At 33.1% G+C, this 60,948-nt stretch overlaps 1 protein-coding gene across 1 annotated transcript; it reads left to right on the top strand.

Moving 5' to 3' along the window:
- Positions 1–9,030: 9,030 nt before the first annotated feature.
- LOC129221200 (DNA-(apurinic or apyrimidinic site) endonuclease 2-like) lies at positions 9,031–30,249 on the top strand. The gene is made up of 6 exons (XM_054855652.1): positions 9,031–9,189; positions 12,721–12,988; positions 17,038–17,181; positions 21,832–21,904; positions 24,043–24,109; positions 28,796–30,249. The coding sequence occupies exons 1-6, from the start codon at positions 9,075–9,077 to the stop codon at positions 29,650–29,652; spliced, it is 1,524 nt and encodes a 507-aa protein (XP_054711627.1). The 5' UTR covers positions 9,031–9,074; the 3' UTR covers positions 29,653–30,249.
- The last annotated feature ends 30,699 nt before the right edge of the window (positions 30,250–60,948 follow it).

The raw sequence follows: 60,948 nt of genomic DNA, 5'->3' as shown, positions 1-60,948 counted from the left end.
ACAGTTTACTGTAGAGTCAGCCTTTAAAAATTTTTGTTTTTTATTTTTTGAATTTTCCCCCCTTAAAATACTGTTTCGTTTTGCACAATATTATTATTAGCTAGAATACGGGACTTTAGCCGCCCCGTATGGAAGTTCCCCGGGACAATTTTTCAAAATACGGGACTGTCCCTTGAAATCCGGGACATCTGGCAACCCTGGTCTCAATGCAGGGAATAAAACCTTTTATTCGCCTATTTATTACATTGGGAGGAGCAGATTCCTCCAGTATTTGCAAATCCTCCCCCCTCCCCCCTCCCCCCCCCGGAAAAAAAGTCACAGAAAATTTATATTTGAGGCAGTGAGAAGCTAAGAGATGTAAGTGGACATTTTCAAGTTTTGAAACGCGTTTAAAGTTCCGGTTCTAGGCAGCTTTTGATTGAAAAGTTTTTCTAAATCATGCTGTATAGCACAGCACCTACAAGGTCCACTAGTACTATCTCTTGTCCCAAAACAGGAGAGGGGTTCTTCACTTACGATTTGTACTGATTATCTCCAAATTTTAAGTTTTCTCACTTACATCCCTTTGTCTCTCACTGTCTCATAAATGCTTTAGAAGCTGGTTCTTCATTTAAACCTCTAGGCGATTAAGGCAAAGCGGCAAAGGGTATATACTCTATACATTTTATTGGGAGAAAAACACAAATTACGTAAACAAATGCATAATTGCACAAACTATCTAGATTCTAGAATCCAGAAAGATAAGTGTCTCAATTTCCTGATAATCCAATAATTTCAGTATCTGCTGTGACACCATTGACACCGACACGTGTTTAAAGTTCCGGTCCTAGGTTTTGATTGAAAAGTTTTTCTAAATCATGCTGTATATCAGCACCTACCAGGGCCACTAATACTATCTCTTATCCCAACACAGAGGAGGGATTCACTTAGCATTAGTATTGATTACCTCCAAATTTTTAATTTTGGTGGCACTTACATCCCTTTGCTTTCCACTGCCTCATAAGTGCTTTAGAAGCTGGTACGACATTTTAAACCTCTCCAGGGGGTTGGGGCAAAGTATATGTACTCGATACATCTTATGGGGGGGAGGCAGCAAATTAAGTATAGAAATGCATAGTTACACAACGTTTGTGGAGTTCAGAGAGGCAAACGTCTCAATTTCCTGATGTCCCAATGATTTCAGCTGTGACATCATCATTAGATTTATATATATTTAAAAAACTATTTGACCTTTTTAATTTATGTGTTTTATTTGACACTTCTCTTATAAGAACAACAGATTTTGCACTAGCTATGATTTCATTGACAGCTGTGACATCATCAATATATTTATATATATTTAAATAACTATTTGACTTTTTTAATTTATGTGTTTTATTTGACACTTCACTTATAAGAACAACAGATTTTGCACTGGCAAAATTTCATGAAAATTTTTTTAAAATTTTCTGCTTACTACTACGCTGTTCGCGATAGCAGAGACTAACCTACAGATCTCGGAGCTCTGGGCGCAAATCTATTCGAACGCTCCCTAATAGAGATGGAAAGCTCCAGATAATGTGCATGATTTAAATCGCAATGGCGAAATATCATTTTTTTAGACGACAGCAAACTGCAGCTAATCTGAAGCTTTTTTTTTTTTTTTAATTTTTTTTAGAAGTACTACACCATATAGAAGTTCAAGATTTTTTTTTTTTTTGCTAAGCAATGAAAAAAAAAATAATCAGCAGAGTTGGTGATGAGTATGATAAAAACCACGCAGAGAACAAACTATTTGGAACAACAAATTTGGGGCCGTGGGCCGAGGGCACGTGGCCCGAGTACCCTCCCATAAAGAGTCTTAGCAAAAAAGATATGTTTACTGCTGAGTCATTTCCCCTGTTTTTTTTTTTTTTTTTTTTTTTTTTTTAAATATAACTCAAATGTGAACACATGTTTTCCCAAAACATCAATCAGATCAGAACGTGACGATGGTGAAATGTCTGGACTTAAGCATCATATTTTTACGGGTACTCGCACAATCAGAGGGAAAATAAATCTGTATTACTGGAACTGAAATTTACGGCGTATTGGGATAATCCATAGAAGAAATGTGACAGCGACGATGAATAACTGAACATCTGAGTTTGAGAAAGCAATTGCATATGTTCGTAGCAATGGGGAGAAAGTTCATACCAGGTTTTTGTGTCAAAGCCCCTCCCAGAACCTCAGAACCCATGATTTTAATTCATATTGCCAACCCCAATACAGTAGTTTTTATACATTTAAGGGCACTAGTGACCAAAACCCCACATCCAGAAGATTATTTCAGGCTGTGCTATTAGTTCATACAAACATAAAACTTAAAATATGTAAGACCGAATATGCTTTTTTAAAAGATTGAATGTACTTGTGCTGTATTTGAGGATATACAGCGAATACCTTTTGTTTTGTTTCTTAAAATAGCGTATACCCTCTGATTTTTTTAATAAGCTTGATTTTTATATTTTATTGAAAAAATTTAAAAATAGTCTCAATATATTTAGTAAAAAAGGTCAAAGAAATTGAAATTGTGTTTGTGGCTGCGCCACGTCCAAGTGCCCGTCCGTATCTTGCGTCCTTGCAGTTTGGCACAAAATTACTTCGGAACCTGGGTTCACTTAATTTGCATCCATAAGTTCACTTTATTTGCATTGAAAAGAAGATTCTTTGTAACCCCGATGCACGTGTCTGCAATAATCTGCAATTTGTAACCTTTAATGTTGTTATTTTTTATTTTTAAAATTTTCAAGCACAAATGTATTTATTCAATTTTTAAATCGGAAATTTGTTTTGAAAATTACAGTACATAAGGAAAGAAAATTGCATTTTATAACAAAACTTGCATTGAAAGTGTTTTTTTTTTTTTTAATTTTTGGCAGTATATTATACTTTAAAAAAATAGTAAAAAAGTGGAAAATTTTCATTTTTTTCATGGGACATTGGGACAAAGAAAAAATAACATATATTTTTAACAAATTTTCTATTTGATTATTAAAAATATATTTTTTAATAAATGAATGCGTAAGTAAAAGAATAAATGAATACATGAATAGATAATGCACAACAAACGAATAAATAAATGAGTAAATTAATATATGAGAAAAATTGATGAGTGAATAAAAATAGTGAATAATTACGAAAGTAAATGAATAAATAAGTGAATTATAAATGAGAGAATGCAAATGAATTTATTTGTAAATGAATACTTATGTGATTTAGTAAATGATTGAATAAATAAACGAAACGAACTACTTCACTTTGTCCAACCACTTTGCTCCGTGTGCACTTGACTAATTGTACAAAACATTTAAAATAAAAATAAGCTTAAAATGAAATAAATACATACTGCACCGAATATTAGCAGGTCTTAAAATAAATTAATTAATTAATAAATGTCAATAACAAGAATTTTATCATTTTAAAATCTAACAAAAAAAAAAAAAAAAAAAAAAAAAAAAAACAACGACTGCAACAAAATATAACAGTGTGGTATGAGTATCAATTTTTCAAATTCTTTGCATCATTATGCTTTGATGTTCAGGGGTATTTTTCTTTTTTTTTTCTGAATGGAATAGACTACACACGTTACTACAACATTAAAATATTGCCTGAGAAGAGGAACGCTATTTTACTTTGTCCCACATTTCCCTCACCTAAAATCCCTTTTTATATTCCATTTTAATGTAGTTATTTTTAATGCCACTTTGAAAAAAAAAGAAAGAAAGAAAAAGACAAAAAAAAAAGAAAAAAAAAAGAATCGATTCCTTTTCTTCGAAAAAAGCAATTATCACGAAAATTCTGCAGTAAATATACCAAGCTTACGGGCGATGGTAGAGATAGAAAGTTAATGTAGAGATGACATAAACAAGAAAACAAAGAGTCATTTCATTCATTTTAAATAAGATGGAGGCTTTTTTCTGTTTAGTGCTGATAAAACAAAAATTATGATCCGTGAAATGATATCTGAATAGATAAAATACGCAAGCAGCTCATATGAAACACACAGTTAGAATATGATTGCACGTGACACGTTTTAGTCTTTTTTTCCTCGTATTTTGTTAGTAAATTTGTAAGTAAACGCGTGAACTGGACTAATTTCGGGACGTAGAATTCATTGCAATTTCCAGAATTTCTCTATCATGTCACATTTTTTAAACGTCATTTTTATGACCAGGGGAGGATACAGACAACCATTTAAGGGGGAGGGTCCAGCTGAGGAATGATCTCACCCCCCCCCCCCTTCCCCGATCGAACCTGCGGGTTTGGGTACGAAACATTTCTGAAACTGCTTGGGTGACAATAGAAAGCAGCTAGTGATTGCAATACCGGTATACCAGTATACCGAATCCGAATACTACCGGTATTTCGAGTTATTTTCAATTTTGTAATACCGATATTTGGTGAGGCAAAATACCGGTATTTTCGGTATTGGCAGAAAATAATAAAATGTCTTAAATTAAAGAGTTTAAAATTTAACAAAATTAGATACTATCTACTGTTATTTTAAATGCACATTTCATTTTCGATGAGGCAGTACCAATCTCAATCTATTGATGCTAGAATTTAGCTTCAGAAGCACGGATCAATAGAATATATAAAAATGAAAGCAGCGGAAGGATTTCAAAATGACATTTTCATCACTATATGTGTGAGAAAGCAAATTTTGTGCGATTATGTGAACCACGTTTTTATTTTTTTTATTTCCTTGATAACTCACTTTCTCTTTTGTGAAAGTTAATTTCAAGTGTTGTTTCGAATGTATTTGTACTATACTATATACATTATGCGCATCGCGCATTATTAGCAGTACCTCCGACCTACGTGTATTCAGAAAGAGTTTTTTTTTTTTTTTTTTTTTTTTGTGTAGGAAATTTGTGCACTAAATTAGTTCCAGGCTTAGAGACAATTTAATGGATGCATTAGGTTCCTTATTATGATTGGTGTTTTAATATGAGTTTGTTCCTTCATTTATATTTGTCCATAATAAATTTACGCAAATAATGCACTTTACTTGCACGAAATTACGAAATATGGCAACGGAGCAATATGTTTTTAATCCTTTTTGAAAAATTTCCAAAAGTCGGTATTAATACCGGTATCCCGGTATCGCGTTTTAAAAAATAACGATGTTCCATTTTTGGTCCGGTATTACAATCCCTAAAAGCACCAAATCGGCCAGGAATAAGGCACCCAATAGGGCATGGCATAAACTTTACAAATAACTTTCATAAACAATGAAAGGAAGTATAGTACACATATTTACTTTCAAAAATAGTTAATGAATTGAGAAGACTACTGAAATCGTTTACATTTTATTTATGAAGTCTTTTAACATAATGTGGATGGATATTATTGTCGACGGTTTGGGGGGAGGGGGTCATTAGAGTGGTTCAAAAGTACATGTAAAAAAATAGTTTCTCCTGGATAACAGGACAGCCCTCAATATTTTTAGACTTGTGGATCATAATACAGTGGAAGAATTTTAGCTTCCTATTTCAACTGAAAGAGGGTGCTCAACCCCTTCCCCCAAATTTCTTGCGCATGGGGAAGTGGGTTAAAATAATACATTGAACTGAAAACACAATGCTACATATTGTTACGAGTTCGGTACAACTTCAAACTTTTTTTAAATGACGACACAGTTCTTTAGAAAAACACAGGAGATTTATTTGCAATTATGTACAAGAAATATCGTTAACAACTGCTAAATTAACCATAGCAATTAAGCAACTATCAATTAACACTGTAAACCAAACGGTTACACACGTATTTACATCAAATACGCAAAAACACAGCGCAAAGGCTAATACGCACTTCCAGCGGAACGGCTGAAAACGAGACTCCACAGTTAGAAAGCAAAACTAACTCTCCTCTATTCACAAGGTGCCCCGCGTTTTATCTCAGCAAAGAAATATCCAGAAAATCCTGCAACGTTCTACCAAGTTTTCATATTTTCTTTTTATTCCATTCACAAATGTTATGCGGGGACTATATACATTAGTCGAATGTTAGGGGGTTGTATTTACATTACAAGAAACTATTTACAGGTTACGTTACTAAGATAATTTTAGATGAAAAATAATGGAACAAACGCAAACAAATTAACCATAAAAATAATTACTATTTACAGAATTTGTAGCAATATTATAATGTGCACAAGTAATATGCGTATACATTGAAATAAAATAATTATTTATAAAAACACAGCTGGGAAATTAAATGTTTCTAAATTTCTGACATTTTCTATGTTACAGCTAATGTTAAATTGAGTGGCCATTGAGCACCCTCTTAAAATTTGAGTAAGAAGCTAAAACTTTTACAGCATGATTCTATTAGTAAGTCTAAAGGGGGGGGGGTCCAGGACTCTAGCTGAAAAACCTTTTTTTTTTTTTTTGAACCACCCTAGGAGTCATGACCCTTATGACCTTCTCCTTGCATTCACCCTTGCGTATGGCGTACATCAAACTTCGTAGTTATCCTGATACCTGATTAAGTGATAAAAAATGTTTTGCTCTATTTTTTTCTATTTTGTCCTGATATTTCTGATTTAAAAAGAACAACTTATTTTGATGGGTTTCCCATGCAGCAGTGCTAATTCTGCGCCAAAAATAATTTCTTTTGGCGATTGCGATTCCTACTGAATTTAGAAAAAACGGAAATAGATGCTTCGCCGATATATACATTACCTAGCCATTTTATAATAGAGTAGAATACAGAAACCATCCTAATTAACCTGTGGTGAACTAAACATCAAGTGTTTATCTCTGAAATACTTGAAGCATATCTTCTGGAAGGTTGAATTTTGAAAATTTATTCTTTTTCGGACAAGGTATTGAGAGAGCACCCTCATCCCTCCCTGATTTTCAAAAACTCGAAACCAACTGGCCTCACTCTTATTAGATGGGTGATAAATCGGAAGTAAAGAGCAGTAAGAAGTAAAGAAAAAGAATTCTAATTCAATATTTTATAAAGAAAAACTCGAATACTTTGACTTTTTAAAAACTTGTTTACAGCGTCACTAGCGTGAGTTTTAGCCCTCCCTTTTTAACAACCTTTTGATACGTAGGTGTGTTCCGTTTTACTGTAGAACGATAACCTGGCAATTTCAATTTTCTTAAGACGAGTTTATGCTATAATGCTGCCATCTATGGGCACGTTAAAACAACTAAAAAAAATTCGGTTAAAACATTTCTCGTAAGTTTCTTCCTTGTTCCAATAACTATATTTTTTCATCAATAACGACTTGTCCTTTGCCATCCCTTTACATATTCCAGTAAAAGGTTTTCGCCTTTTCAAAGATTACGTTTTCATTAATCTGTCTGTCTGCAAAGGCTTAATTAATTCTAATTTCAGTATCAAAATCAGGCGATCGTATAGTGCTTGATATTTATCATTATATTATTACGGAAAAAATAAGTTAATCAATGAAAAAAATTTGAATCGTAACAAGGTACATTTTAGGAATAAACTGCATTCGTCCAATCGTACGCATGTGTTTATCCTGAAGTAATATTAAACAGCATAAGTTTAAAAGTTCATATCAGACACTACCATTATGTTCTTAATTTGGAAATTCTTCAAAAAGTGCGAAAGGGAAATAGAGGCATTAAGAGCAGGCCCATCATTTTTGGGGTCAGGGTGCAATTGCGCCTCCCACCCTCCTGCCTTTGAGAAATCAATGAATATTTGCCTGACTGTTTTTTTTTTTTTAAATACAATGAGAATTATGTTTTAAACTGGATAATGCCTTTCTTAATGCAAAATAAGTGAGCATTTAAATGAGAGACATCATGCTCACCTATTTTGCATTGAATAGAGTTCCTTTAAACCCCGAAACACGTGTTTGCATAACCGGCAATTTTTGTGCAACAATACATTTTTTTTTAAGTTTTTACATCCCTAAGTATGTTCAGTAAAATATCATTACAGTTAATATCAAGACTACGAAACATCCGTTTCAACGAAATAAATGTTCAATACGTTTAATGTCTGCAATTGCATTGTTTGAATTCCATTTAAACGAAAACCTCGTCACAACGAGCAAAATTTGTAGTCCTTTGAAATTCGTTGTATCGGGATAGAACATACCCTTTGCCTCCTGTGGAAAATTTTAAATGACGATTTGATGATTGAAGTTTTAATATTCTGTCTAATTTTCGCTAAGTGAAGAGAGTTTGCAGCGTTCTCAATGGCTAATCAGTGATAACTTGATAAATTACTGTCGACGATTATCTAGCTCAGCTTTTAGAGCGGCTATATATATAGGGACCTATAATCTATATATGGGCCTACGCTCAGCTCAGCTGCATGAAAAATCTTGCGCTACGAGACTGATTTGCGATCTGATTTTTGCGTATTACATACTGACATACTATAATTTATTGAAACATTAAAATTCAGTTGAAAACTCTGCTATAGCGAATGCGCAGGGCCTGATTACCGCGCAAGCCAACTAGGCCTGGGCCTGGGGCCCCAAATTTTTAAAAATCTTATGCATAACTTTAAAAAATTATGCATTGTTGTGGAAATAATAAAAATTAACGATTTATTAGTTGAAAACATAGATATTTTAAATATTGTTAAACATTATTTTACCTTATTTTGTGCTCACTTACAATGATGGATTAGAGAGGGGGACTTCCGAAGCATTGTGGACTTGGGCCTCACTTTTAGTTAGTCGGGCCTTGCGAATGCGCCAAATGTAATAATGTTAGTATTTTTTTATTTAAATTAGGACCCCTATATTCATTAACCTCCTTTGCTCTCTAGTACATTGAGATTTGATAGTTTTATGATTTTGGGTTTTCAAGCAATCGTCTTTATCCGTATTGGAGAGTAGGGACTCTATTCCTCTCGTCTCAGCGTGGAATGAAACAAAATGAAGTTAAAATAGTTTTAACTGAAGTGAAATACGCTTTGTTTACATTTATTTGAACGGGCGCGTTTGTTTATATTTCTTTCATAAGCCTACGGTTCCTTGTTCAGAATCCGAATTGTGTATTTGCTACTCCAAAAAAAATAAACGTGAACGTTCTTAATGTTTTTATTTCATAATGAAAATTGTTACGTGGAATGTTAATGGCATTAGGTCTATGAAGAAAACCATACCCTGTGTTCTCGAAGAACTCGAAAGTGATGTTACATGTTTCCAAGAAACAAAGATTACTCGTATGATATTCTTGAATTTGCATCAAATAGCCTTTTTGTTAATAAAATCCGTCTGAACAAAAGGCTGTTGCGTAAAAATTAGCTCAATGTCTCAAGTGCTTATAAAAAGCAGTTTGTTGAAGATTCTAAAGTATTTTTTTTTAAATTCGTAATTATTATTGCTGAGTTTACTTTCAAACAGAAAGTGGATTTTTCATTATTGAAAAGCAATGCAAATGACACATACTATATTTTGTTATATTGTTTCTAAGCATTTCAAATTCTGTTTTTTAAGTGGCTCTTGAAATTCATTGTTAATTTGTTTAGTCAACTAACACGTTTATATTTTCTTCTCAAGATTAGTAAGTTCCGATAAATTTTTCATGGCTGGGGGGGGGGGGACTCATCTGCAAATTCACGTAAGGATGTTATCACGTATGTCCTAATATAACAACCGGTTAGCCAGAGCTCATCCATGATTCAGAAGCATTCTATTAGATTAGTGGTCAGCCAATCATGTATGGAAATTCAGGCGTTAATCTAGATTTTTGGTCCTCATTTTGGGAGAAAAAGAAGTTTTTGTGAATTGTTTTCTTTCTGAAAAAAAAAGAACAACTTCTTGGAAATCTTCCTCTTATATATTTTTTGTAAATGAACTCCTTGTCGTACAGGGCATGTTTAGCTATCACTAATCTAATAGGAAATCTCTTTGGCCTAAAGGACTTCACTGGGAATGACTTGGAAGCTGGAGTTTTTTTTTTTTTTTTTATAACTGTTTTTGGAACGTGTGCAATTAGAAACTCATCTTTTCTCTAACTCAATGAAAACTTCACCAAGAAAGGGTTGCAATGTTATTTTATGGTTGGCACTGATGTTTCAGTAGTGAAATAAGCAGGGCTTGATTTAAGTGTAAGCCTGAGAAGCACAGGCTTTGGGGCCCCCAAAAATTACAAAAAAAAGTTTTTTTTTTCACAATGAATTTTCATTTGTTTTGCACTATACAATTTTTTAAAATATTTCTTATTCGAGAGTAAGTTCTAAAATTGAATTGTTATTGCTGGCTCTGTTTTAACAAGGTTTATGAGTTCAGCAGAAAACTAACTCTGTGGTATGAGAAAACTATCTGGAGTGACATCTAGCATAGAATGAGACCACTCAGATGTAACTCCATGTTGGTCCAGAGCTCAATATTACTGCTTAAGGCATTTATCTTGTTTCTGTTGATTTACAATATTTCAAGATGTTTGAATCTTTTGGAGGTTTACTATAGTCTATAGTCATGCAAATGACAACGGGGTCAACCTAAAAAAATCAATGGTGCAGATTGCACTACTGATTTTTTTTTTGGGGGGGGGGGGGGATATTAGTTTTTTTTGGATGGTACGCCATTTTTCTTAGGGGATGGGAACCTTTGCAATTACAAAAAGATGTGCAATTGGGCATATCCATCAGTTTTGCAAGTCAAGGGGCCCTCACAGGTTCGTTATGCTTACAGTCCTAGAATTTCTAAATTGGACCCTGGAAATAAGGATGCTACAAAACACCTTAGTACATAAAACTCGACTTCATAAACATAAAAATATTGTTGTGACATCGAGTTTGAACTTTGAAAACATTTTGCTGTAGTCAAATGTCACTAATAAAGATCTAGGTTACATTTGCTGTTTTCTAGTAAGGATTAAAGTAGCTTCAGCTCTGATGTTTACATTGTTAACCTAAATAACATTGAAATAATTCTTCTGCAATCTGCAACCAATGTGAAGAATATATACAACAGTTTTGGATGCTGGAAGGAAGTGAAATCCCCTCCCCCTTTCCATAGCGCCCAAAAGAGGGCAATTTTTCCAAACATGTTGGGACCTGGTGCAAATTTTTCCAAGCATAAATCACTAAAATGCAGCTTTGGGCTATATATTTGGTCGGTTAAGGGTCTCCCCCCCTCTAGCTCTGCACATGTTTGTTGGACTCAAATTTTGATAAAATAATAGGAGAAAAAAACATTTAGCTCAAACCTTACAACTTAAAATAAAAATAAAAGGGTGAAATTGAGAAAGAATTAAAGCCATGCGAAAAGAGCATTTTAAAAGTCAGTTTGTTGGGATATAGAAAAGTAACTATCCTGCAGAAATAATAATCCTACAGAAAAATAACTAAGTTAATAAATTTAAAAATAAAAATCAGGGGGCGAACTGTCACATCAGCCCGTCCGCCGATCTATCACTTTTTTGGTTTATACCCTTTTTAGACCAAGGTTAGCGCTTTCTTGAGGGACCCAGTCGCCCCTGGTAGAAAAGCATGCTTATAATTTAAGTTAATCTTAGATATACCATGTGTATGTTTCTGTAAATTGTACCTAATTCTCCCTCCCCTCACAGTTAAATTTCTGCATATTATAAAAAAAAGTCTCCATAAAGTGTGTTTGTGTGAATGCACAAAACTTGAGCACTACCTGCCTGATTTTGCTGAAAATTTCAATTTGTTTCATTCAGGATCAAAAGGTTTTGAGACCAGTTCAAAAAACGTTCGACAAGTTGTTCTTTTTTTTTATTCCAAATTAAGATGCAATTTTCACATGAATTCCCGAATATAGGGTAAAAATTACTTGCTCCATTAATATTATATAGGGTAATAGCACCAGTAACAGATAAGGTAGCAGACAGTCGTAAGTTTGGATTTAAAAAATAATTATTTTAGGCGGGTAGAACTGATGTTACTGCAACTCATGAATGCGGTTCCACTATCTATTGTTATCAGAGTGAATTTTATGAGCCAGTTGGTATTTACAAGTCAGTGATGGAAGGTTATGAACAGCCACCAGGAGGTTTGCTGGTGTTTCATTTCATTTGAATTTATCAAGCTTTTAGATCTAAATATAAAGAACTTTTGCACATTTGGAAGAGAAAAGTGGAATTCTATCCATTACTCATCCTATCTGTTACTGGGTATCATCAGAATTGTCAGTGTCTGTTACTGAGTGTCGGACCTTTTTTCGAAATTGAGCAAATAAAAATAGAATTAACTAATTCAGAGGGTTGAGAAGCAGCCAAAGGTTAGATGAGATGTAGTTGCATGAGAGAAAATGGTTTTAAACTTTAAAACCTTTAAAAGGCTCAGAAAATTAAGGTAACCTGAGAGCGATGTCTTAAGCATGTCTGTTACTGGTGCCGTTACCCTACTGTTCACCAGCGTGTGCGCAGAAATTTTTTGAGCCTGACACAAATGACATTTATGGGCCCCCGTCCGTATTGTTTACGTCCTACAAAGATTTCACTCCTTTTTTTTTGAAATTCTCGGGCTCCATTCATTCCCGGGCCAACAGTTGTTCTTTCTCTCATCTGTGCATGCCCCTGATTGTTCAAAAGAGCAGAACTGAGTCAGAGTCAGATGCCCTAGACGCTTTGTTCTTCAGAGTTCTTCTAGTAGTAGAGTTCTTTGTTCTTTGTTCTTCATCAGCAAAAACTGCTTTACACTGTCAATAAACATTTTTAATACTGCCTGCAAAGAAACATTATTTCACTTTTTAGCTTCAAATGTTTTGTTTTCATTTTTTAGGGAGCATGCTGCCAGAAACTATCGCTTTAATTGACGGCTATACTTCTTACTTCAGTTACCCTCGAAAGCAAAGTGGCTACTCTGGAGTAGCTTCATATTGCACAGACAGATATGTTCCTCAAGATGCTGAAGAAGGACTCTCTGGTGTTCTTGATGGGAGAAATGAAAATCATCCTTCAGAATTTCTCACAGACTTTGAAGAATCTTCTTTTACTTTCATGGACTTGGATTCTGAAGGAAGAATTATTATTACTTATCATCTGATAAAGTAATTTTGCATTGCGCATTTTTTATGTGAAAAAATGATGTTTTGGTAAAAGGTTTTATAATATTCAAATTGTTCCACAGCATTCATTTGAAAATTTCATGTGATGACTTGAACTTTCATAAGTTAAAGTTGTAGGGAATGCGAAAAAAATTCGAGTTATCGAAAATTCGGCTTATTAAACACGAAAAGAAAACATACAATAAAATAAAATACCACCACTAAATCTTATTAAATTCATAATAGGAGCAAAAAAAGTGATAAAATAATGTATCAAAGATAATATTGTCGCCTCAAGGCAACAGTAGGATATTTTACGGCTTCTCCTGGGATTAGAGGCCTTACTGTAGTTCTGTGGAGGCGATATATACTTGACATAATTAATATTGTACATTATTAATGTACACTATAATTCTATAAATTCAAGATTTTCTATAGGTTGGAAAACAAATTTACAATTTTATGTAGGGAATAACAACTTTTGCATACCAAAAAGATACTGAATTAAAGAAATCTCCTATCAAACATTGTTTTGAGCAAAAATTTGTTCATTCATTTTATAATATTAGGATACTTTTGAAGCATCAAGAGGGAGTCGAGAACATTCGGACGGGATTCGGTACAGATACCCAGTACTTCTACTGCTTTTCTTGCATCGTTAATGGAAACGGGGTTGTTTTTTTTTTGTTTTGATTGCTTAAAATTATTGAAAACTTGGGGGTAAACTTCAATGTAATTTCCTTCTTTTCTATGCCACAATTGAATCAGCTCAACTTTTTGTTGGAAGCTTAAAATTTTAAATTTTCTCTTTGCCTACTTTAAATTTCTCTCCCAAACGCTCACGAGTCAATGAAATGGCACCACAAACAATCGCTTTCTATTGCAACGAAAGAAAAAAAGTCTTGGAAAGACCAGCAGCTTCGTAGATCACTGCAAAATCCTAAAAATTAGCTCTTCAATTCAGTAACCCCACCATCATCCTCTTCCCCCTTTGAGGAAAAAGTGGATATTTTCCATAATCTCGAATATTCACACCCCTAGTTTTAATTTTTTCCATCTCATTTTTGGCTGCACTAAATCAGAGCTTAGGTTTCAGCAATTTGCAGATTTTTCTTTTCTACTGAAGGAAATAAAGTCAACAATACATTAAAACGAAAGGAAGAAAAAAACCTTTCCAAATAATGAACAAATAATCGGTTTCAAAGATTTATTAGATCTACTTAGTCTAGACACCTTTTGATGCAATTCAGCGCAATGGAGCTGATTTCTTCCTTTTTGTTCATACTTTTGAAGATTTAAAAAAAAAAAAAAAAACATGATTTCGACTTATAGAGTTACTTTAGTGAAGAGATTTTAACGACAGCCCAGAAATAAAATTCGACTAATCGAATATTTCGACTCAACGAAATTCGACTTATCGAAAATAAATAGCATTAATACTCCATTCAGTTAGACAGGAATAAAAATTCCCTTCTGCTTATCAAAGTTTTCGGCCCATCGAAGTTCGACTTACCGAAGTTTCACTGTAGGTACTTCAGATAAATTTTATAGTACATGGGATGAAGTTTTTTACATACAAAATTAAAAGGGCTCAATCTGTCCACCTTTGGATGCACGGCATATGTCTACACGGTTGTCAAATTTGTCCCAAACTTTTGCAAGCTTGTATGCATCTGCTGCTTGCACAAACAACCCCCGTGTCTTTGAATTGTTTATTTCATCTTCTAATGCTCTTTGGGCCAAAAGGTTCAACACCAGGGTGTTCTCGACGAAAATCACGCTGAACAGTTGTTACGGGCTCACACTTTGCAAAGCTTAGAACACAATACAATTTTTGACTTGCAGTCGCCACTTTCACAAACATTGAAATTGCTGGTGAAAAAAAGCGAGTTAGCGGTACATGTTGGCAACACCGTGAAACTTGAGATTTTCCCCATTCTAACAATAACTTAATTTAAAAAAACAGATTAAAATATGAATATATATGATTTTTTGAAATCGGGTCATTCTTTTTGAAACACCCTGTATTTTAACTGCGCTACAAATAAGTTTTTATTGATTAAGTACTTATAATTTAGCAAAGTTTAATGGCCATAAATCTTTGCTAATAAAATTAAAAACTGCAGTCAATCTGCATTTCATGAAACCAAAACTATTTGAATGATTTTCCTAAACTTTGACATAAAATTAATTCAGAAGTGGAGTAACATTTAAGAAAGAGCAAGTTTAAGGTTATATTTTTGTTGTGAACCTAAAAACACTTTTTGACTTCCGAGATTGGACTATGACTAAAACACTGCCCGTGCACTGATTATTTGGTGCCTTCCATCCCTCCCTCTCGTATACTGTTTAGTGAAATGAAATAATAAAATATTTCAATACTTGCTATCCCTGCAACCTGGTCAAATTTGGTGATGTCTTATATTACCTTCTATACTTGGGTATAAGACGAGAAATTTAGTACAAAAAGTGAGGTTGAAAGTTAAGGGGGCGAAATTTTTCCCGAACATTTCTTGAGAAAAAAAAACACTAGAAAATGTGAACATTTTTCCGGTTTAGTCCAATTCTTTTAAGCAGATACTATAGAAGTAAATACTTACACATTCTGTGTGATTTTGCCTGGTCTGACTGTGAGATAAAGACTAAATAATTACAGTAAACGGCTGATTACGCCAAAAGTGCGGGAATCGCCGTATTCTCAATTTTTTCCGATAATCGCAAATTAATGCTCATTTTTCAATGAATAATGTATAATATTGCTACAGCAATTAATCTTATTGATATTTATTCAAAATAAAAGCAACATGTAACTATAATCCTAACAGCAAAATCCTAGCAGCCCTTTACGAAAATTGTGATCATGAAAGTGAATCCTTTTTGTGCAAAAGAATAATAATCGGGACATTTTTTAACATAAAAATGTTCATTGAAATTCATTTTCCTCCTTTTTACAATGTTTATGCTCAAAATTAGCGGCAAAACGTTCCCGAGTTTTTCTGAAAGTAGGGGCTCGACGTATGCGCGGGTTTTTGATTTTTTCCCCAATTAATATCCTAAAAGTAAGATATAATATTTTATCATTTAAAAATCTAAGTCTGTGAGATTTGTGGCCAACTTTTTGAGAAAAGGTATTTAGATTCAGTCTGTTGTATATAGAAAATGTCATACTTTTTGAAATAATTTGCACATCATCTGATAAAAAAAGCTCAAGTGTGCATTATATACCATTGCAAATTATACAATACACTTTTATGAAGGGAAAAATTGCTTAAAAGACTGATTTTTCAAAAACATACCTCGTAGACACTGCTTGTAAAAAATGCCGAGTAATCTTTCCATCGCATAAATCAAAAAAGTTATAATTTTAAAACTTTAGCAATTAAATTTGATTGATGTAGATGATTTCAAAATATTTTGATCTAAGTGTAATAATTTGCTTTAGAATTACATTAACCGCTACCACAAAGAGGGGAAAACATAACAATCAAACAGTTCAATTTTGCAGAAACATGCTATTTAAAACATTTTATTTTTATAGCTTTTTCTTATTGCAAATCATTCATATTAGACTTTTATCTGCTGAAAACTATGTATTTTAAACTTTTGATATAACAAGCGTTTTAGTGTAATTGTGCATTTTACTTTTAGCATATGCTTTTGGTTTATGATATTTCTTATTATTTTATCAATAGTTCACAATATAAAGCCTATTGAGCAAAAATTTGATGATGTTTTTTTTTTGTTTATACATGATTTTTCCGTTCATCTGCATGTGGCATGTAATGTTGCTATTACGCACCGCTGTATATCCATGGATTATATGGCGCTGATTATTATTCTCCGATGTTTTTTTTCAACATTCAAAATTTGAAAATCAAGTTTCAAAATTTGAGGTAAAAGCAGAAAATGCAAATAATGCTTCATGGTGTATTTCACATAATGCTTCATTGTTTAAATTTTCTTTGTAAGAGAAAACTCTTGCAAATACAAGAATGTCTTAGATCTGTACTTTAAAAAAAATGTTTTGCGATATTTATATTTCTTGTTTTTAGATTTGATGATGAAATCAGGAAATTGGCTGTGATAAATGTCTATTGCCCAAGAGTTGATTGTGAAAAGCCGGAGAGGCATTTATACAAAATGCAGTTCTGTCGACTTCTGGAAGCTAAAGCTCTTGACCTATGTCAAAAGAATTGGTATGTTATATTACAGTATAATTTACTAAGGGGCTTTACTAAAGACCAAAAATAGTAAAGTTACTATTACTTTACCAATTTTGGATTACACATTTATATACTCAAATGTGGGTCATTGAAAATATTCTTGTAATTATGTATTGTAAAAAAAAAAAAAAGAATATGATGAAATAAAATGAAACAAAAAGTATAAATTTAGAAGAACAGTATGACTAATATATAAAAAGAATGTCACTTGTGAATATTCTGATGATCAACATTTTCTTTAGTGTTATATGAGGCTGTATGACAATTGTGTCTTTCAGATGTGGAAAATTTGTTCAGCTGTCTTTTGGATTTTATGGATTCTGCATATTTCATTGTTATTAAATAGAGAAAATCATTATTTACCCTATACAGTGATACTCCGATTTTCTCATTCCTGTATATACTGTTTTCCGCTTCTGTCATTTTATTTTTCTGGTACCTGTACTAACAATATATTTAAGTAATGTTAATGAAATCGGTATGTATCATTCTTCAAAAAAGTCTTTTACTTGCGTTCATTGTTATTGAGTTTTTATCGTCACCAAAATAATATTGAACTTCAAGTGGGTTTGTATCGTATACAAACCAAAAGTTCCCCTTGTTGAGGTACCCTTTGTATTTCTTTTTTTTTTTTTAAATTGTATTATTTTTTGAGATGTAAGGAGTATTGCTTGACTAGGAAATCATTCTGTTGTGTCACCTCTTTGAAATGACTGGTGGCAAAAATTGATCTGCACTTCTCCCATTGAAATACATATATGCAGTACCAATATTTATGCAAATACAGTAAAACCTTTCTATAGCGATAAACTTGTCTACAACGATATTTCCGTTTGGTCCTCGAGAATTTCCTATTTACTCAATGCATTTTAAACCTGCGTACAACGATAATCAGTTTCTAACAAAACCTGTCGATAAAAATATTTTTTTCTCTTTAGAAAGCTCATTGAAGCACCTGATTTTTTTCCCCTTCTGTCTCAAAAAAAACGACTCCATATTGTCTGGAATATGAGATAAGAAAAGAACAGATTGTCTCAAATGGTAGTCTACTGTTTTGTAGCTGAGGGGTCAAAGAAAGGATTGAAATGTGTACAGCTGTTTGTTTCTTTTGGAAATGGCACCCAACTTTTTATTATTATTATTATTATAGGAACAAGGCAATTTTATTTTTCCAAGTAGTCAGTGTCTTACCATTTCATTTCTAGAGGATAAATTCCACGTGATTTGGAAATACCATGTTTTAGCACAGTTTGTTTTTTACTTGATACGTTATGGCCAGACGTAGGCGTAAAACATTGGCATTTGAAGATAAGCTGAAAATAATTTTGGAAATTGATCAAGGGCTCAAACAAGTGGATTCTGCCAAAAAGTATGATATTAATCAGCCAATAATAGCTACTTTTTGAAAAAGGAAAAGATATTGAAAATGCTGTGGAAAGAAGCAAATTAGGTAGCAAACGAAAAAGGTTAAAAGATGCAGTACATGACGATGTTGACAAAGCAACTCTTAAATGGTTCCATGAGATGAGAAATCAAAACGTCCCAATTAGTGGACCAATGTTTGAAGAAAAAGCGAGAAAATTCGCTTCTTTGCTGGGTAAGAATGATTTCAAAGCCAGCTATGGGTGGCTTACTTCCTTTCGTGAAAGTCAGGGTATTGTTTTGAAAACTATAGCGGGTGAAGAAAAGTCAGCTTCAGTTAATGATGCTATGTCCTGGAAGCAACGAGAAAAGGAGAAAATTGAAAAAATGTTTTCTCCTAAGGATGTCTACAACGCAGGCGGAACTGGTTTATTTTACCAATTGATGCCAGACAAAACAATGGTATTAAAAGGAGAAAGTTGATAAAGAGATGAAGAAGAAAAATAAAAATATTGCTCTCATAGTTGACAACTGCTCACCTAACAACAATCTTTCACGCCTAAAAACATCAAAAGTGTTTTATTTCCCACCAAACTGCACTTCAATCCTGCAGCCATTAGACTTAGGCATCATAAAATGTTTAAAAGGGTACTACAGAAAAAGGTTGGTTCAGAATGTCGTTGTCAATCTGTATAACAAGCTTGCAAATCCTTATGTTGTTGATGTTAAAAATGCATGTCATTGAGTCTCCAGAAGTTGGAATTCAGTTACAGGAACCACAATCCAGAACTGCTGGAAGATTGCTTCATTCTTTGAAGAAGAAACCAACATCAACAGGAACATTGATCTCGTTGAAATCAACGAGATAGAAGAAGAATTTGTAGACAGCTTATTCACAGCTGTTAGTGCTTTCCAATGCTCAGCAAATCTTTCTTTTTCATTCGATGCTGAAGATTTTTTAAACTTAGAAAATGATGTGCAGGTGTTTAGCAGTGCAAGTGACAAAGAAGTAATTTAGAAGAAGTAATTTCTGATGATCAGAGTGATGATGAAGAGGAAACTGACTGCCTTCCAAGCAAGCCTGAAATTTCTCCCGAGGATGCCATTTCCTTAATTAACATGTTTCAGGATTTTGTAGAGGGAGTACCAAATGTTTCCTACGTGCATCTGAACTCATTGGATGAACTGAAATTCATGTGCATGCAAATGTCATTTGCATCAAAAAGTAAGCAAACAAAATTAACAGATTTTTTTTTTTTCAAAATCATTTTGTTCCTGTAACTATTTTAAAGAAGTAAGTAAACTGAACTAAAATTTGCATAAAAAGATATTTTTTTTTAAAATTAATCAACACATTTTTTTGAAAAAAGAAATGTTTTGTAAATTTCTTAAGAAATAAACTGATGTTCATAATCTTTTTGATACATAGTTTTATATCTTTTACTTCGCAAAACTTTCATTTTTGAATTTGAAATTTTCTTGTTCAAACTGTCTACAATGATAATCTGTCTTTAACGATATTTTTTCTCGGTCTTTAGAGTATCGTTATAGACAGGTTTGACAATACTTGTTTTATTGTTTGACAGACAGCAATCATGCTTAAAGTGGAAATCGTTTGATTGGCTCAAAGTCTGAAGAGATTAGTGCCAAAACTAATCAACGGCAGCTCACATGGAGATGTACGTGTAGGGGGAGGTGGGGTACGTTGGGCCATGGGGCACGTTGGACCGATCTCAATTATTTTAATACTATTAATATTTTTTATTTTATTTTATGACCAACAAATAGCACTTATGACCTTACAAATCTTATAATGAAGTCACATGGTACAGTTATATTGAACAAATTTTATTCCAGAAAGTGATATTTCAGTAGTCCTGAGTTATTTTCAGAAAACTAACTTTTTTTTTTTAAATGGTTTTCATCAAGATTGCGGGGAAAAAAATGATCTTCTATCTTAAAGTAAGTTCCTATAGTTCAATATAATTGGCAATTTTTTCATTTTTTGTCAAAAAGAAAAAAATTATGACATCACTTTTTCAGATCAAGAAGGTGGAGTAGGTTAGTCCACTATTTGTGGGGCAGGTTGAACCCAATCAATCTACCCCACATAATTTAAAACTTTTTTTTGCTCTTAAATCTCAATAATTATAACAATATTCTATGTTTTTCTTTTGATTTTTAAAAAATAGTTGCCTACTAATGATGAATGTTTGTTGCTTGTTTATAAATAAAGATGATTTATCAAAAAATCATTTTAATATGTTATAATGATCTTTAAACTTAATATTTTTCACTCTACACACAACAGAGAATAAAGTTGTTACAAAGTTTAATAGTTTTTATCATTAAAATTATAACAAATATTGTTTGAGTTATGCAGTCCAACAGGGTCGGACTGGAAATAAAATTCATTTCGGGCAGCCAGAGAAGACCGACGCCCCTAAAACCAAGTTTCTCAATTTCATGCATTACGCTTTGAGTTAGATCGCTCTCAAGAAATCAGTCAAATACATGCTGAATACAGACGGACAGATAGCCGAATGATGAGCATTTTTTACCGTTATCATTTGACACCTAGAACCTTAACACTGTTTCTTTTAGTCGTAACAAAAATGGGGTTCCTTGAGGGTTCCGTGACCTAAAAAGTTGGGGAACCACTGCTCTAATCTTTCTTATTGTACAAAATTCTTGTTCCTATGTATAGCATGAACACATTTTCTGTTCATTGGAGGAGTTCCAGTATGGGTTCCACTATTGTATCAGTTTATTCTTGTTTCTATTCTACTGTACCTTTACCTTTTACTGCACTTTGGATTGTGTAAATGTGTAGCTGTTCTAGTGTGTTGTACAGTATAACCCCGATTTAACGATTGCCTAGGGACTAAGAAAAGTTATACTTAACTCAAAGATATCATTAATTCGAGGAGCAAATGGATTCAATGCAGTTAAATCCAAACCAGTGACATGTATCATTGAATTCAGGAAATCATTAAATTGATTATCATTAAATCGAAGATGTACTACTGTATTTTAGAATGTGTAGTCGTGCATAATCTCAAAACTGAAGGATTCTCAATCATACAAAAAGTTTAATTAAATGATAGCAATCTATAATAATTACTTTAGATGATAAAGGTTCATCTGTATTTAACAATTTGTATGTTTACCTTTTTAACTTTAATTCTTAATTATCTAATTTTTCTGAATAATTACATTATTATAATTATTATTTATTTATTTATATTTATTTATTTTTAGCTTTGTTGTGATTGTTGGAGACATGAATATTTCTTACTCTGTCCTTGATCATTGTGAACCTGGTGATGAGAATGTAAGTGTTAATTTCAAGTTTTTAGAATAATTATTTTGTGTTCTAATTTTTTTTTTCATTAATGTATTTATTTCTTGCCATATTTATTTGGAAATTATACACAAAAACAGTCAATACTCCATAACACAAAGCCTTACAGCTCGAGTATTCCTTTATCTTAAAGTTTTCATTGGGTCTTAAACTCTCGAAAAGTCTGTGGGGACCTCCCATTTCTCGAAGGTTTTAGCCGGTACCTTGTGACTTTGGGTTATCCAGAGTTGACTGTACTTTGCATTGATGGTTAACAGCACATTTTTCTTATTAAATTGTATAAATACTTGAATGATACAAAGGCACTTTTAACCTTGTATTCCTTCTTGTTGTTCATTTCCTTTCTGATCAGTGATTTTCCTCTGAATTTGTAAAAATCACACATAAATTTGTTGATAAATTTTCAGAGCTTGCTAAAAAAATAAAAAATAAATAAAACAAGAAAGAAAAAATCATGAACATTTTCAGGCATATGAAATGATATTTTCATCATTTTATTTTTGCATTGTAAGTACAATTATAATTTTTTTAAAGTCTGATTTTTCAAATTGGTTTTCTCAGTTATTCTCTACTATCAAGACTTTCGATTTAATATTTATGCTTTGTATTTACTAAGAAAAAAGAAAGAATGCTGATAATTTTTCAACAAGCTAAAAAAAAAGAGAAAAAAAACAATACTAAAAATGTGATTGAATAATATAAATTATATATATATATATATATATATATATATATATATATATATATATATATATATAATAAGCTTACTACTTTACACTGAAAGTTTTTTGAAAATGTCTTAAAATTTTTATTTTACTACTTCTAGCCCTATAATATTCATTTACAAAATTGTAAAGAAATCTTTACAAGAAATCTATAGGCTATTTTGGTAAAAATCAGTAAAAAGGGATAGTCCTTTTCTGTTTTTTGAGTTCTTAACAAATTGCTTTTGGTCACCTTTTAGTTACTTTTTTGTCACCTTTTAGTCACCTTTGTTTTCAAATTTGTCACCTTTCTCACTTTTTTCAAAGGCCATCAGCAGTCCTCGGCCTGCTTCTTCATCCTCGGCAAATATTAGGGGGGTACATACTCGATCCAAAGGGTTAAAATTAGTTTAAGTATCATATTAAATATTTTTAAATTCATTTTTCCCTAACATTGATAAAAAAAAGTTGAACTAACTTTTAAAAAAATCCTTAGCCTATTTGAATAAAGTCAAATTTTATTTGCTGCAGGAATAATATTGTTGTTGGAGGTCACTAAAAAGAATAAATGAAAATCACTTAACTCTGGTTTTTAATTCAAGGGTACATAATATCACAATTTGTCGATTAACTCTCCTTTAATAGTATCAGTAGTAATCATTTTAAAAAATGTGTGTGTGTATCAACAGTCATTTTAATCAAAAAAGCTAACTGAAATTATGGATTTCGTCTTCAGCTTATGAGAAATGAAAAATGAGAGTAACCACATGATACTTTCTTGGCAAACCCCATAATATTAACAAACGCAGACTTCAAAATTTGCGAAGAAAAAATTTCCGAATGCTTCAATAAAACTAATAAGCTATGAAGTTATGATATTCTGAATTATGTAATATTTTATAGTTTAATAAATCCCGTGCTTTTTCCAAGTTGGAGTATTGTAACACTTTATATAGGAAAGAATAAAGATTTTACCCCTTTATTTTAGTTTATTTCCTCTTTCCTAAGCAAAAAAAGAAGAATGTGTGTCCAGACTAAGATGTTTTATTATTTTTCTTTCATCATCTCTTTTTGTTTTTTCTCACCAAAAATTCCTTCATTTTTTAATGCTGTTTTGCAATTTGCTGGTCGTTAAGAGAGATTTCAATTGTCTCTCCAAGAGGACATTTAACATTAAGTAGATGGATAGGGGAGGGAAGGGAGGGGAGAGAAATCGGTGCCTCGGCTATATAATCATGGTGGTCGTTCATAGAAGTTTCACTGTATTTGAAGAATAATTACTGAAGTACTAAAACTCTGGTGTGAAAATTTAGTTCGCTACATTGTTTTTAAATTTCAATTTGGGCTAAAACAATTCTTGAATGGCTAAATATTTTGTCTTTTTTTAAATTTATTTTCTTCTAGGAGTTCAATTCTCATGAAGCAAGACAATGGTTAAGGTTGTTTCTATCTACTACTAATGGTTTGGATGGTAAGCAAAAATTTTCTGTTTTCAGTTTTGGGTATTGCTTATGATGTTGGAATCAGAGCTGTGTTGAACTCATTTTTCTGTAAAAAGTTAAAAATCTTTATTGCATTAAAAATAAATAAGTCGATTTTATTCGGCATCTGAAGTGTGGATACCTTAAAAAAAAGAAAAAAAGAAAAAGGCGGGAGCAGTGGTACAGCCAGAAAATTTTCTGGGAGGGGTTTCAAAATCAAAAATTCTTGCTATCTTTTTTTATTTTTTTTTTCTGATATGAAAATATTATTCAATATGAGGACAGGGCGATGTCAGAATTTTAATTCCGCGATATATCACGCTCCAAATATCAATATATTTGCGGAAGAATTCAAAGTTTTCCCGGGGGGGGGGGGGGGGGGGGGGGGGGCAAAATTTATAGTTCCGTGCACATTATATTGAAAAACAACAAAAAATACTACCAGATATAATAAAAGCAATTGTTTCTCTAATTCAAAACTTTCCTGGAGAGGGGGGGGGCATGCAAATAATATAGCTCAATGTATGACAAAAGTGCTTCGCAACGAAAAAGTTTAAAGATTCTATTCATTATTTTGTTTAAATCTTTTAATTTGAGCAGTCTCAATAATTTGAATATACTTAGAACTATATTTTGTATTGATGTCTTAGTTGATTTTTAATCATTTAATAGCCTTTGCATTAAGACTGTTTACTTCTTAGTTGAGTAACATTAAAGTAAAATACTAGTTATAAATCTTTAAAGAATGCAGCTATAAATTTCGGAAAAAATCACACCATACACCCACTAAGCGCACAGAACTATGAAATGTACCTATACCAATGTATATGTCACTAGCTACATTATCCAGCGTTGCAGAGTCTACCTCGAAAATAAAAGTTTCGTCTAGTGAAGCATGTTTAACAATCAGGTTTTTAAAAAAAAAATATAACAAAAGCATAAACATTTCCTGTCAATGTGTAGAAGGGCCAATTTCATGGCTCAAAATTCAATCGGATTTTTCGTAATCATTCCAACATAATCTGGATTTGCATAAGGACCCCCCCCCCCCCGTGTGGTGTATTCACATCCTCCCCTCCTTCCATCTTAGGTAGGCGAAAAACCCTATGACCATTCCTAACCATCAAAGAACCGCTGTGCCAAACTTGGCAGAGTTCTGTCGAAAACTGTGGATTCGTAAAAGGAAACCTCCGGTGGGGGGAGGGGGGGAGGGCAACTGTGAACAAAAACTACCCGATGTGAATTCCTGAGCTTCAAAGGACCTCTGTGCCATGTTTGAAAAAAATATGACATAAGCTGGATTTGCATAAGGAAAACCCCCCTTGTGGTTTATTCACCCCCCCCCCTTTCCCTCACAGGTAGGCGAAAAGCCCTATTACAATTCTTGACCATCAAAGAAATGCAGTGTTTGGCAAAGATCCGTTGAAAACTGTGGCTTCATTAAAGGAAACCCCCCATGTGGAGGGGGGGTCCCGATTGCAAACGAAAACTACCCAATGTGAATTCGTGAGCATCAAAGGACCTCTGTGCCATGTTTGGAAAAAATCCAACATAAAAGAAATTTGCATAAGGAAAACCCCCCTTGTGGTTTATTCGCACCCTCCCTCCTTCCCTCTTAGGTAGGCGAAAAACCCTCTGACAATTCCTGACCATCAAAGAATCACTGCCAAATTTGGCAAAGATTTGTAGAAAAATGGATTCGTAAAAGGAAACCCCTGTTGAGAGGAGGGTGTAGGGTGGTTCCGATTGCGAACGAAAGCAAGTGAATTTGCATTAATAAAATTGTCATTTGGTTAAATATAATGCACAAATGAAACTATTGTTTTTCTAATTGTTTTCTAACGATAGACATTTTTTAATGTTGATTTTAAAAATGCAATCAAATTTCCTTCAACAGATCCAAACCAAAACGTCTATTGATAGGTAAATCAGTTTTCTCATCAGTGTCATTATTTCACAAGCAATTTAACAGAAAAACAAATACGAAAATTTCTTCACTTTTTTAATCCGGTATTTGACGACGACTCTAATAAACTTAACTCAAAAAATACCTAGCAATAGAGCTGCAATGAATCATTACGGCTTCAAATCCATTAGTTCGTAGAACTTATATAGAAACTCTATTTTTGTGCATCCATCCAAAATATGCTTCATCGTCGAAAATGCGTAGAACTTATATAAAAACCCAATTTTTGCGCATAATTTTTTTTAATGAATATTATTCTATGTGACTTACACTATCAGTGAAATGTGACTTACACTGCATAAACATAAAAGGCACAGTTAAAATGTGAAACAAAATGAAACTAACCCATCACATAGTTTAAAAAATTAAAGTTAGGAAAGTATAGTGAAATCAACGATCTAAGTTTGGTTTAAGTAGTTTTATGATGTCTTTATATATAACCAAATCAATATCTAAAATTTCTTCCTTCTCAGGCCAAATGAAGAAAAAAAACCTTCTGTTGCAGACATTTTCTTTCCTAACAATTTGTGCAGTGAAATGCTTAACAACCCTTCTTCCCGCAAATGGGACTAATGGCGTTGCATGGATTTACATGCTTCTGCATCAAGAAAGTAAGCCATTGCAGTGTAAATAGTGCAGGATTTTGAAACCCAATGGGCTGAATGAATTTTATCTTTAAAACAAAAGTTATAATTTTAACTAAAATCGAAGTATAATAATAAAGTGTTTGAAGGGCATGTCTTCCTTTTGATTGCAAGAAAAGGTTCCTTACAGGATCTGTGGCATTTTTATTTTTTCAACTTTCTTAATAGCTTCTTCCAATGTTGAAGAAATGCTTTTCCTTGAAACTTTTTATTTCATCTGTTATCCACTGGAAGAATTTGATCTCTTCTTCTAGTTCCTTTTCAGCTAAATCTGGAGTAATACTGTGCAGGTTTTCACAGTGAACGCAATTATGGAAGAAACAGTCTTCACAACTTTCCTCAAACATGAATTGGTCATAGTTCACAAAATTTAGTCAGACCAATGTTGACATCAGCACTTTCATTTTTAGAACTTGCATATTTTTTGCCTAGATACATAAATAGATATCTTTTCTGTACTTTCGCTTTCTTGCCATCTTTATGTCTGATGGTTACTAAATCTTTTACTCCAGGTTCCTGATAGGATATGCTATCTTTTTCAAAAAAAACTTTTTGCTTGCTATTTACTTGCACTTTTATTTTGTCACTTATTTTCGTGACTCTTGATTGTTGAGGGGGTGGTGATGACAACATGTCTGGTAACAGGTGAGTCCATTTTTTTTATAAGAGCTTTGCTTTCATTTGTTCTTCAATCCAGGCTTTTAACTTTAGCAATGGCTTTTTCAAATGAACTTGGACTTCTGAATGCTTTTCTAGGAGAATCCAAATTTGAATTAAATGACTTACTAACTTCACTGGTAACAGCTTTTAAAGCTTTCTTTGCTCTGTACAATTTCCTTATTGTTTTCTCTTTTCTTTGCTTTTTTTAGCTCTTTTTCATCAACAGTCATTGTTTTCCTCTTTTCTCTGTGTCGATTCTTTTGATTTTTTAATTCATCATTATCTTCAAAAGCTTGAAAATTTCAACTTGCTTTTAATCTTTCTTGGTTTTTTTTTTTTTTCCTTCAGCTGCTGTTTTTGTCATCTATAGAAAAAAAAATGGGCAAACATTATATTTTTGTTGCCAGAATTACTTCAACAACAAAGAAATGACAGTGACTTACACTACATTGTGACTTACACTACAAATCTAAAATGATTAAAATTCAAGAAAAATATTTATTTTATTAAACTTAAACTTATGGTTATAAGGAGGAGTAAGCTAGAGAAGGAGATATTTAAAATTTTTGAAAATCCAATTTAATTTACAAAATATAGTATTTTTTTCTGATTTACACTACAAGCTGAAATATGTAATTTCATGTGTATGCTAAGACATAATTGTATTAAAGTAATCTTTTGAAAAGTGTATTTATAACAGCATAGATGGTGTATTTCAAGAATTCATGCTCAAAAAATCTCAAAAAAATTAACTTACCTTTTGTATCAGCTATTCAAAATGGATCAAAAATAAGCAACCACTTTTCCAAAACAAAGCAGCCATTTTGAAACTTCAAAATTGTTGTTAAATGCAAAATTTAGTAACTTCAGATATCCCATACATATAACATATATTATAATATGAACTCTGAAAAAAAAAAGTGTTTTAAATCCACTTTTGGTATATAGTTACTTGGAATTAGCCTGTAATAAATGTGACTCCTACACATTTCATATTTATGAAAAATATCATGATTATTAAAGCATTAGGGCTATTAGTTTTAAAAAATGACCCTTCCCTCTATCAACAGATTTGCTCTTGAAAAGTTTCCAGTATTTTTACATGAATTCGCAATCCTGTATTTTAAATCTGTGTAGTTTTTACATAAAAAATACTACTGTATATACTAGGGATGTGCCAGTTAATCTGTGTGAGTTTTTCTCTGGGAATAAGAGTAAATTTTTTGAAAACTATTAAAAGTTGATTATGTTTTCTGTAAAATTTCAACAGATTTGTCAGTATTAGTAATTATTACTTTTAAAAGTGTTTTACAGCTTAACTCCTTATAGAGATACCTCTCTCTGCATTTTCACCTACACAATGTAGAACTGTTTCAAATTTTAATGAGTTGCTCTTGCTATTTTAGATGATATTGGTTTCGTTGATGCATTCCGCCACTTCTATCCAGACAAAAAAGAAGCTTACACTTGTTGGAGTCTGCGAACAGGAGCAAGATCAACCAATTATGGTGTCCGCATCGATTACATATTAATCAGCAGCCAATTAGTGCCACTTCTGCTCAGCTGTGAAATATTGTCCGATTACCATGGATCGGATCACTGCCCAGTAAGAGCAGAGTTTAGATGTGATCCAGTGTCTGTAGATAAATTGAAACTCCCATCCATATGTACAAGGCTCTGGCCAGAATTTTCAGGGAAACAACAAAAATTGCAATTTTTCTTGCAAAAAGGCCAGTCTTCGTCCAGTGATATAAAAACACAAAGCTCACAACCTTCAACTATCAATAAAAACAATCAGAAAAAGAAAAACAATCAAAAATCTATTTATAGTTTCTTTAAAAAGGACACACCAAGCTCAAATAACAATTCTGAGACACGAGTAACAGAAGCAAAAATAGAAAACAATGAGGAATATAACCATTCCAGTGAAGTAAAAAATGCCATTTCAAATGATCATGACATCACTGAGCCACCATCAAAAACTTTAAGATTAGATGACCTGGAATCAGAGGAGACTAGTTCTCAAAAGTCAAGCCAAGCTTCAGAGTGGAAGTCTGTTTTGCGTGGGCCACCCAAACCGCCCATGTGTACTGGCCATAAAAAACCTTCTGTTCTAAGAACAGTAAAAAAGAAAGGTCCTAATTATGGGAGACAGTTTTTCATGTGTGCCCAACCACCTGGTCATTCCTCCAATCCAGATGCAAGTTGTAACTTTTTTAAATGGGCTTCAGCTGCTAAGGTTAATGTGCTGAAATCTTCATAGCATTAAACATTTTATAGTTTTGTCTTTTGTATGTACCAATTCATAGAATCTTATAATCAAACAATATTAATCTGTATTTAAGTTTAATTTTTTAATGTTTTTTTACATTAAAAAAAAACTTTTTTTGAAAATGAATATTTTTGTAAGAATGCAAATGATTTAAAGAAAAATGTCGTTATATGCAGGGTGTCCAAGCACCTGGAAAGTCATGGATTTCAGATATAATCAAAATTTCTCATTGAAAGATTTAATTTTCAGCCAAAAATGCATAAAAATCATGGATTCGATCGGTCATGGGTTTGAGTCTTAAAACCCATAAAATTACTAAATTTTACCGATTGGATATAAAATTTATGCATTTTAGCTATTTTTTACTTTCATATGTCAGCCCTGATTTTTTTTTTTGAATTTTGAAATCCATTTGCATCTGCTTCTACAAAACTTGCTCAATTTTGTTTTCTGTGTTATTCTAAGACTTGAATATTAATATTTTTGTGTTCACCGTTATTTATAACCATTCTTATATTTTATGTTGTGTAATTAAGGATTTGCACACTTATCGTTTTTTTCCGCGCCCACTGTAAAATCCAAGTTTACTCAAGCCAATGACACTTATGATATGGTCATCAATTTTCAGCAATAGTTATCTTGAATTGATTAAAATTTTTGAAAATAAATTTGGTCTAAAAAGTTAATTTGGATGTCAATGTGTGTAAAAGTTTTAGGAATTTTCATGTTACGAAATTTTAAAAGGCCAGCAATGTTATGAGTTCAAGTCATGATTTCTTTCATTCTTTGCAGCCTTTCTTAGATTCCTATATCGTAAAATTCTCCTCAAACTGTTTTGTGAAAACTCAATAAAGTAAAGGTCTTGACTAAGTTAAAACCTCCTCACCTCGTTATTTTGATTTTCCCTACAAGTTTTTAGACAATGCAGTCAGGGGTGGATCTAGAGGGGGGCCATGGCCCCTCCCAAAGCCTTGTGATTGTAGCAATTTTTTTAAAGAAAAAAAAAGAAAAAAATATTATGAGAAGATAACAAAATTTAACACATGTATTTTACTGAAAAAGAAGTATAGGCCTTAATTGGGAGATAAATTATACCCCTATCCTCAAAATAAAACTTTTATTTCCAAAATTTTTCTCCATCTTTTACATCATTTCTTGATTCCAACTACAGACACTTAGACGATCTCTAAATGCTGCGGTTCTCAGAGTATACCTATTGTTCACAAGACCAAAGAAAGCCTAAATTTTCGTTTTTATAGCTTTAATTTTGAAACTTGGAGGAGAACCCCCTTTTCCCATGCCCTTTCACAAATGCCTTAATATGTAGCAAAAAATTGCATTTTAAGTCTTTTATTTGGAAAAAATGTCAACGGAAACTAGCTTATCCAGCCCTTATCACTTAACTTGCTTAAAAGCAACTTAAATGAAATTTTTTGGGACTTCAATTACAAAATAGTTTGGATAGGACCCCCTTCCTCCCTAGTTTATATCGTGATTATAACTTTAAAAGGAGGTTTTTTGGAGGAGCTCAGAAATCTTCCATCCCTTTTTAAAATATGTATAAATATAGTTAAAAATCGAATTTTTAGAGCCACAAACGCAAAATATTTCCAGGAAGGAAGGATTCTAAGCACACTTCCTTTAATGTAAGCAAACATTACCTACAGGTGCATTTTTAGGCTGGATAGCTGAAGAGCTAGAAGAGCACCCCTCTTCTTCTAACTTCTCAATGTACATTGACAGAATATTTTGGTTTCTAAGCTTTATTTTCAAAAAGTATTTTGAGACCAGGGCCCGAAACCTGACCTTTTTCCATACATCATCAAAAATAAACGAAATTCGTTTTTAGTTTTCTAATTTTCAAAAATTACTCGGAAGTTTAAATTTTGAAACATTTTCGAGGGAGATTCCTAAATATACCCCCTCACCTAATGTCTCAATACCCCGAAAATTGAGTTTTTAAAACTTCATTTTAATAAAATTTCTGGGTTGTTATCAGGCCCCAATTTCCCAGTAGGCAGAGTAGGCAGCTGCCTAAGGCGGTAAACTTTTCAGGGGCGGCAAATTTGCTATTATAATATACATTTTTTGAATTAAATTGTTATTCATAAAAGTAAAATATGAGCATTCTTTCATTTTCCATAAAGACAATTTTTTCTTGTAATTTAATAATAATTACTTTCACACAACTTATGAAAGTCAAATGTTTTTCAATCATGGTATTTGCCGAATCATCAGCAAAATTTGCCGAATAAATTTTTTTTTTGGGAGATCACTGTGATCATTTCATCGGGGCGCTTCAGAATGTTAAACGCCATCATTTCTTCATAAGTTTGACAGTTTGAATCTGGGGAATGCTTTTTTATGCTTTTTTGAGTCAAGGATATTTTGCTTCTTTTAGGGGTGGGGAGGGGGCGGCAGATTTCAAATTTGCCTAGGGACGCTAAATTCGGCACTGGGGAGTTTTTTCAAAAATTTCGGATGGCCCCTCCCAAAACAATCGGCTGGATCCGCCACTGAATGCAGTAACAAAAAGAGGTCTTTTAATACCTTTGCAGTCCATTTTCAAAGAACTAAACATGCAGTTTGCAGGAAATTATGGGTCAGGTGAGTGTTATAATGTTTTTTTATTCTAAAAATTTTGATTTATAGTTGACACCGCTGCAACGCGATTCCACTTAGGCTAAATGGTGGTAACGCGAGTTTTTCGCCAGTAACAAATTTTAGAGCTAACACAAATTCCTCACCCGCAACACGAAAATATACGAAAAGTGGTATTAGCTTCGTTATTGGCTACTAAATATTGATTTCGTGAATGGACTTGCATCCCTTTAGCATCTCTGACAGCGGAAGTTTTCACACCACACATGCTAGTCTACACAGCCCTTTGTTAGTATATCGAACAACCACTCAGCACTTTTCTTTTTTTTTTTTCATTCTAAATATTAAAGTTCAAAAAAGGTAGTGGCACCTTGTAGCGCTGTTTCATCTAAAGTTTGTAAAGATGGAAAAAAAAAGAAAGTTTCTTGCAAATATAGAAGAACTTAAGATTTTCTATGTAATGTGTTTGAGCAACTAAAAAATGTGTTGAATGCAGCACGACAATAAGTATAAGTGAAACTTCCATGTTCTATAAACATACAGTTTAAAATCAAGCAAAAAGATATCCATAACGTTCAGAATTTAGTTTCATTGTTGAAACTCGCAGAGTAATGCAGGGTGGCGACAGATCAGGGAGATCAGGGAAAAGTCTTGTAATTTTACTAATCAGAGAAATATCAGGAAATTTCGAAAAAATAAAAATTCAGGAAAAACTGATTAAATGAAGAAAAAAAAATTTTTTTGCTTTGCAAAATTAAATATCCTAATTTCCTAATTTTTAATTTAATTGCGAAAGTTGAATGTTAAATGAAAATCAACTTTGTTTTTTACTATCATATTATTATCTGTTGCCTCAGATTATACAAAGGTTTTTTTTTTTTTCAGACTTTAAAATTATTTTATTTTAAAACCAAGTTATATTCACATGTATATTTTGAAATTAATGATTGTTTTTTGAATTTCAATGTTGTTTGTTACAAAAGTAATCTTAAGATTTTTTTTCAATAAATAATGAAATCATTTGAAATTGAGTTGTGTACATAAGTAATTATTTTATTTCTTTTTAATAGTTAAAGTGTTGCATTCATTCATTAAAACCTAAGTTCTTGATTAGAGAATAGCTCAATATGACTGGGTTTTAAAAGGTTTCAATTTGTTTTACATAAATATATCTATTATTTACCTAAATAAAACTACATTCAGGCCCGCGCCAAGCCTGATTGGCGCCGTCGTGCAAATGTCTTTTGAGCGCCTTTATGCAGTGGCGTTGGGGAAAATGTAGTGGAGTGAGGTTCTGTAGACAAATATAATGTGAGAACAAATAGGTTCGCCATTTAATTTACTAAAAACAATGTGTAAATATTTAATTTTGTAATATAGTGTACATTTTTTTCTTCATGTCTCGAAGTTATTTCGAGTTAAATTGCTCCTCTAATTTGCTAATACGTTTTGGAAAAGAAAATGTTTCAAATGTCAAAGTTAAATGCTTCCCAAAAGTATCTTTCCTCTGTAATTGATAGATAATAATAAATCTAATTTTCACGCCTATCAAATCAGAATACACCAGAGTCAGACTGACGTAGGTCCAAAAATTGTGATTTTCTTTTATTAAGTGCATTGTATGCATACAGAAGCCAATTCCACATCGAGCCACGTGAACGTAATTCCTTTAAAAAAATCCTTTTAATTTTTATACCAAGGTTAAAATAGCGCGCGTCCCATCCTTTGCTTACACCAGGGAAAAGTTTTCCCTCTCTCATGTAAAATTACCATGATATGACTAATGTCGTTCTGGTTCTGAGTTACAGAAATTATGACAACAGAGTACTCATTTTATTTTTAAACTGAAGTATGTATAGAATATTCCACTATAAAATAACTAATAACTTCAAAATACAGAATCGTTAAGGGGGGACATTTTTTAAAAAAATTTATACACAAATGGTCAAAGAAAAAAAGAGGTGGGGGAATCGAGTGATCATGGTCATGTCCAGAGCAGGATGAACATTGATTTATGCCCCAGATCAAACTTCGAAAGTACGAAAAGATGAGGGATGGGAAGATGTGTGGGATTCTTTTTTTATTTTCTCCTATTATGTTCGGAAGAGTTCAGGGATCTACCCTGGAAATTTTTTCAAAATTGAAGCTTTAGAAATGTAATTTTAGGCCATTTAAGGCGATTTTATGGGAAATACTCGGATTTAGAATTTGACCAGAAAGTTATCGAAACTGAAGTCCTACAAACGCATTTGTTGATCATCTTTGGTGATACTAAAGGAAAGGATGAGTTCAGGGATTTCTCGTCCCCCTCCTCTCGATATTAAAGTCCTAAAATTCGACGATATTTAATGCTGTTCGGGGCAAGGCGTAAACCTGGAGCCCGCTCCTGCAATTTTTTCGAAATTTGAAGTTTTAAAGCGTAATTTCAGAATATCATTTTTCGTGGGGGGAGGGGGGGGGAGATTGGTGACTCCAGCGAGAAAATTTTTCAGAATTGAAGACTAAAAAACTGTAGAACATCTTTTATCACGGAAGGGAAAATAGATGGGGGTTTAATCATTCTCCCCCAGAAAATTTTCCAAACTGAACAATTAAATTGCAATTTAAAACTATCTTTGATGACATTAGAAGAGATGGGATTCAGTAACTCTCTTTGGTAAATGTTTCCAACTTGAAGTCCGTAAAACAAAATTTAATAATGTTGGAGGGTGCTCTCCGGGAAAAATTGCAAAATTGTGTTCCTAAAAACAAAATCTTAGGCGATTTTTAATAAGATGGGGGCAGGGCTGAAGTCAGGGTCACCCCGTGAAAGTTTTAAATTCACAGTAGTGAATAAGATATAAATATGTTTACCGTATTTTTATATATATGACAACATGAAGCAATCGAATTACCCCAAACAATAGTTTAAAATCACAGAAAGACATATTGCACAATTTCTAATACATCATATTCTCCGCAAGAACTGAAATAGGGAACAGCAAATTCAAGAAAATTGCCTGGTATGCTGAACCTTAGGTACCGTAGATGTATCGAAATAGCATTCACGGCCCACATACGGAAGAAAAATGCTAATGCATGCTTTAATTAGCATCACGTGCTTTCAGTGTAATAAATTTTGGCTCTTCTGAATAGTATGTTTAGAAATAAAAGGCAATTCGCAACTCCAACGAACTATAGGGGGCACTGTAGCCACTTTCTAATGGCTGACGAAAAAGGTAAAACAAACGCACGTGGTAACGAAGAAAATGCTAATAAGTCTAGTAAATTTTGTTCGTATGCATGATTTTTTTGCTTTATTCTTTTTAAATTAATTTTCAAAGTCTTGTTGATATTCTGGCCCACGTAGAAAGAAATGAGAATTCAAGAAGCATAAACGTTAGAAAATAATGCAAATTACGTAGTTCTAAGCAGCAAGTTCCACAATGTTGAATTCGGTATTTATCAATTCTTGATAAAACTAAATAATAATTGTGGCCTGACAAGAATAACAATTAATGCTAGAAAACTTAATATGACATTACGAATTATTATCAAAAGAAGATGATACTTCTTTGCTTTGCTTGGCTAGTGCTAATTGTTTTGCATTTGTAGCTGAGTTACTTTTCTCAAATTCCCGAATCGGTTAATTTATAATTTTTCGTTTCGAATGTTTCTATTTTCTGAGTTATGATTTAATTATATCATGCTATGCAAATCATCAACAAAATTATCACGGATATATGGTGGTAGTTTTCTTTTCAGTTTATCTACCATTATTTCTTTTTACTTATCGAATTCTGTAATCTTTCTACCATTTTATTCCACTCATGACAAAAAATAAAAATGGTTTAACTAACATGCGGAATCTCGCCAAGGGTACTTAGTTCGCACAGTGCTAAAACTATAACCCTAAACAAATTTGGCGAAACCTTTCAGCTGAGAATAAAAGCAATAAAATAAATTCTTTCTCGGTTAAACATTTTTCATTTCGTTCTACAATAATATATTCAAGAAAATATTTTGCATACTGTCTATTCCAACTAAATTCTGCTGTAAAATATGGTTAATCAAATTAATTTAAGATTAAAAAAAAAAAAAAAAAAAACCATATTCTTACAAATTCACACCACAAAATAAAATTTTTTACCTGGTATAACGTTATCCAAGTTTGTTAATGCGTGTTTACGTTTCCACCATTTCTTAATCAACTCACTCTTTAGAAGGAAATAAGGAAAACTAACATTATTTTGAGAAGCTCGAGAATACTATTAAGGGACGAAACAATTTCTGTAGCTGAAAGCAATATAAGACACATCGATTGCGTTAATAAATACTCAGAACAAACTGCCTGTGTTTACGTCAACAGACATACGTGGAACGCAATGTGGCAATGTTTTAGTTTTTTTCGGCAGTTTTGTAAATCACCGCAATGTAGCGTATTCGAGCGCTGGAGTTGCGAATAGGACCTTACTCGTTGGGTTTTTTGTTTCCACTAATGGCTTTCAGTGCAACCATAATTTGAATTCAAGACATAAAGCGCTGGAGTTGCGAATACTTTTTCCTTTCAGACAGACAGCTAGACGGATTATTTGTTTCAAGGCGGCAAGGATTACTAGCGATTTCATCGCCATCATCAGATAAACTGAAAAGTTCAATTTAATTTTTCTGTTCGGAGATTTTTTCTTTGTTTTGGAGCATTTTTGATTGGTAGAGCTCATCGCCTTTTTGACTCTGGAGCCGCCGTGCATCGCACAACCTTGCACATAAGAACAGTGCTGCCCTGCTGTCAAAACATGACAAGAGGGTAGTGATTATGTTTCTAAATAAATTGAAACATTATAATATGGAGGATATTTCGCCTTAAAAACCGAACTTTTTCTCGCAAAATAATTAATTCTAAAGCACGGAATCGTTAAAAAAAAGCATTGAATTTAATGCTTAAAACAAACACATTGTCCAAAGCTCTTTTTTTAATTATCTATATCTAACTATCTATTTATCTATACAAATAGTTGAAGAAAAGAACGGGGTGAGGGCGGGTCGCAGAATCGTGTAACTATGGTCAAGTCGTTACTTTACGGAATTAAAAAGTTAACCTAAGTTATTGTTGTTGTTAACAACATATAAATATTCCGCACAAGTAAATAATATGCAAATGTGCGTACCATATTTTTATGTATGATGACATGAAGCAGTTGAACTGTTACGAACAATTTGAAAATCATAAAAATACGTATTGCACAAATTATAATCTTAATATATAATAATGTTGTTTCATTTTTAGCTTTAGACCTCCAAAGAAAACCATAAACTTCTTCGGTTCAAATTATAAAGATAGATCCTATATGCGAGAAATTTTTGTCAAATGTAAAACGTTGCACGTATTTGACGCACACAAAAACCACCTACAAAACTGGTACTGCGAAAGAAATAAAAATTGTTGTCAAATATTCAGGAAGATACTGCAACTGATGAAACACAACAATTTACTGAAGCTCTCAAAAGTACTACCGTAAAAGAAAAAAAAAAAAGAAAACTAAAAAGTAAGTTAAACTACAACTAGTATGTTGTGGCCATCACGAAACTTTCTTCTATATTTTTCCTTTTTCTGATCCCTCCCCATGCTTGACGAGGAAGCAATATTCCTAACAGAAACAAAATTACACATGCAAAAACTTGACGACGATCCCAATGTCTGAATTATTGTAAAAACAAAACAAAGAGCGAAAATTGAAAGTTACTTTAAAAGCCTTACTTGAATTAATTACAAATATTTTATTTATTAACAAACATAAAATGGCAACAGTTAAAAATTTTAAATCATTGAGATAATATTTCCGATCATTTCCATACAATTAAAATCACGAGAAATACGCAGACGACAATCTATTACGATTTATCTTTCTTATTGTTGCATTAATAAAAATATTTTTATTCGCAAAAAAAAAAAAAAAAAATCAACACCTCTTGGAGCGATTGGAGTCAAAATTGAACCAAAGCCTGTTTACGTATGGATTTACAGATATTCCAAATTTCAACCAGAACGTAGCATTACTTCTTGAGATAGGGCACTCACAATGGAAAAAAAGAACGGGCGATTGCGCTACCCCCCCTTTTTACCTGTTGACACCAAAATAAAATCAGCTCTTATACCCACTAAGGGCTACTTGTCAAAAAATTTTTGTTTGATTCCGTTCGTTATTTCTTGAGATACAGCAGTCACAATTGACGACAAAAAACGTTCTATAGCTCAACCCCCGTTTGAGTTATTGACACCAAAATTGAATCAGCACCTGCTCCTGTTAATGGCAACATATGGACCAAATTTTGTTTGATTCCGCCAGTTACTTCCTGAGGAATAGCAAGCACGCGTAACTCAAAAAACGTCCCATTGCTCCACCCCCCTTGGAGGAATTCGCGCCAAAAACCAATGGGCACAAGTTCACATACGGGCACATATGTGTACCAAATTTCGTTCGATTTCATGCGGTAGTTTTTGCTGTAGAGCGGCCACAAAAAACTGGTCAAACACAGACGTGACACACATACATACACACACACATACATACACACACACACACACACAGACAGACAGACATTTTCCAAAAATAGTCGAAATGAACTCAGCACACCTCAAAACGTTCGAATCCGTCAAAATTCGAAATTCGAAAATTTGCACGAATCCAATACTTTCTTCTATATATTAGATATAGAAGAAAGTAAAAATCAATGTCCTGAGATAACATATATATATATATATATATATATATATATATATATATATATATATATATATATATATATATATATATATATATATATATATATATATATATATATATATATATATATATATATATATATATATATATATATATATATATATATATATATATATATATATCAACACACAGCCGAAACCGCTGAAGCTTCAGACTTGAAATTTGGCAGGCATGTCCGCATGATTACAAAAGTAACCACTAAGAATGGATTTTTCGAAATCTCAATTAGTTCGGGAGAAATTAATTAAAACCCCTTAATTTCTGCGAAATTAAAACCTGTCATTGAAATTCAAATCCCTTATTTTCGAAGGCTTTCCTCCATTCAAATCATTATTCAGTACTTCATCTCAACTTTTGGTCGATAGCGAACTATAAATTTGATATTGTTTTTGTTTCTCACGTGATTCTTCGAGGCTTTTCTCAAGTCAAATCATAATGTTTCTGTCTTTTGCTTTTATTTTTTCAAAACTAGAAACGAAGTTTTTAAGAACATCATCACAGGCGGACTATCCTTTTGAATTTAGAAGAGTGCAGTTTCCTGTTAAAGTTTGCTTTGCAATAACCATTAATAAGTCACAAGGACAGACATTAAAAGTAGCAGGGATCTATTTAAGAGAAGTCTTTTTTTCACACGACCAATGTTATGTAACTTGCTCCAAAGCCAGTTCATCAAGCAGTTTAATAATTTTAGCACCAGAAAAAAAAACTAAAAATATTGTATACAAAGAAGTTCTAGCTTAAACATAGGTATAACAATAAAATGCGGATGACCTGTGTTTGCAAAGATAATCAATACTTTAAAAGGATCGATAATAACAGTTAAAAATCGGTTAAGGACAAGGGCATATATATATAAGGAGTCCAGGGTCCCCGGGATCCTCTCCAAATAAGAAAAAGTTATAGGTAATAAGTAATTATTATAAGGGATTTTCGAAACTAGGTGTTCCAAGCACTGTTAACCCCTGCTAATGACGTTACCCGAGCAATGCCGGGTACGGGAATGCTAGTACAACATATTCACCACAAGCAGTGGTGTAGCCAAGGATGGATCCAGAGAGTCGGTACCCTGCGCGAAATGAATTAGAAACTTCAAAAATGAAAAAATTAATTTTTTACACGTAGTTTTCCTGTATAGTCTAGGGGAAAAAAACACGAATTTGAGTGCATAGAATTCTATATATTTCCTCTACTTATGTAATGCAAGGTTCAATTGAATTTGAAATCATATTTCTTCCTTCTTTTTTCATAAAAGATAAAATGAAACAAAATGCAGTGATTAAAACGTTTAAGCTGTTAATTAAAAATATATTTTGGAAAGGTGCTCCTTTTTTTTAAGGAAAAAATAGTATATTAAGTTATACTATTATATACAGAACTATGTGTACAGAATATATATACAGAAATATTATAGGAAATATAAAACAAATAATTTACTTCCAGTAACCATTTAACATAAGAATTCTAAGAAATTATTAAAACCACTCTTAAGGACATACCTAAACACGATAATACTAAAAAGTTCAAATGGAAATAATTTTGAACTAATTCTCAAGCAGTATAATTGTTACTGAAAGAATAACAAGTAATAGTGAAAGTATAGAAGTAATGTAGTCAGGGCCATGCCGTCACTATCTGCAAGGTAGTGCGGTGCACGACGGCGCCGCACGTAAGGATTTGACAAAAAAATAATTTTATAACTAAAGACAATTATTCCTCCTGGTAAGGAGCAACTTTAATGCCAAAGCATGGTCTAAGAACATCTGAAAAACGTTTAAAAAATCGGAAATATTAGCTTCTTAGAGGATTTTTAGCAAAATCGATTTGAGGACATCTGGTAATGAATAGGTTTTTCTATTTTAAAAACTTTATATAATTATCGGAACCTCTCCGAAATTAAATCCTGGCTACCTCATTGACCACAAGAACCTGATTGGGGAATAGCAAAGTTCTTGCTCCTCGTATGCTTGACCTTGTGTGCTATAGATATAGTAAAGGGGCTATGGTAGAAAATATAGCTGGAAACTGCATTTTGTGATAAAATCATGAAACTTGATATACATGTAGACAATGTCCTTGCAAACATTTTTAGAAGGGGAGACATTTCAAAATCCCCCCTCCGAAACCCCCCTGGCGGCCATTTTTGGTCAAAAATTCAAAACTACTTTTATTATTTTATTTTTAGGACAACACCGACTATAACTTCTTTTGTGAGTTCTATTATGCTTACTAAAACGTAAAAAGCCATCAAAATATCTCTAAACCTCCTAATTTTAATAATAATTTTAAAAACTTCGGTTTTTTTAAACAAAACTTTAATTAACTAAAGTCTTTAGCATTTCTTGGAGGGGCTGTTTGAGAAATATTTTTTATGTATTTTAAAGCACTATGTTAAAGAAAATCAATTCATTTATAGTATAATCCAATAATCCGAACCTCAGTAATCCGGAATATTTGAAAATCCGAACATACAGTGGCTCCCAAAAGTGTTCGTACACCTACGACTTTCAGCGAAATTGGCCCCTATCCATTGGTTAGAATTAATATTTCGGAATAGGTATTTAATTATAAGATCTATGATCAATTTTTAACAAAACTACGTGAAAAGTTTTTAAAAAATATTAAAACTTAATTTTTTAAAAATAAAAAAACAAAAAGTGCCTGAACTTTGATCTTACAAAAGTCTTCGTACACTTTAAAAAATGTGTATATATTATGGAATAATTTAACTTTTTACTAAGTTATTATTTAGTAGAATATCATGCAATATCAACAACACCTTTTAAACGCCTGGGAATAACTTTCATTCTTTTTTCTTTCTTTTTTTTGCGTAATTTCTGAGTAAGTGTTCAACCACACTTTGAGTCTTACTGTTTCTGGCTCTATTTTCGTTTCAAAGCCGTATTTTCGTAATCTAGCCACCAGATATCTCTAAATATGTTGCAGTAAGTTCAAATCTGGAGATTGAGGGGTATTTTCTAAACTTTAGGACAATTTTCGAGGCACCAGACGCAAACGTTGGATACCATGTGCTTCTTATCGTTATGTTGATAAAAAACAAAGTTGTTTCCAATAACCAAATTTTTGGCTAATAGTTCTAAATTGGGTTTTAAAATATTTAAAGGAACAGCATGATTCATTATTTCATCAAAAAATTCCGAACTACCAAGTCCTGATGCTGATATGCACCCTCACACTATAACACCTCCACCGTCCTGATTAACTGATCCAACTAAGTTCTTAAGATTAAGTTCCAAATTTTTTCTTCTACTTACAATTATACAACAATTTAACCAAAAATGTTAAATTCATTTTCATCTGTAAGTTAGACGTAATTGTAAAACGTTTTGAGGCTATTTATCACTGATTTTGCGACGAAAAGCGTAAGCTTTCTGTTTCTCGCACGTCCAAGAAAATTTCAGCGGTAAGAGGTCACATTTAATCCAGCTAATCAGGGAACTTGGAGAACAATTTTAGGTGAAAATTAAATGTAAAATTTTTCATTTAACTCTGCAGAAACATTTACAACCTTCAAATGTGTATTTTTCATATTTTTTTTTAAACTTTAAATCTCCGATCACGCTTTGTTAACTTTCCCAGTTGACATTTTCTTACCTTGTTTTCGGTCCGATTCTTTACTTTAAAGCATTTTATCTAGCACTTTTCTATGGAATGGTATAAATTATCTAATTTTGAGACATTTTAAACCAATTCACCGCTACCGTAAGGAAAAAAATCAAATTTTGAATGGTGTTTGTTGTTTTTTACGAATACCAGCCATTTTAAATTAATAAGCACAATATTAAAGAATAAATAAACAAAAAATTAAAGCCAAATGGCTTTTAAGGGTCAACACAATGCAAAAATATGAAAAAAAAACGGCATATGATACTTTTAATCATGAATTTATTCGAAATTATTTGAGTGTACGATGACTTTTGTGGCGCGTTATTTCACTGTCTCTTCGTTTTTTGACCCATTTCAAAAAGAAGATCCGTCAATATTTTGAAAAAACTACTGGGTTGTATTTAGAATGACCTAGGAATGATGTGAAAAAATATTGGACTTCATATTCGAATTCAATTTCGCGTTACTTTGGTTTTACTAAAAAATTTCAAAGTGTACGAACACTTTTGGGAGCCACTGTATGTATTAAAATTTACTGATAAAAATGTATTACAAAACTAAGATAAAAACTAGAAAATAAAAATCTTAAACAAAGCTTGTAAATTTTTCAAAACTTGAAACAATCATTTGAATCTTCTATATATATATAAATGAATGTTTGTCTGTATGTCATCCATGAACTCAAAAACTACATGGCAGATTTGGCTGAAACTTTCTCCGTTTGTTATTTTTGGTACTGGGAATGTTTATAGACCAGTTCGAAAAAAATCCGATCGATAGTTCCTTTTTTATTCCAATTTAAGTCACAATCCATTGGATAAATACGAATAATTAGAAAAAATTAGAATAATTAGAAATAAGATCTCATTGATAAGAAGTTAGCTGTTGCCATTTTTCTTGAGTTTGAACAAATAAATTCTTTCTTTATTGTTTTATGGCTTTTCATGCAACGGGGGGATTTAAAAAACTTTTTCTATTTGATATTTTTAGCGATTGATTGATCTTGCAAACTGCGTGAGTACAAAATTTGAGTATAGTCACGGCTTCACTTGATACCTGGACCGATTATTATGAAAATTTCTATATATATGTATTTTTCCACGGAGAAGGTGCATAATATGCTCATTGAAGCCACTCGCCACCAGGTGGCACTGCAGAGTAGCAACTTCTGCCCCGTTCAACCGATTGTGATGAAAATCAGTATAATGATGTATTTTTTTGTTGGCGTAGCAACGCGCGTCGGGTACAGCTAGTTGTTATTTAAAAATGAATACAATACCTTGATTAGTTAAAACGAAATCAATTTTCATTACCGGCAAAAAAAAACGGAAAAACTTCAAACACTTTTCCGACATTTTTTGGAAGTTTCACTCACATTCTGCAGTTTTATAAGTCATATTTGCACTAGAAAAATGGAAGGGGGTGGGGGGGGGGCACGGATATTTTGTTTATAGAACTCCAAAATTTATTATTAAATGCTTCAAAATAAATTTTAAGGTTTTTTTTTCTCATTAAACGATTTGAAGCGTTTGTTCTATGTTTTGAACGATGTAAGAGGAATAAATTATTAATAACTGCAATAAGAAGTTTAGTGCGATGTTAATAAAAATTTAACAATATTGCTACTTATTATTTATTGAAATATAACTCACTGTTACAAAAACTACAACAAATCTGAGTAAGTAAGTGATACGTACAATGATTATATAGAGGGTAATTTAAATGGTTTGAATTTACAGGTAATTTACACAGATACATAGCACTTTCCATTGCTGTATTTACACATCGATGTGCATACAAGTCCATTTTTGAAGCACCCACAAGTTATTTGAGAGCAGTTGTTTTGCACACTTGCATGACATAAATTTATTCGCTGTAAGCAGTTGAAACTGCGGGCATACTCAAACAAACAAGAGCGTGTTTCTCATTAAATACTGCAACCCCCCCCCCCCCCCCCCAATCATGAATTTAAGTTCAGGCTAAATTTTTAGGCATACTGCCCCGTTGATATCTACCTTGATAAGCATTAAAGAAGTTGCCTAAGAGTTTCAGCTGTGGGTGATAAGTTAATCATTGATCTTCGTTTGCTGGTGGAAAAACATTTTCTAGCTTCATTTACGGACGGAAGTTATAGGATAGCAAAAATTCGCTAAGATATTTGAAATTTTTAATCATTTTTTTTCAGGCTGGGATAAGTATAAAAATTCACCAATAACATCAGGATAGTCTTTCCATCTTTGCCACATCGTCACTTTTCCCCGAGCTGCAAAAAAAGAAGTCGCGTCACATCGTAAGAATGAGTGGAACCCTCTTTGAGCAACTGCGTTTTGCTGACCGAATTTGTGAGCCAAATCTTGGACTAGTATAAGTCGAAAGTGTTTTCCAGCTACAAATTTGAGCCCCATCTTCTTTCCCCCCTTTTTTTTTCAGCTCATGGAAGTATGATATGCCTAAAATGACAGCAGGGGCCAACAATTCTTATGCATATGCTTCTGTATCCTCTTTCTGCAGCATCAAAAACATGTACGAAATTCCTGCAATCAGCTTCCTCGTGATTTGATAGAGCTAGAGGTGTCGTATTCAATGAAAATCACCGTCGAATCATTAAGAGCAAAATAAAATGGTATAGGCAGTGCAATCATGAAAAACAACTCTGTCTTCTTATCTGCATTCCGGAGGAAACTGATCCAGTTCTCAGGAAACAAACCATTCGCTCCAAAATGATGTCTTTTTCCTAATCTTCTTATGTGTCTTGCATTTGCATTCTGAATAGACTTCAGTTACTTCACCAAAAAATGTTCGGTCCTAGGTCATTTTATGTGAACGATGAAAGAACCATCACAGACAATAGCGTCACAATGTATCTCTGCACTTATTCTAAATTTAGCATCATCATTTTTATCTTCAGCAACTCTTCTCAACTCGTTTTCGTCTTCTCTCGAGTAGTTTTCAACAGTAGGAATACTATTACTTAATTCATTGAACAGGAATGTTAATGACTAGACTTATTTCCCGTTCAAAGAGCTCCAATTTTTTGAAATCGATGGAGGGTGAGGTTGATTTTCATGGAGGAGAAATTCATCCAGGTTTAAATTTACGATATTGTAAATAATTAAAAGCTTTGAAGATGAATCAGCATCGAATTTTAATCTTTTTATGAAACAGACTTACTGGTTTTTCTGTAAAAATGAAAGACTTAAAAGGTTTTTTTTCTACTCGTGAATATAAAGTGACTTCTGAGTCACAATTCTTTTCTCTATGAATTTGTTGTAACTTTTTTTTTCCAACTTGCCCAATCTTCATGAGTTGCTCTACATATTCTTCGTCCACTTCTATATTCGTCTCTAATGAGAACAATTCTTTTGATGTTTCTAATAATTGATTTCCATGTTCAGCTATTTCTCTTCAAGGCCTGACTCTTCCAAGACCTTTCTTGAGAACAGACTTTGGAAGCTTAACATTTCTTCATTGCGCATATACAGCGTTTCTTTAAATGAGTCGAGGTAACATTTTCAAGTTGTGTAAGTCGATAGCTTCAAGAGCAACCAACATCCATCTTCTTAACGCAGTTGGATCTGCGATAGACCAATTATACCCTTGTCTCTTTTCATCACCGCATTGTTTTGCTTGTAAGCTTGGTCCAATCCAATTACAGAAAACACGTTCATTGTCTTTTTACAACAAAAGTAAGACGAGAATGAGTGAGTAGACTGGAAGTGGCCGGAACCGGAAACGTTACTTCAACAGAAAACAGCAAAGACATCTCTACCAGGAAAAAACGTCATAGACAGAAATTTCTTTTATTAAAAAAAAGATTTTCAAACAGCAGGGAAAGGAGACGTTCTCGACAAATCATTCACTAATAAAGTAGAATTTTCCAAATGCAGTAAGATGCCCAAATGTCGAAATCGTGATTGGAAGAACAGCCATGGATAATTTTGACAGAAGAAAAATCGAAGTTATGGTTGCTGGACCAACAATATTGGGCGATGGGGGAACGTTTCAAATCCTGTGTTTTTTGACATAATTTTCATGTTCTTTTATACGGAACTTGAGAGCACGCCTAGTCTGACCTATGTATGCCAATCCACACTGACAGGAAATACTATAAATCTCCCATCTGTCAGATTCCTGAACAGGGTGTTTAAACAGTGTTCTCACGGATCCATGAAAATACTTTAAAGTGCTTTGTTTTAGTGCTGTGTTACAAAGGTCCCTTGAAAATGCCTAATTTTGAACAAAAAGTCTTTATTATTTTGACAAGGTGCTTTATTTTTGATTTTTAAGCAAGTCGTTAAAATGAAAAATTTCCCTATTTTTTGTCAATAATATTTTCCTCTATTTTTTCAAATTCCATTGTTGATTTCTTTTACTGAATAGTGACGTTTCATAGAATTACTAAGATTACTTTGCTAGAGTTCAATTGATTTTTTTTCTTTTAAAAATCAATATCAACTATTTTCAAAAAGCTTTCCTTGCTTCCATTTTGTTTCCTATTGCAAAATCTGGAACTCGGCAAAAAAGTTGATTTGCTTTGCTTTTTTCGCCAAACTTCATTAAAGGAACATTTTCAAGCAATTGCATAACTGGCCATTTTTCCTGCTAATTTTTTTCCAGAATCTTGTATTCTTTTTTTTTTCTGGACCTTTCTCTTGTGTTATTGTAATTAATAATAATTTTAAGTTTTGAAACAGTCACTAACTTTAAAAATTTTAATATTATTCAGTCTTTTCTATTTTTTATTATATTTTGCTAATTTAACATTATAATCACACATGTGTGGTTATGAGGAATTCTAATAATTATTTTTATGCTAGTGTTTTAACATCAAAATACAAACACAAACGAAACTGCAGTCTCTGAATGTGATAACCGGGCTGTCTGGTATATTGTATGTACACTGCTAAACAAACCTTAGATGTGTTTTTTTTTTAAAAATAATTTTTACACGCAATATTTGTCTACTCTGCAAAATAACAAGATGTTCGGTTTTCAAATCCTCGTTTAACAATTTCAATAAGCTTAAATTTTGCATTTTTGTTCTCAAAATTCGTCTACGCTGTTGTCCTAGTTTTTGAAATTCATTAAAATGTATTTTCTATATTTCCCCATTTGTTCCTTGGATATTCAGGAAGCATGTATAAAGAGACGATAATACATAAACTATGAAAATACTATGAACCAACAATGCAAAGAAATCACTTAGTTGGAGAAAAATAGGGTGCTTTAAATGTGCTTTATTTTGATTTCCATTTTGGAGTGGGAACCCTGGTTCAAGTTGTGAAAATTTCAGTTTATAAATTGGGAAAAATGTGGTTGTCGGGAGTACGTGTTCGATTATTATTAGTTGATTTAATTAGTTTCCTGAAAGAGGTATCTATGATATCAATTGAAAAACCCCGATCGAACGCCATGCTTTTTAAAAAATTCCAAAGGAAAGTAAAACGCAGTTAGAACAAATGCCAACGCTCGAAAAATAAAAGTTTTAAAAGAGGCTAATTTTTGTTGTGGGGGATGACCAAACAACTTATGAGGGGGGGGGAGAGTGACTGCGAAGGGTTGGCGGAAAACAGTAGTAATAAAAATATTGTTAAGACGAGTGATAGAAACATCCAAGAAATAGAAAGGATTGCAAGATTCCACTTCCACAGTAATAAATTTGATATGTGGGCCTATAGAGTTAAAAACAGACAACAGATGATCTAGGTCACGGAGAGACGAGTCCAAAAGAACAAAAATATCATCCACATACTTAACATAAAAATCAAACTGTAAAATGCAAAATTATTTTAGTTCAAAGTTGTGCATGTTAATATTGCTTAATATTGGACTCAAAGATTGCTCATCGAGAGACCCGATAAAAAATATGATTCTAGCAAAAAATGACGTAACAAAGTATTGATAATGTTTCATTTAAAAATGTTCTCCCCCTTTTAATTTCAATATTCTATTTTTTTTTTTTTTTTTGACTCAATGTAAAACATCATACAATAAACTTTCGGATTATTCTGTCAAAGGTTATTTTTAATTTTGTATATATGAAATGTTTATATAGACTTTGAAGTCTATGAGAGAGGGCATGTTCATTTAAATACATACTTTGCTCTTATAATTTGTTAGATTAAGCTTTCTCTTGAAAAGTGGGAATCATTTTATTTTTTTAAATTTGAGTTGTAATAGTAAGGTAAACGCACCAGTAGTGGCCATTGTTTCAGTAGTGGCCACTTCAAAATTACTTAATACTTTGAAGAAAGAAATGAACAATCATGTTGTGATTAATATATTGGTACATAATGTAAGTATCATATTGAATCAATTTTATTCGTCAGTTATTTGAATTCAGAATAAGTATTGTAAATTCTTCGGATGGGAGAATGTCAGATGGCCACTACTGAAATTTTCAGATTTTGGAGCATCCACAAATGGATCAAATTTGAGATTTGGGAAAAAATGGATAAAAAATTGAAGAAATTAAAATTCTGGCATTTTTAGAAAATAGGACGATTAAGAAAGAGTTGCGCTATAATACGCTCATTGAGTTTCAAGAGAGGTAATTAATATTGTAGACTCACAGTTTAAAAATATACTTCACTGTGGCTACTACTAGTGCGTTTCAAACTTTGAAGTGGCCACTAAAGAAGCACCGACCAACTACTGATGTGCTGTCTACCTTAGTTCAGCTCATTGCATTTTGCTTTATTTTAAAAACATAAGTGCAAGTCATAGCTCAAATGGTTGCAGTTTTCTTTTACAAAGACAACGCCTGTAAAAACTAGGTTTTTCCTGAAAAAATTGCGTTCCGTTAGTCATGGAAGGGAACTAACAGAAGTCGTGTACAGGACTAAATTTCCAAATTTTTAGGGGCTGCAAAATGTTAGTTTAATTTAATTTTTGTACTATTCTTGGGGGAGGGGGGGGGCATTTTTTTTAAAAAACTCATTCTGATTTTTTTCTTATAGCGACATTGTTTTCTTATTATTAAATAGATGACATTTACTTTCATACATCTTGAAAAATGAAGTATTTTAAAAAATGACACCTATGACCCTTCTCTCCGGAAATGACCCCCTTCAAAACCAGAAGCTGACCTTTGATTGTATTGTATTATTTAAAAATGTGAATCAGGTGAATGTTTTAATAATCTACTTTAGACCAATAATTAGACCTGATCACTTTTCATAAGCTTTACTTTTAAACCTACTTTCCAGTAAAAGTTGAAGAAAGAAGAACAAAAAGTTTCGTCCAGAACTAAACGAGCCTACTTTCCCTTATATAGCAACATCGAGTTTCTAGCATCTGATCAATATTCTCTTAAACTATTGCATTCACTATGTCTCAATCAATGGAAGTTCATTTGCATTCAGCAGACAAAATCAACCACCAATGCATGGGTTTGTTTAGTATTAACTTAAAGGGACGAATGACTTAGGAACGTGCACGGGGGGGGGGGGGGAGAAAGACATCTGTTGGCCCGGGCCCGAGCCTGAAATTTTAAAATAAGGGGTGAAATATATGTGGGGTAAACAATATTTACGGGGTCCATAAAAGTCATTTGTGACAGGCCCCAAAATTTCTGTGCACGCCCCTGATGACACTTCCTGTCACACTGGTGTTGGTACCATCGCAAACAATGACAACAAAGTTGTCAAGAGATTAGATGTTAAGAAATTAATAATATCCTACTATATAATTTCAACCTCTCAGAGCAGAACTCTTTATATGCAGTGTATTTTAAGCCGTGTTCTTGTGGCAGAGTACAATGATGTTGGACAGGGGTTGCAATATAATATTTTTCGTTCTTTTTCACTTGAGAAGAAAATCAGTTTTTAGTTTCGAAATTCGGAGAAATTCATGTTTTAAACTCAACCCTAAAAAGAAGACGGCCCTGCTCCCAAGTTGAGTTAATTCGGACTTGCGTTAAGGAAAACTCGATATGAAAAGGATTTACGGAATTTTACAATCGAAAATTTTTTCTGGTGAAAAAAAGTGTTCAAAAGTCAAGATGTATTTTCTAAATCCCGATTTTACATGTCTGAACAAGTAGCATTTTAAAAAATATATTTCTGTGTTTCTATGTTAGCCGGGGAGCTAAACGACAAAAATCAATGGAAAACTGCAAATTATGATAAGAAGATGCCACTTGGTAGAAATGTTGTTTATGACTATAAAATGAAATTAAGACCCAGAGGCACTTTCAAAAACTGTTTAAATCCAAGATGGCGGCGTTTTTCAAAATGGCTTCCCATATTAGAGTTTTTTTAATATATGTCGTACAAAAGAGGTTTTTGTATCGAATTATAGGTTTTTCAGGTCACAAATTTCATTTTGTATGTTAAAAATAAGCTAAATGCTCATTTTGGTGCTTTTTTTTAAATATAATTTTATTACATACAAAAGAGATTACGTGCTTTTCAAAGTACCAATATAAAAATAGGAAAAATATTAAATGCAAACATGTGCAAAAGTATTAGCACCACGTCAAACAGTGTTCATTCTTCGCATTAAATTTTGCATAATAGTGTGTAGGACAGACCAACACTTCTGCAGCTACACTTGTTCTCGCCAATTTTGCAGGTGCACTTTTTGAGCTCCGTGCATGAATCAGAAATATCCGATAACTCAGACCATTTCAGCTGCCATCATCCAACCTTATTCACTTGGAGTTGGTGCACATATGATATGTTTGTGAGCTTGTCCCCAAATGTGTCCAGCCTTGAAAGCGCTACGCAATACTTGTTGCAGGCAAACTTTCAAGTGGCCTGTTTTTTTTTTTTTTTTTTTTGTCATAAACCATTTTTTCCTTGCATCATTTACAGTGTCGCTATTACTAGTGGAAAAGTACAGTAGTACAACAATTTACCTTTCAAAAATGTCAAAAATTTCGCTCGGTATAGAATTTTGAGGTTGTGAAATAAATAAAAAATGCCACAGTTTCTTCTTTAAATATCACCCTTACCTCCCAAGTGGATTTTATGGACTTCCCAGTGAATCTAGGAATGCTGTCACAAAACTTATGAAGTCATGAAATCCTGGTAAAGCCTTTCTTTTCCTTTTCTTTTCCAATAGCTTCATATATGGCAAGCACTGTAATGGATTTGCTGTTGATTACTGTTCCAAAAGCAATCCAAAGTTTATCTAGACTTAATGTTGACAAGGAAAAAAAAGTAAGATATTGCTAAGACTAAGACATCTGTATTAACAATGCACGTGACAATCATTCTTTAACCGTTTTCTACCAGGTCTTGAAGATGCAGTATCATTCTTGAGCCTGTTTCCTCTGGGCCAGGGCAAGTAACATCAATGAGGGAAGTTTTTGTAGTACTATTTCCTGTAATGTCGTCGCCTATAGTCGTTAGAACCTGCACATTTTTTATGGTACTTACAGCTAAACGTACCTAACAGAGCAAAGAACCCTTCTTTGTTATTTGAATTTCTTAAAAATCCTGGGTCACTTTTTAGGTAAAGTACCGTGTGAAAGCACTTGTTTTCTTATTCCTGCTCCCCACTTCTCTCTAGTTTGACCTTTAATCCTTGGTGTAACATATATGCCCCAAATAAAATCAATTCTCTGGCATTGGAAAGTCTCAATATCTTTACAAACGTAAAGTTTAAATATGTTTTCATAGTAAGCAACAAATGTTTTAGAGGTTTGTGGCTTTAAATTACGCACGTCCGTTTTCAATCCATCTAAAATGATCTTTATGATGCAGAAATTGAACTACCATCAGAGCTACATCGATCATTTATGTCGGGAGTTTAAGATAAGAAAATCTAATAGATTGTTCTCAGCAATTGACCAAGCACACCAACAAAATAATGCAATAGTAAAAGGAGATGGCGGTGCAATAGGATTGACACAGGATCCATCAGCACTTGGGCGTTAGATGGTTCCCAGACCACAAATAAGCCGATTAATAATAGAAGAGTTTAAGTGTGATATTAAGCTAAAACATGAAGAAAATAAGTCGACTCCATCTTGAGCCATACCACTCATTTCAAATTAAATGTTTTACTAAGGTTCGAGCTCTTTATAGCACTTTGAAAGAACTTGGAAATCCATTTTTGGAAAATGACCAGAACCTTATATCGTAATCGATAGGAGGATTATTGTGCACAGTGATGTCAATTCCTTTTTATGTACATTTTATTTTTCCATCTTTTGCTGCCACTGAAAATCCCATGTCTTTTAGTGGTTTTTTTTTCGCCCCCCCCTACTCCACTTATAAGCCTCAACCGTCACCACTGCTGTTAGGTACGTTAGCTGTAAGTACCATAACAAATGTACAGGTTCTAACGACTTTCGATGAAGACATTAAAGAAAATAGTACTGCAAAAACTTCCCCGATTGATGTTACTTGCCCTGAGCCAGAAGAAACAAGCTCAAGAATAATAGTGCATCTTCAAGACGTGGTAGAAAACCGTTTCAGGAATATTGTCGTGTGCATCGTTGATGCAGATGTGTTAGTTTTTGCAATATCTTCCTTTTTTTCCTTGGTCAATGTTAAGTCTGGATAAACATTGGATTGCTTTTGTAACAGGAAACAACAGCAAATGCATTACAGTTCATGCCATGAAACTATTGGAAAAGAATAGGAAAAGATAAGTTTTACCCGGATTTCATGCCTTCATAGGTTTTGTGACAGCATTCCTAGCTTTACTGGGAAGTTCAAAAAATCAACTCGGAAGGCGTGGATGATATTCAAAGAAGCAACTGTGGCGTTTTTATTTATTTCGCAACCTGAAAGGTACGCAGTAGTAATACTGTACTGTTCCACTAGTAATAGCGTGGAATTAGCGTGATTGAATATAAGAAAAAATCGGCCACTTGAAAGTTTGCCACCAACAAAGTATTGCGCAGTGTTTTCCAGGCTGAACACATTTTGGGACAAGCTCACAAACATATTATACGTGCACCATTTCCAAGTGAATATGGTTGGATGGCAGCTGAAATGGTCAGAGTTACTGGAAATTTCTGATTCGTGCACTGAGTTCATTAAGTGCACCTGCAAAACTGCAAAAACAAGTGTAGCTGCAGAAGTGCTGGTCTTCCCTGCACACTAACTACTATGCAAAAGTTAATGCGAAGAATGTAGCAGTGTTTGACTAACGACATAGTACTTAATATTTTGGTACATATTTGCATTTAATATTTTTCCTATTTTTATATTGGTACTTTGAAAAGCACATAATCTCTTTTGTAAGTAATAAAATTATACTTAAAAAAAAAGAACCAAAATGAATATTTAGCATAATTTCAACATAAAAAATGAAATCTGTGACCTGAAAAACCTATAATTCGATACAAAAATCTCTTTTGTACGACATATATTTAAAAAACTCTAATATGGGTAGCCATTTTGAAAAACGCCGCCATCTTGGATTTAAACGGTGTTTGAAAGTACCTCTGGGTCTTAATTTCATTTTATAGTCATAAACAACATTCCTACTAAGTGGTATCTTATCATAATTTGCAGTTTTCCATCGGTTAGCTCCCCAGCTATGTGACTTTTTTAAGTGTTTTTCTCTTCTCGTGCTCATTTTTCAGCTTCTGAAAATTGATTACTTAGATTTCTTATTCTATAGCAAAACAAGTGCAACTAACTTGTTGCATAAAATTAGCAAGTCATATTTAATTTATGCTTAAGTTTCACCAAGTCATTAACTAGAACGCTCTAACGCCCACATTAAAAGTTATTCAAGCTGTCGCCAAATTTGTTGCCAGAAATATTCCATCCTAATCCAGAAGTTTAATTAATAGCTGCAGTAGTCGCCTCAACGCGTCAGGTTCTTCACAAAGAGAGGAATACATTCGAAGCTGAAACTCTTGCTCATTAGCGGAGTTTCGGAAGGAAAGAAAACGGCCCGAAAAAATGCTTAAGCCAGAAATATTTCCCATATTTCTCTTGGCTTCTATGTATCTGTATACAAAATGCATTTTTTTCCCTCTCACCCAATCGGCTCAGCAGGTCGGAAACATCTCCACTTGACACCTCCCGGTTCTAACCTCGTTACCGGCGGACGTGCGATCCGGTAATTGGCAGCCATTGTGGCTTCTCCTCTTAGCTGATATCTCTGTTGGTGACAGCAAGATCTCCCGCGTCCAAACTTATAATGAGCGAGGATGTTCCGTCGCGTGTTGCCTCTCCACTCCCCGCTAATGAGATTGTTATGGCACTTGGCGCCATCATTAACTCGAGATATTCCAAGCAGAAGTGTTGCGGAGTTTTCAGGTGTTGTCACACGCGGCGCTTTTCTTCCCTGCATTTGTTATTTGTCGAGGGTGTGGGTATTCTCGTCAGGGCGTCGGTAATTGGAGGGATTATTGAACAAGAATGCGAACGCTTTCATAATATAGTTTGCGCTCGCAAAATGTAAGGCGGGAAGAAATTAAAACTCTTTTGCCAGTTTTGCTTGTTACGGAAATTTTCTGCTTCGACTTTTTTTTCCCTAGCATAATTACTGAAATCATTGGAGAAAGTGTTTCGTTTCGTGTAAAGAAGAAAAAAAAAAAAAAAAAAAGTCGCACTTCTGAGCTTAAAAAAAAAAAATCTAGCTGTTTGCTTATACGTGCGAAATTTTTCGTGTAGTTTCAAAATTTTGTGGTTGAGAAGCTTTTTCCTGAATAAAATTATCAAATGTGTCTAAGAATTCGTAAAATATATTCCTAGTTTATACGCTAATGATTCTTCCATAAAGTATTTGCAGCATTCATAATTTGATGCTTGGTAAGACAGGTTTTTCAGAGCTCAAAGAGGCAGTTTTTGCAACAGATGTATAGTTACATCGTTTATTATTAAATCTAAAATTTAAATGAAAGTTTTTGTGAAATAATGAAATTTTTAGGATTGTAAAAGAATTGTGTTCATTTAAAAACTATTTTAATGCGTTTTAAAGGAATTACAGATGATGTCATCAACATCTGTAATCTATTGATCAAACATTTACAGTATTGTTTTGTAAGGCTGGAAGTTGTAGCTGGAGGCTATATTTAAAAAAATGCAAATAAAGAATAGCGTGGCAAGGTACATCGGTCAGTGAATTAACATCCCCCCCCCCCAGCAAATGAACAGCTCGTTAAAAAAAAGGAAAGAAGGTTTAATTTTTTTTTATAGAACGGGCAGTAAAGTAACTTGCTTTCCTTCTATACATTTCCGAAAAGAAAACGACTAGAAAAGGCTGTCTTTGTCTATTGATTGATGGAATTCGATCACAGTGATGGTTGCGCTTTGTTTCATTTCAACCTGACAAAAAACCGAATAAGTTCTTCCAATTAAAATAAAAAAAAGAAGTACATATCAGCAGGGCCGTCCGAATAGCTAACGGCGACCAGGGCGAAAGTTTCTTGGCGACGCCCCCCCCCCCCCCATATACACAGAAAAACCAAGTTGACATCAGTAGCATATAACATCAGTGCATATAATACATACTTAATTTTTTTTATATGATAATGAACAAAACATTCAGAGGGGCTATGCATAATACAAAATAAAACACAAGCAATGAATCTGTTACTAATATCTGTGAAACATTTATGTCCCAAAAACTTTTTAAAAAATGGAAATGTTAAAAATCCAAATATTTATTTAGTAAAATGTTATCCCACTAGATAAAAAACAAACAATTAAAACTGAATTGATTATTCATATTGATCAAACTAAGAACACGAATATATAATTTGCTGATTATAAATAGAAAATGTATTTATCGAGAAATAAATTACATCAAAATTAAATTTCGATCTGGACTCATCAATGATTCTTGTCTTGAGAAAGAATTGATTTCAATCTATTAAAAAAATAATCGATCGTTAACAGCCTCTGAGCTCCCTCCCTTACCCTAACGTCAATAAACATGGCTTATAATAGCATTTTTAAGGCTAAAATTGCGTTTTTAAAACTAAAAAATTCAAAATTTTGACGGGACACCTTTTGACCTTTTTTCTCTATCCGATCAAAAGAAGTCCCCCCCCCCCCCCAATGTGTCCCCTTAAAAAAATTTTATGGTTACGTCACTGCACGCAGAGGCAGAATTCAAAGAAATTTGGTGAGAACTAGACAAAGGAGAAGGGGGTCTTTGTTCGATTCTAAACAATTATCATCTCAGTAATTGTATCTGCTTCAATGATACTAAGGGAACGAATGTTTTGGAGACAGAGAAAGAGAGAGGAATTTTTCAGGCCCTAGGACAAAATAGAGAATCATTACAATGATTCTCTATTTTGTGTGTCTATGACTGTGTATCTATGATACACGAAATGAAGGTGCGCCTTGCGGTGCCCCTAATTTTATACCACCGGGGCATTTTATACGATGAGGGACGCCGCAAGACGCTCCTCATTTCGTGAATGTCGTCGTGAATGTCCTCGTGTTCCCCCTCATTTCGTGGTGCCCGGGGCGATTGCCCCGCTCGCAACCCCCCCCCCCCTTGGGATAGCCCTGCATATCAGGCGTTTAGAATCAAAGCCGGGTCAGTCCATGAATTTTCCAAAGTGTTTTATTTCTTAATTTGATACTTCATTTTTCAGATTTGGACAGCATTCAGTTCAATCAAATCGAAAATTGCGGTCAAAAAATTTGATGTGGACCACCACGCTACTTCCTTGTACTATATGGCAATTGGATCTTTTCCGAAATTTTAAAAGTATTTTTTTTCTGAAAGAGCATGCTTAAAAACATAGGATACGACCATTTTTTAAACAATTTGATAAAGTTTAATATTTAAAAAAATATATTTTAATCGGTGCGCAGATTCAATTACATTTTTTACGATTCTGCACATGACATCACAAAGTGATGAAATGCCATTCACTGATACCATTAGCGCACAGCGAAAATTATCATAATCTGGCAACACTGTTGACAGCAAAGCGTTAACATTTAGCACGGCAATGAAATAATGCGTCAAAGTACATCACTTGTGACGCCATAAAGACCACGCCTTATTTCTAGAATCGGACATTTTAAAATTAATTAAAAATTTAGCGTTCGGAAAATGAAAGTTTTTTTTTTCCTCGATCCATGCTTTTTTTTTTTTTTTTTTGCTTGTTCTATCAATTTCAGTGACTAAAAGTAGTACTTTTTACTGAAGGAAATAACCCCATTAAATAAACGATGTTTTTTAATAACTCAGAGAATAATGTGCAGGTACTTATATGCGTGTGCACTCGTTAAAAGTAGCATTTCTTATATGCACAACTTTGTAGTCACTTTCGTATACTTATACAAGTATGGTATATAGAATTACAAACATTAGGGAATAGAGAATGGCAGTTTGAAATATTCAGAAAAGGAAAGTTTTTGTTATACCTAAAATTGCGCAAACACCATATGAAACATGTACAAAGAACAAAAATACGATACAATATTCATCAGGGTGAGCAAAAATAAACATTTTAAATAGTGACATCCCTATTTGTTTGCATGCAGAAAAGACTTACTAGCGAACAAAGAGGGGGAGTATACAAATAGCGAACAAATTGCTGAGATTAGTTTTCCAAATATTAACAGTTTTACTGCCAATTGCATGGGAATCTTGCTAAATATCATTGTGTTCAAACTAAAGTTAGAAACGTCATTTTCTTTCCAAATTTACCGTGATTACCTATTTAATTTCCGAAAATATTAATACGTTTGTCCTCATTTTCTCTGTCATAAATACTACTGGCAGAAGATTATTATCCAAAGATAATTTTGAACACATCAAACGTTATGAGTTTTAATTTCATTCCTACTGATCAAAAATGTTAGAGAACAATTTGCAGATTAGCAAGTAGCAAAACGGTATACCCGCTTCACTGCACTAAGAATCAAAATGCGGTGAAACTTGTTTTACATGTAGGTGAGACGCTGCTCGTCTCTTCTTCCTTTGGACTAGGTCGAAAAGTAGGGTTACCTTCATTTTCGTAGTATAACCAACTTTTGGTAAAACGCCAGATCCGGACATTATCATAATGAAAGAGGGGGAAGAGTAATTGGAGGCAGGGCCTGATTACTGAATGGACCGACTTGGTCTTGGCCTAGGGCCCCCACTATTTAGGGGCCCCCAAATGGAAAAAAATTGTTTTATCCAATGGCTAAAATAAAAAGATTGAATACGGGTGCCCCAAAAAATTATTTGGCTTCTGGCCCCTTGACATCTTAATCAGTCCCTGATTGGAGGTACCGGCAAAGTGTTTTCTCTATGATCGACTTTTAATCACCTTTGGCTATAAGATAATTGACTCATTTTGAGGTGTCGCAGTATGTACATTTATAGTTCGCACATTTAGAAAAAAAATCATAATTTTAATGTGGATGAAGCAAATTTTATTTATTTATGTCAGTTTCTAAGTTATTGTATCAAATACAAATAACTGTATAATGACACTGAAATTAATTTCATTTAAATACTAACTATTTAGTCAAATGCTCGATTTAAATTTTCAATGTTTAATAACAGTATATATTATTAAACATTGTATAATATATAAGTATATATTACCTATATAAGTAATATTAGGGTTGACACGTTTTCGCCAAAGGTGGAAAAAGCAAAGAAAAAAACACGGAATAAACCATCCTGACAAAGCTATAATTTTGCCGATTTTTGACAACGTGGCAAATATAGATGTGCTTTATCTGTGGGGATCGACTATAGCTAGCTTTATTTTTAGTAATTTGATCTCTAATATAATAATATTAATGTTTTTAAGCTTATATTATTCAATGCAAATCTTTAGTTTGCACTCTTTTTGTAAAATGTTTTTTTAATGAATACTTTGTATGTAGAAAATAAGAAAGCGGCGAGTTAATAATAGTAAAATTAGTAATTGGCTTGAGCTTAAGCTATTAAACAGCAGTCATAACTATTAAATAACCAATTACTATCTTTTAGTTAATTTTAACTGATAAGTAATATTAATTTTGAAATGCTATTAGGATAAGAGCAATTTTAAGAGAAAACTGTTGTTAATACGTAATAGAAATATGAAGAGAAAAAAAAAATAAAACAAGTAAAACTCATATTGAAATAGAACTTTGTTAATTGAAAAAATCACATAAAATAGTTCACAGCTGATTGGTATTCAATTGAAGTCTTTATATTAAAATAAATTTTGCGTTTTTTGGTGTTATCTATTTCTAACCGTTTTCGAGTTTTGTTCGAGCGTTATTTTTAATTGGTTTCATTATGAAATAAATATTAATGAAAAGCATAATAATAAAGTCTCAACTGTCTCTTTTGATTTAAGTCTTATCTGGATTATGCACAAAACTGTACGTTTTTAAAAAATCGAGCCAATTTTTCAACTTTTGCCATTTTGCAGGGTTTTACCGCAAGTTTTTTCAAGTTTTTGTCGCTGCTATGGCAAAAACACCATTTTGCCGACGAAATGATCAACCCAACTAATCATCAAAACTAAATCCAGCATTGAAAATACTAAATTGACAGCACTGATTGCTTTCGGTTGCTTGAAGATCGCTCTTCATTTACTGGGGTTGGGGACCTCTATGGCTCTGTGGTAGAAACTTCGTCTTCCTAACTGGAGGTAGTGGGTTCGATTCCTTCTGGTGAAATGGGTGTTGTTTCCTTCTCTTGCGTCGTAAATATTTCCTGTGTGTGTCCGGAGGTAAGGTGTCTTGTACGCAGTCCTCTATACTGTTAAAAATTCAGGAAACTTTTATGATTACTGTAAAATGGAGTGTTTGCTGTATAGAAAAAAAATTATAGTAAATTGTTCCGAAAAAATAAACGAATGCAGCGCCAATTGATACTCTGGAGGACTTACTGTGCGAAGCAGATAACACCGTACTTAAACTCCCTGGATTCAGGGCCCGATTAAGATATTGAGGGGCCCTAGGCCAAGTACCTTTTTGGGACCCCCATGTACTCAAACTTTATAACTTTAGCAGTTGGCTGAAACAACTTTAGCCATACACTAAAGTAAATTCAGCCATTTGAGGGCCCCTAAATATCGGGGGCCCTATGCCAGGGTCTAGTTAGCCTATTCAGTAATCAGGCCTTGCCTGGTTGCGTCCCAACTCGTATGAAGGCAGCACAGCCGCCTGCCAATCTGAAGGTCCCGAGATCAAACCTGCTGCTCGCATTTTGCGTTTTTTAATTCTCGTTTATTCTACCGTAAGATTTTACAGTAAAATAGTATTTTACGGTAAAAATTACTGGCAACATGGATGCCAGTAGCATTTACAGTAAAGTTTCAGGGATTTTTTTTTGGCAGTATATGTATATATGTGAAGCTGTTTAGCTTCTGTATAAAAATAGATTTAGTGGGGTTCTTTTTCTTCTGTATCTTCAATATTCT

This window comes from Uloborus diversus, chromosome 4 (assembly GCF_026930045.1).
Source record: "Uloborus diversus isolate 005 chromosome 4, Udiv.v.3.1, whole genome shotgun sequence".
NCBI lineage: Eukaryota > Metazoa > Arthropoda > Arachnida > Araneae > Uloboridae > Uloborus > Uloborus diversus.
The sequence above is the reverse complement of the archived record's forward strand: the minus strand, read 5'-3'. Positions and strand labels throughout refer to the sequence as shown.

Coding starts and splice junctions, on each gene's coding strand:
- LOC129221200 (XM_054855652.1), top strand. CDS start 9,075: ATGAAAATTGTTACGTGGAATGTTAATGGCATTAGGTCTATGAAGAAA. Junction 9,190..12,720: donor CCAAGAAACAAAGATTACTC/GTATGATATTCT, acceptor TTCATTTTTTAG/GGAGCATGCTGCCAGAAACT. Junction 17,182..21,831: donor GACCTATGTCAAAAGAATTG/GTATGTTATATT, acceptor ATTTATTTTTAG/CTTTGTTGTGATTGTTGGAG.